The following is a 71,158-nucleotide window of genomic DNA, read 5'->3' on the forward strand; positions in this document are numbered from 1 at the left end:
TGTTATAGACAACATATTTCTCGCTGATACAATTATTAATTCTTGGGTATTTGATACCGGATCGGTTGCTCATATTTGCAATTTGATGCAGGAATGATAAGAAGTAGAAGCGTTGAAAAGGGAGAAGTTGATTTCCGTGTCGGTAATAATGCAAGAGTTGCTGCGTTGACCGTCGGGACGATGCAACTCCACCTCCCGTCAGGATTTATTATGGAGTTAAATAATTGTTATTTTGTTCCTAGTTTAAGTCGAAACATTATGTCTCCTTCATGTTTGATGAAGGATGGTTATTCATTTGTGAGTGAAAACAATGGTTGTGTGATCTCTAAAAATGATATGTTTATGGTTTTTGCACCCATTGTGAATGGATTGTTTGTGTTAAATCTTGATGGTTCACCTCTCTGTAACATAAATGCTAAAAGGCCTCGGCCTAATGATTTGAGTACTACCTACATGTGGCATATTGTCGTTTGGGTCATATAAGTGAGAAATGCATGAAGAAGCTCCATATTGATGAACTTTTAACTTCGTTTGATTTTGAATCATACGAGACATGTGAGGCTTGCTTAATAGGCAAGATGACCAAGGCACCTTTCACAGGTTTTCCTGAGTGAGCATTAGACTTGTTAGAACTTGTACATAACGATGTATGCGGACCAATGAGCACGACAGCCAGAGGAGGCTACCAATACTTCATAACTTTTACTGATGATTTTAGTAGATATGGATATGTCTACTTAATGAGGCACAAGTCTGAAACCTTTGAAAAGTTCAAGGAATTTCAGAATGAAGTTGAAAATTAGCGTGGCAAGAAAATTAAGGTCTTCTGATCTGATCGTGGACGCGAGTATTTGAGCCACGAATTTAGCAATCATCTAAAGAGTTGCAGAATTGTTCCACAACTTACGCCGCCTAGAACACCTCAGAGAAACGGTGTATCCGAGCGATGTAATCAAACTTTGTTAGACATGGTTTGATCAATGATGAGCCAGTCGGACCTACCATTATTATTTTGGGGATACGCTCTAGAAACAGCAGCTTTCACACTAAATAGGGTACCGTCTAAATCCGTAGTTAAGACATCATATGAGATGTGGACTGGAAAGACTCCTAGTTTGTCTTTTCTAAAGATTTGGGGATGTGAAATGTTTGTCAAGCGACTTTAGTCGGACAAGATCACACCCAAGTCGGATAAGTGCATTTTCGTGGGATATCCAAAGGAAACTTTAGGATATTATTTCTACAATTGGTCAGACAGCAAAAGTGTTTGTTGCTCGGAACGGGATTTTCCTAGAGAAAGAGTTTCTCAAAGGAGAAAAGAGTGGAAAGTTAGTGCATCTTGAAGAAGTTCGAGATGAGCCGATCGGGCAAGAATCAACGAGTGATGCTAACGTAGAAGAACAAGTTGAGACACCTATGGCAAGAGAAGCACCGCCACAACCACGAAGGTCGGCAAGGCTCCGTGAAATGCGGGAAATATTATTGTTGGACAATGATGAGCCTGCGACATATGCAGAAGCAATGATGGACCCGGACTCCGAAAAATGGCAGAGTGCCATTTGCAATCCGAAATAGAGTCCATGGGAGACAATCAAGTTTGGAACTTGGTTGACCCGCCTGATGGTGTTAAAGCCATAGAGTGCAAGTGGATCTATAAGAATAAAAAGGACATGGATGGAAATGTTCACATCTATAAAGCACGACTTGTCGCAAAAGGTTTTCGATAAGTTCAAAGAGTTGACTACAACGAGACCTTCTCGCCCGTAGTGATGCTTAAGTCCATTCGGATGATTCTAGCTATAGCTGCATATGTCGATTTTGAGATATGGCAGATGGATGTCAAGATAGCTTTCCTAAATGGAAACCTAACTGAGGACGTGTATATGATACAGCCCGAGGGTTTTGTCGATCCGAAAAATGCTGGAAAAGTATGCAAGCTTCAGAGATCCATTTATGGATTGAAGCAAGCATCTAGGAGTTGGAACATTCCTTTTGATGAAGTGGTCAAAGGGTTTGGCTTCACCAAGAATGAAGAAGAGTCTTGTGTTTACAAGAAGGTTAGTGGGAGCTCTGTAGTATTTCTAATCTTATATGTGGATGACATACTGCTGATTGGAAATAATATTCCTATGCTTGAGCCCGTAAATACTTCACTGAAAAATAGTTTTTCGATGAAGGACTTAGGGGAAGCGGCATATAGAGATAGATCGAGAAGGCTTATAGGATTAAGCCAAGATACTTACATTGACAAAGTGTTGAAGCGGTTTAGCATGGAAGAGGTGAAGAAAGGGTTCTTGCCTATGTCACATGGCATACATCTCAACAAGGCTTAGTGTCCTTCGACTGCTGATGAGTGGGATCGCATGAGTAGAGTACCATATGCCTCGGCTATTGGATCTATCATGTATGCAATGATAAGTACTCGCCTAGATGTTTCATATGCACTAAGTATGACAAGCAGACACCAGTCTGATCCGGGTGAGAGTCACTGGACAGCGGTGAAAAATATTCTTAAGTACTTAACAAGGACTAAAGATATGTTCCTCGTCTATGGAGGTGAGGAGGAGCTCGTTGTAACAGGTTACACCGATGCTAGTTTCCAAACCGACAGAGATGATTCAAAGTCACAATCAGGATTTGTGTTCACGCTAAATGGTGGTGCTGTTAGTTGGAAGAGTTCCAAGCAGGAGACGGTGGCCGATTCTACGACAGAAGCCGAGGACATCGCGGCTTCGGAAGCCGTGAAGGAGGGTGTTTGGATAAGGAATTTCCTTATTGAGCTTGGTGTGTTTCCAAATGCATCCAGCCCATTGAATCTCTACTATACTAACAATGGGGCAATTGCGCAAGCAAAGGAGCCAATGAATCACGAGAAGAACAAACACGTAATGCGGCGATTTTATCTCATTCGAGACTTCGCTAATTGGGGTGAGATCAAGATATGCAAAATACACACGGATCTGAATATTTTCGATCCTTTGACAAAGCCTCTCCCGCAAGCTAAGCATGATGCACACATAACAGCTATAGGTATTAGATATCTTCTAGATTGACTCTAGTGCAAGTGGGAGACTGTTGGAGTTATGCCCTAGAGGCAATCATAGAGATGATGATATTCCATTTGTATCCATGATTTATATTGTGTTCATTGAATATCCATTAAAGACTACTTGAATTGATCTGCAATTATGTGAATTGTATGTGAACTCTTTACTTGTATGGTTATTCTAAAAGTTATCCCAAATCGGAGTTCATGTGCGGACACACATGAATATTAGACTAGTACATATATTAGTTGATGACTATGTTTCACAAGTCATGGATATGGAGATGTCAAACTAATAATGTAGGCACATGTAGAGACATGTGCTAGGACTGACCCAACATGAGAAGTAGTTCTCTCTTTACACAATATGTATGCTTTGTCCTTAGACCTGAGATTGTCTCATGTACTCAAGATGTGGATCGACTTACTTAGGGGCTATCAAATGCTACACCGTGACAGGGTAGTTAAAAAGGTAGCTTTTGGGTTTGTCAAGAAGCTTGCTGTGAGACATGGTCAATCAAGATGGGATTTGCCCCTCTATGATTGAGAGTGATATCTCTGAACCCCTCGAGTGATCGAATCCAAAAATGCATGACCATGCTACGTATGGTTAAGAGTTAACCTACAAAGGGATTCCAAATCACAATATCGAGAAAGAGCGGTCGGCTTGAAGCTAGACCAAATATCGTGACGCAAAGGGAATAGCATGTCCGTGATGTTGTGACAGTTCGTCTGATATGATCTTCGTGTGCGTATAGGAGTTGGCACGTCTTGCTAGAGGCCGCTACTGACTATTGGGTCGAGTAGGAGTACTCGGGCCATGTCTAGACGTATCCGAACCAATAGGCTCACACACTTTAGGGGCTGGAAGCCCAATTCGGATATGATCCGAGTTGGATCAGGTTTAGAAGTACTAATGGGCCTTGGACACGGAGGCACGTTAGGAACCTCTATAAATAGAGGGGTGGGCGCCCTAGAGTTTCATCCCCTTAGCCAAAAACACATCTGCCGCGCCTCCCACGTCCTCGCCCTATTGCAACTCGCGGACCTAGCAGTCCGGCTTGCGACGCTTCCTCGCTGCACGTGTGGATACCTTGAAGGTGTTGCACTTGCAGCACTTGGACGAGCCACGACGAGCCGCCGACGAGACGTGGCACGAGGATGACCTTGCTGCACGTGGACGAGCTGCTGAGGAGTTGCTTGACGTCGACGTGATCGACTACGATGATCAACTTCGCTGCCCCGACGCGATTCTACGTCTTCCGCACCAGTGCGTCAAGTGGTAATCCCGTGATCCATATACGGCAGTTTTCCTGATTTACGCGGTAGAAAAATTTTATTTGGCGCTAGCGTAGCCTACCTCGTATCCCAACAATAGCAACTCATCTCTATCTGAGGGACCCCAATCGCTTACAGCTATTCAGAATTGATGTCATCCGTTTGGATTTTGTCACCGACGTATTTCATTAAATCAAACTGAATATATATATATATATATATATATATATATATTCAAAAGCTCGCTCTATCTTTCTCTATCCCCCTCACTCTAGAGATTCAGAAACGAATCATGTGTATATTTGTATTGAGAAGTGTTTTTATAATCTTAAAAGTTTATTATAGTTACATTTTGTATATACTTTAATAGCACTAGAAGATTGTAAAGCATAAAAGACGTCAAGTATTTTACTACCGGGATTAGTTAGTACACTAGTGTTTTACATGAGATTAGTTGGCAACTTTGACCACTGATATGCACCAAAGATTAATATTTGTATATTAGTTGACTGGTACTTTTAAATAATTATATTTTCCATAAATTTCAACAAAATTGCTCCGAGAAAATAAAGGAAAGGAATATGAATTGGAGACCGTATGCCCAAAACATCAGTTAAAAAGCAAACAAATGTAGTATTGATTTGGCTTGCATGTAGCTGTACTACTTTTAAATTCCTTTTTGGCAAAGAAAACATTACTTTCCAAGTTCCAAACATAGGAAAATAATGTATCCCTTGATAAACAATGTGATGGGTAACCACCTAAGGGTAGAGAAATAAAGCTCTTAAAACTAGGAAATCTATTTTTAAAATTTAAAATTTATGCTAGTCTAATACTGTTGCAATGGTGAACACAGTAAGATGTAAACATACTATGCAAATCATTGAATACTTTGTGTAAGTCGATGGCCACTGGTTCATACAACATGTCTAGCCAACTTTACGTACAACTACTTGTGTGATTCGTTACAATCATATACTTACCATCATATTCATTTCTCAGTGAGATATTAAGATCAGTGTACCAGCACTTGTTCTGGGGGAGTAGTGGGTATGCTAACAAAAGAGCTCTCGAGTGCCAAATTCCTCTAAAGGTCCAAATATTCATGTAGTGGCTCGCCGTTCTAAATGCAATTCGAATAGCTTGATTAAACGTAATTGTGTGGGTAGTGACATGTGTGCTTTAATTTCAGCACGTAGAAAGATAGTCCTACACCTCTTATTTGCTGGCACTACCTCAAAATATATGTCGAGTGAGGGACCGTGACACTCTAAGAGAGGGTGAATTGGGTATCCTAAAAATTAAGGTTCCAAGCATATATAATTTTTTTTTTTCAAAATCTATCTAGATGTGCATTAAGTTTTTTCTATGTGTTGCTATCTCTACCACAAAAGAGTTTTGCACCCTAGGTTCCAATCCTATGAACTAAACATGACAATTCTAGGAAAGGTAAATACGGAAGGTAAGTGCAATAAGAAATGCAGAAGGTAAGTGAGGTAGAAAAGACAAACTCCTTTCACGGTGACATAGCGATTTTTACCGAGGTATGCCTATTGTTGGAGCCCCTCTCAAGGGAATGCTCGTGCAAGGGCATAAGCTCTCCGATCAAGTAACTCCGTAGGATAGCTGACGGGCATTCCCCACGCGCAAGTGGGTCTCTGCCTAGCCTCTCCTGGACCTTCTTGCCGCTCTTCACTTGGTAGAGTTTCGGCAAAATGCTAAGGACCTCTCTTCCCTTTCATAATCACCGACAGCCACTCCACAAACCTAATGCACATCTAGATAGATTTTGGAAAAAAATCTATCTTGGTGCCCCAATAATGCACATGTAGATAGCAACACATAGATCTTGGTAGAGTTTCTATATCTCGCAACACTTACAAGCCCCGGATTTACAACTCTTGGTGCGAGCAAGCACCAATAACAAGGAGGTATGTAAACCTTGCCTAACTCTAGGCTAAATCCTAAAGCAATATGCTAATAGGCCTAACCTAGTACTAATCAAGATCTAAACCTTATAATAATTATCTTAATCTTCTCTTGAGCACTTTGGTGGATAGAGCTCTTGTGTATATGTGGAATACAAGCCTACATGTGGCGGAACCACCTCGGATTAGCTTGATTAAAACATGGTTAAGTCGCCTAACACGCGACACTCATGTCTTAGCTAAATTAACACGAAGTGCCGTCGGATTTCATCCGATTTAACCACTTTAACAGGACCGAGTTAGCAAACTCACACAAAGGTGAGCGGTTCCAGGGAATACAACAGGTCCACTGAGTTAAACAAATTGACCATTTAGTTCAACAACAAAACGGAAAACAGAGTTTTACAAGGTTCAAAGCAGCGGAAAGATAAAACAGCGGAAGCTAGCGCCGGGGTTGGACGTCCTTGGTGAGGCCAGCCAAGACATCAGTGATCCCTTTCCTCGCCGTTCGAGGAGGGATCCCACTCGACCGTCCAACCCGGAGGGTGTTGGGGTGGCCAAGTGCCAATAGGAGAAGACTCAGGAGCTGCGGCTTCACCTGAAAAAGAAAGCCACAACAAGGCTGAGCTACTAAGCTCAACAAGACTTAACCGACCAGGAGTAAAACTACTCCACCACTTCTAGACATGCAAGGCTCTTTGGCTGAGGGGTTTGTTTGCCAAAAGCACTAAGTAGATCCTTATTTTCAAAATTTTAGCTCAGATTCTAAGTTCCTTAACCGGTCTAGGTTGGCAACTTACTCTAAGCAACATAGAACCAACCAAAAGGGTATATAAACATCATAAAGACCATGTCATCATCAGATTCCTTTATTACTCAGTGTAGCATAGCGATCAAGCAGTCTCAAACTGTGAGAGGCAGACGAATCGATTCGAGTTCTTTAACCATGCATGGTGAACCTAACCTCACGACATCCGCGCACCACTGAGGTCGCTTCCTGTGTCGGCCTTCCCCATCAATTCCCTAACCCGTGTCGTGCCCATTTCCTTTGGTGCAAGGTTCCACAGACCCGGCCTCTACCGTTCTGTGACCACACTTGCCATCACGTGCGGCCGCAGGGGAACTCCGTTCCAAGGGCAATGGGGCGACCGCTCATGTATAGGTTCAATCTGGTACTAGGCTTCCTCATCCCATACTGAGTATGAGGTTAGTACTTTCAAACACTTGATCACGAACACCACCACTGTCAGGCCTTAACAGATTCCATAGATAGACGGGGCGATCAGCCGACCAAAAGTTAACCAGAACCCTGCCCCGTCCATTGTCCTTATAGTTGTAACAGAAGGAGAAACAACCAACTCCTATAACTCGCGAGTGACAGGAAATCACTCGACTTTTACCGCTTCCTGTTTAAGCATAGCAACTACTCGGTCCAACAACTAGTGTTCAGATCAAGGAACTACGCCATGCATCTACGGTTGCAAACAACTCCTATACGTAAATGCACAAACATGAATAAGAAGACATGCGCAAGTTTGGGAGACTAGGGTTCATGCTCCGGGGCTTGCCTTCAAGCGAGAAGGAAGGGAACTGGTCTTCTGTTGGGGCGGCTTCGGCTTCTGGAAGCGGTAGCTCAGCTACAACTCCGTCTTCTGGCGCCGAGTACAGCTCGTAGACGCCGTCAGCGAGATTCAACTCTACACGAATGCAAATGCAGGAGTTAGCACTTAGACGGTTATTTCAACAGCAACACTTGCAAGTTTTAGCCCAGAAACTTGTAGCAAAGCTACGGAAAAAGTAGGGAAGTTCACTTGAGTTGGTGGAGAGCAAGGTAAAAGGGTCGGATGGGAAGAAACTTATGATCTGACCCTTAGACTAGAGGAATAGCTGTGCTGGGGGTCCTCAGACTTAACGCAGAGAAGTTCCCGATTTTTACACATATATCCTCGGGTCAAGGAAAAAGATACAGCCGAGTCCTCGGGTGAGGCGGAAAGGGGCTGGCGAAACAGACAGGGTCGGGCGAGACGGAGAAAGGGGTTGGGCAGACAGACAGGGTCGGGCGGGGCGGAAAAGGGGTCGGGCGGGCAGACAGGGTCGGGCGAGGCGGAAAAGGGGTCAGTAACCTACCTTTGGTTTAAAGGTGAAGCTCGGGGTCGGGAAGGAGCAGACTGGGGGTGGGAGGACTGAAGCACTAAGGCTTGGGCAGCGGCGATGTCCGACAGTGCTCCAGCGGCGGCGGTGCTTCTTGTGGACAACAAGCAAGCTCTAGCACAGCGCGGAGGGGCAAGCGGCTGGGTGGATAGGAAAGGCGGCGTTGAGCGGAGAGGAGAGTTCCTCAGGAACTCAGGCGGCAGCGCTTGAGCACGAAATAGAGGAATGGCGGTAAGGCAGCGATGGCGAAGGGGACTCCGGCGGGACTCTGGCATTCCCTTATATAGCTGCACGGAAGAGAGAGGGTTGGAGCAGCACGAAGATCGGGAAGAAATGAGGGAGTGCGCTGCCATGGCGGCGATTGAGCAACGATGGGCGGCGGAGCAGGACTTTGGGGGTGACACCTTCGGCCATTGGGCACTGGAGACAGGGCGGCGCAGGCGCGGTTTTGCCGGTGGTTGCGGTTTAGCGGAGGCGGGTGTCGTCGTGCGGTGGATCTGATGGGCGTGACTGGGGGAACGGTGCTAGAAGCGAGGTTGCACAGGTGAGAAGACAGGCGGGCTACGGCTGCGCGGGCGAGCGCGAAGCAGCGGTCTGTCGGGGCGCAGTTCTGGCAAGGCGGAAAAGGAGCTGTCGCGGCCGAGGTCGGGGTTGGCGAAGGAGGAATCGTCGTGTAGCGCATCTGGGGCGGCGCGACTGGGGAGAGGCGGCGGAAAAGCCGGGAGGCATCGAGCCTTGCAGCCGGGGGTCCGGCGAGGTGATGATGGGCGCGAGCTGCGAGGTGCTGCAGAAAGGGTTGCAGAGGGCTTCCGCTGCGATTGGGGAAGAGGGCGCGGGAATCCATCCGGTCGCGACCGACGACAAGCGGAGCGGCAGGGGTCAGAGGAGTTGAGCCACGCGGCGGAGAAACTCTGAAGCGGGCATACTACTCGAGTGCGTCTGCACCGGGAGATCGGGGAAAAGATTTGCGGGTCCACCGATCAGTCTCGGTTTGTCCTCTGCTCAAGATTGAGAAGGGCACTGCCTTGGGGAACTCAGAAGGGACCGACGGGGTGGGTTGGGGGTCTGCAGGGGTCGGAGCTGGGAACCGGCGGAGAGGGGTCGGGTTCTCAGGGGTCGGGACCGGAACTGGATGTTGAGTACTTAAACTCGGGGAAGCTGAGTCAGCAGGATTAGGGACTCGGATTAAGATTAACTCAAAGGATTTGGGGTCGGTCGTCACACTACAGCTTCTCCAAGCTCTAACACACATGGAATGGCTGGGTAATTGGGTATAAATAGCCTCAAGCCGAGAAACTAGCCGTTGCTCCAACAGTCCTAGAATCTATGATCACCAACTTATTCGGTGCCCTAGCTGTGCATCACCGGATGAGTTAGTGCTCTGCCTCCATGTAGCCGTTGAGCCACTGCCACCCGGGCTCATGGTCACCGATTGATTCGGTGCCTCTCCTTGACCATCACCGTATGAATTGATGAGTCCTCTGAGCCACTGCCTTCACAAGTCACCGACTCTTTCGTTGCCCTGGTTGTTGTTCCCACCATATGAGTCGGTGAGGCCACAAATTAACTTCAAAACCTCGAGAGATGATTTTGAATCGATCGCGAGCCGAGCCGATCACACCGACTGATTCGATGGTGATCCACTGTTGACACAAAATGAGTAGGTGGTCATAGTGCATGCTGTCTTGATCCTGCTACTGCCTATGGTCACCGACTGATTTGCTGACTTCACCCATCATCACCGTATGAATCGGTATTGTGTCGGTGCACAATTTCAGCCGAATTCGCTTCAAGTCTTCGCGCGTCTTTGTCCCGACTTTATTACCATCATTTTTAAGCCTTAGAATTCTTCTAAGTCTTTCTATCGGTATTTTGTGAATCAGTATTGTGTCGGTGCACAATTTCAGCCGGATTCGCTTTAAGTCTTCACATGTCTTTGTCCCGCCTTCATTACCATCATTTGTAAGCCTTAAAATTCTTCTAAGTCTTTCTGGATTTTTACTATCATTTGGATGCCATGGAATTCGTCTAAGTCTTTTCTTTTCTTCTTATTTTGATGGTTTTGTAATTTATCCTGAAGACCTATAAAACACATACAAAAGTACATCTTGCAAACACATTAGTCTCAATGACTTTGTTGTCGTTAATCACCAAATCCTCACATCAAGTCTGATAGTTAAGGTGTTCGGAGCAAATTGCCATCCATGTTCTTTCGATCAGTTCTGCGTGTGGGCTAACCATTTTATCAAGAATGGAATTTTTTTTTCATTTTGTGGAACTTTCTGCTATTGGCTGGGATCTCTGGAGAGCTAGTAACATGCTCCCTCCATCCTTGAAATATAAGACGATTCAAATTTTGTACTCAAATATGAGGCATCTAGGAATTTCGGACAACTTTGAGTATTTAATTACCGTTTCTTTCTCCCATTGACAGCCGTATCCGCTCGAGAAAAATCTCCACCTCACGAGACTTTCCTAATCCCCTCGCCAGGACGTTGTTTTCCGCCAGATCGCCGCTCTTCTCTACGCCCGGCTGTCCCCTCATCATCCCGTCGACCCGCATCAAATCGGTGGCGGCCAGCTCTCCGCCGGGATGAGCAAATCGGGCTGCTCCAAAGTGAAATTTTGGGTCAATAATGTTTTTGTATGTATAAGTGAACCTTCTGGTTGTGTAAAGGCATGGCAGGAGTACTTTTGTGGCAGGAGCCTTTTCTAGGGGGAAAAACCGGCGTGACTTAAGAGTGTGTTTAAGAGTATGTTTGATTCATGGATTAAATTTTAGTTCGGGTCACATTAGATATTTGGATGGACTAAACGTGAACTAATTATAAAACTAATTGTATAAGCCGGGACTAATTCGCGAGACGAATCTATTAAACCTAATTAATCCATAATTAGCACGTATTTAATGTAGCATCATATGATCAAATCATGGACTAATTAGACTTAATAGATTCGTCTTGCGAATTAGACTTCATTTATACAATTAGTTTTGTAATTAATCTATATTTAATACTTCTAATCAGTATCTAAACATTCAATGCGGCACAACTTGGTCCCACGAACCAAAAGACGCCCTAAGCGACGGTCATTAGACCAGTCCCAGTGCAAGGTTTCATTGCACTGTTTCCAAGGATGCCACATCATCCCATGAGGTGTATTCTCATGAATGAAACAAGGAGTCCAGTGCACAGTTTCATTTCATGATTTCATAGGATGCCCATGATATTTAATTGTGATGCATGTGATTGGATATGGTTAGATGAAATGAAACTCTGCCCCAATGCAAGTTTCAATAGGTTTCATAGTCTTGGAAACAGTATATACACAGTTTCATCCTGATGAAACTCCTTCCTTCTCTCACTTCATAACTACCATGCCATGTCATCACATATGCTGATGTATCACCGTATTTAATGTGCATGAAACATCTATGAAACTTCCATTGGGATTAGCCTTAGTTTAGCGCTGAATCTCCGCGGCTGCCAGGATACGACGCGGCGGCCCTGATTTCTTGCAACCGAACAGAGTTCCCACCTGTAAAACTGAAGGGCACATGTGTCATTTGATCTTCCCCCTTAATCTATCTGAGAATTATTAGGATGCTTATATTTCATGGGGAGCAGTTGGCTTTAAATCTCCTACCAAGATTGTTTGCTCAGCCTGTTCATTTTATCTTATTGGTCAGTACTACAAAACCCGGAGAATCGAGACCTCCTGCAAGGGAGTGCTGAAGCCCGGAAGGAAACGGCTTTGTTTTTCCACAAATAAGCCACTGATCAAGCACATGAGTTGATGATGACAGCCATAGATGGAGCCGATGCTCAGTGATGGACAACGACGACGGATAAACTCTTCTACTTCGCTTCCTGAAGTCTGTAGTTCATCGGCTCTGCGTGGCCATGAGTCTCTTTTTGCCTTTCTGTTCTGTTAGAAACCAGTAACTGCTTTGATCTTATGTAAAGTGGAGACCTTCAAGGCCAGTCTCAGTGAAGGTATTAGGTGAGTTTTATGAGCATTAAATTCTAAGTCTTTTGCTTACTTGGCAAGCTAATGAGTCCTATAAAACGTAATGAAACTTGCACCGATGATGTTTTGATTTTATCGCGTAACACATTTGATCAAAACATCGTGCAAGAATTAAATGTTGAAGATTGTCTATAAAACTGGTGCACTGAGAGTTGTAGTTTCATTTTATTGAAAAACTGACATGCTAGTTTTAGTAACAATGCGATGAAATCATGTACTAATAAGACTCGCCCGTAGTCGTAGTCTGGCACTCGATGGTAGCTTGTAGTTGGCTAGTTTCTTTAAATCGCTATATTTTTGGATGTTAAACCGTGTAATTTAGTTGCTTTATCAAGTAATGAAATTCGGGCATGATTCATATTCAATGAGAGCGAGTATTGCGGCGCTCATGAAATATCTTTTGAATTTATAAACGTGCGAACGCAAATGGTTGTCCCTTCGCACTTCTAGCATGCAACCGATAAGCCATTTTCCAGTAGCAGTTTCATAAGTACGGGTGCATCCGAGTTTATGTCTACAGTCACATAAGCTTCAGCATAATTTTAAATGAAAATGGCGTATGGTCGGACCTACCGCAGACGGCAGGCCTTCCGATGTCAGAATGAATCCATTTCTACTGCACGCCTACTGGAAAAGTTTGAATAAGGGTCTTGATAATGAATTACAAAAATCATTGGGATCGCCTCTAGCAAGTTAACTGCTCTAAAGCATGGAAAAGCTACGCCACTAGGATCTCCCCTAAACCCAGAGCCTCCTGCTCCTGGCATACTGATAGTCTAGTTTCCCTCCAAAATACTCATTCTACTCTTCCTTCCTAAAACCTAGATATTTTGCATCACAGATCTGAAAAAAAACTGCAAATGTAATTTGTTCAGGAGGGTCATCTGGATATCTGATGCTGGGATCTCTGCGAATCAAATGCATCACCCTCTTCTTGATTTTGCTCTTGTTATTATAATCTGTGAATAGCCCGGAAGGGCACATGCCAATAAAATTGTCACGTTTTTAAGAGGTTCACTTCGCTCGCTTTGCACGGCTCATCCACTTCTTGATAGGAAACACAGAGAGTTTGGGGCTTCCCTCTTTCTGTGGTGACTCTGATGATGTTTCTTTCTCCTCACCATTTTCCTTCTCCTCTGAGTATGGTAGCAATTCAAAAGCTCCACGGGAGAAACCTCTGGCGATCTGAAACGTATTTACAAATGTTAGATACCTCCAACTGTTACCACAGATAAAGAGATCTGTGATAAGAATTCATAGATGAAGAGGGACCAGCAGAAAATTTTACCTTCAATAAAATCCACACTTTGAGGGAGCTACTCAGAAGTCCTAGTTTTGTCTTCTTCCCCGATGTCAAATATGTGCACATCTCATGATCCACTCTAAGCACAAATCTTGGCCATGACTTTGGTTTCTCAGGGTCTGATTTTCGCCGAGAGGCAGCCTGGTTCATGAAAAGATTAACAGAAAAACAATGAGGTCTAGACTCAATTCATAACTAAGAATGAGCATGCGGTTATGTCGAGTATTATACTTTTTGTGAACCTTGAGTTATGTCGAGTATTATACATTTTGTGAACCTTGAGTTATCTGGACCTTTACGTAAATGGCCATGCAATAGTAATGGGAGTGTTACTAGGTAGGTCCCTCCATTTTAAATACTTGTCACCATTGACTCTACTGTTCAAACTTTGACCAGCTTATTTTAGTTCATGTATATTTAAACCTAATAAATATGCAATATTAATATAGTACTACTGTATCAAACCTACCTCATATGTTTATCTTACATGATAAATATTTTATAAGTTAGTAAATAGTCAAAAATTACTTAGTGTTGTCAAAAGTGACAGTATGTAGGTGAAAGTGACACTGTTGCTGACACAGGTAAGAAAACGAAAATTTTGATAACCCTATAGGACTTACAAGGCGTCGACATATTTCACGTTCTATCTTTGAAAAGGATGTGTCAAGAGCTTCTACACGACCAGTACCATGGCAGCATGTGCAAGGCTCACTGATCATGAATGTAACACTTGGTCGAACCTGAAAAATAACATAAATCCATCTCAATACTAAAATTAAAAAACAACTATTTTTGTGGTGAGAGTATTGAAGAAACAGAGTTATTTTAGGTGCGTGCTAAGTATTAATTGTTCCATTAACAGCTCCGGATAAATTAAATTATTCCTTTCTTAACCCTGAGCCAAGGATAAATTGCATGTATTATAGGTAGCCAAGCACACTGGCTTCTTTGTTCTTCTAGCTACTGACCCTCACTCATATACATCTAAACCTATTATCGAATTGAAGTCTTGTTATGGATGAAGAATAGAATCCATGATTGCTATAGACCTGCCCAAATGAGTTATCAAAGCAATTGACAAGAAACGGCGCGGTTTTCTTTGGAAAGGACAGGAACAAGCAAATGGGGGAAACTGCTTGGTTTCATGGGAGAAGGTGCAGCGTCCTCTTGAATATGGAGGGCTGGGCATCCACAACCTTGAGTCCTTTGGTTGGGCCTTACAGATCAGATGGCTTTGGGCACAAAAAACTGACCCTTCTCAGCCTTGGGCTGGTCTACATATCCAAGTACCACAAAAAGCTCAAGCTATGTTTAATATGGCACTAGATTCAGTGGTTGGGAATGGCAAGTCAGTTCTGTTCTGGTCAGAAGATGGATGGATGGGAAGACTATGTCTGAAGTAGCTCCCAATCTATTCCAAACAATTCCGAAGAGAGTGGTCAAAACAAGAACAGTTGCTCAAGCTCTTTTTAATAGGCGCTGGGTGTCAGATATTAGAGGAGCCCTTTCAGTTGAGGTCCTGATGGAGTACCTGCTACTTTGGGACCAGTTGGATGGGGTGGTTTTACAACATGACATCCCAGACCAATATCGATGGAAGCTGACCCCAACTGGTTCATATACCAGCAAGTCTGCATATGAAGCTTTCTTCGTTGGCTCAATCAAGTTTATCCCGTGGAGGAGGATATGGTGAAGCTGGGCTCCTTTACGCTGCAAATTTTTTGTCTAGTTAGCCATTAAGCAGAGGCTTTGGATGGCTGACCGGCTCGCAATGGGGGGCTGCACCACCCGGCTGCCTGCCCATTGTGTGACCAGGCACAAGAAACAGCCCAACACCTATTGTTATCTTGCATGTTACCCGGCAGATCTGGTCTTTGATCTTTCTGCTTCTAAATTTGGTCGTTGATGTGCCGGCTGATTCATCTAGTTTTTCAGCTTGGTGGGTTCGAGTCATCAGAGCAGCACCAAAAGCTTTGCGGAAAGGAATAAATTCCCTCATCATACTGGTGGCATGGGAAATCTGGAAGCATCATAATTCCTGCGTTTTTTAGGGCGCTCTACCTAACATTCAGTTGCTCCTTCAGGAAATAACAAATGAAAGCACCCTTTGGTGCTTGGCAGGGGCTTCTAAACTTAGGGAACTGCTGGCTAGGTCGCTTGCACCAGCCGCCTAGGCGTGGTGTTCTGGGTCTTGTTTTGCTCTGTTGTTAAACGGCGCACTTGTTCTAGCTTAATAGTGGGTTGTGTGTTTTGCGTTGTGTTGTGTGTGTTCTGGGGGTGTTCTGTGCTAAGGATAGGGGCTTTCCCTTTTCTTTGTACTTTCTTCTCTCTTAATGTCCTGCATAGTTCGAGAAAAAAAGAAGAATAGAATCCATAGCCTCTAAAACCTATAACTAGGTAAGTGTGAGCTGGCTGACACAAGTGATGCAGGTAACGTTCACTAGTTTCTCCAAGGAGGAACATGGCATTATGCAACTTATGCAGCTGATGCACATACCCTTTTTCTGGTTATCTCCATCAAACCAAGTTTTGATAATTCTGAAACACCAACTGTTGACCGATCCTTTTCCACTGCTTTCTTCATTTCTTCATAGACTAGCCTTTTGTTTGCTGGAAAATATGACATTAATGTCAGGGAGAAAAGAGAAGCAACAAAGAATCTGCATCATTATCAGGAATCTAAAAGCATAAAAACAAATGGAAGTTTGGAATCATAATCAAGAAAATATCATCAAGCATTGCAAGATCAAAGCAAAAAATAACTACATGACAAATTACTGGCTGTTAAGAACCTCTATTAGTGATGCTAATTAAACATGTTGCCTTCTGCAATTCATGGCTTTTATAAAATAAGCACCATAGTGGGAAAGAAGCCAGTGTGCACAACATTCGAGCCAAACTGTCCCTTAATTGTTGCAAAGAAAATTCGTCGAACATACCAAATATTTTCGTAGGGAAAGATATTGAACAGAATTTTAAAAATATGTCCAAACTTAGCTAAATATTACATGGCAAGTATGAAACTATATTGTATTAAAAAGAAACAGCATTTAGCTTATAGATACTAGAACAGCTCACTCGCTCCGATTCCAAATGTAGATCATATAAGCCTTCTCGACTATTCTCTAACTAATAGGCAATTTTCCATTTTTTTGTCCTTCCTTGCCCTTGCCTAATAAGTGTTTCTACCCTCACAAATATGTGTGTCATCTTTCCCAATCTAGTATAAATGAAAGGCAGTAAAAGTTCATTCAACCTAAAACAACACACATTTGGAATTGGAAGGGGTATATTTGTAAGCTACATTTAAATATTTTAAATATTAGAAGATTGGCAACAAAGGCAAGCACAGAGAAACAAATGGCTCAAAAAGTAGCTTTGATAGTTCAGTTGCAAGGCATCAGTTATCAGAGTAGTATCCGAAATCATACTCACAATCATCTGTCATGTCAATAAAATCCACAACAATAATACCACCAATATCCCTCAAGCGCAACTCACGGGCAATCTGCATTCATGATTTTTTTTTATGGTTATTCATAATTTAAAATATATTTCAAAAACTATAATATATGTCCTGCTTCAACTCTGTACAAGCATCCCAGAAGGAATTCAATATGTTCTACCAAACACAATACCTATGTTGGCTGGTAAAATCTACAAATGATACTGATCATTCTTCAACATTGTAAACAATAGGTATGAAGCATGGTTTTGTGAACTGGAGTCAGCATCAGCCCTAAAACTGGAAGCATGACAGTGTGTCCAATATGAATCTAAAATTTTAATGAATGGAAGTTAAATCATTGGGACAGCTGTCTGGTTTATGAACTGGTTGCCATGGGAGTCTGGTGTAACAATAGGATGAACTGTTCCTTCCTTTAAAAAGAATCATACTGGTCTGTTTTCACAAATTTGTGGTGTGCACTAAAGGTACATCAACGGCTCATGAGAGCAAACAAGTTTATATTCATGATAAAAACATAAGGTTCCCATAGACTAGAGAAAACAGAGGTGCATTCTTTATGTGTTATAATTGTTAGGCAAAATTGCAGGACAACAAAGAACTATGATATATTGATATGCAATTCTTAATAGATAGATAAATGTAAAAAAAAACGCAACAGAACCAAAATGCCAGATTGGTTAAGGTGAATATGACACAAGAGTCCTTGAAAAAACAAATTGGGAACAGTAAAGTAGGCTACTTCCCAAGAAAGTTCCAAGATACATCACATACTTGTTTTGCAGCTTCAAGATTGACTTCTAAAATAGCTTTTTCCTGGGATGTTCCCTGACCAAACATACTGTGACCACCATTCACATCAATTGAAACAAGAGCTTCAGTCTGTTCTATGACCAGAGAACCACCATTTTGTAGCGGTACCCTGCATCGAGAAAAGAAAATCACAACATTACAGAAACTGCTTCCTTTACAGCTTTCAATAGCGTAAAGGTCAAGACTCAAAGTCTAAAGTTAAATTAAAAGTGAATTTTGAACTGCAAGCAGCTTTGCAATATCAGTCTTCAATTTAATATTCTTTTCCTAAAGCAACAAAAACAAAACCATAGTCCCTAATGGCAAAACCTAGCTAGCATTAATTTTATGCAAGATGATGCATAGTAATTATGAAAACACAAACTTGAACTTTTGACTAAGTTTGCACCTAGCAGATAGGCAGCAGCACAAACTAATTTATCGACACTCTACTCCAACCTACTCTGCTAGTTGGAAAATGCAGTCATCGTTCAAGAAAGAAAACATAGAAAATGACTGCTGGGTTTGAAATATAATAGTCTTGTTCACTAATGTCAAATAACTCTTAAGCAGACCATATTTGCAGCAACCTCAATTGAAACTAGTTCTATAGGACCTACATGCAACTAGTGCGCACACAACTTCTGTTCTTATCCCATTAACCAAAAGTATATTCGAGATTCTGAAACACAGCCAACATTTGTAAAGCACTCGGGAACATTTGAATGGACCAGTTATTACCCACAAGCAATCAACATCCCTAAGTTTAGCGATCTGAGACTATACAACAACAACAAACCTTTTAGTCCAAAGCAAGTCGGGGAGCCTAGAGATGAAACCTAACTAGAGTCACAAATATGAGGATTAAAAAGGTATTGGTTATAGTAGTAAAAGTTCTCCACGGCCTTGGGCACGAGGGCCATGCAATCCATCGAGCTTTTATGAATCATCGGATCAGCGGGCAGAATCCACATCAGCCTTTTATCTAATAAATGCGCCCCTCCCGGTAGTCAGGTTTTTTTGCACATATTAGCTCAAGAATCAGCACTGTTATCCGAGTAGCACGTGCCATCAAACAAACTATAAATGATTTAATGATCCATTCACAGTTTCACAATTCGAAATAGTTCATACTTGCATATGCATGGCTTAATCTTGGGCTATAAGTTCAGGTTCACCTGAATGTGCATGCTTTGTTTGCAATTGCCATTGTGGTGCTGGTGGGAGATGGCACAAACACTAATAGGGTGTTTGGTTTGAGGAATGAGGTAGTCCATCATCTTCTCACTCCTCACTTTCTTGTTTGGTTTGTGGAATGGAATGAGTTGATCCATCACCACTTCATTCCTCACAGGCTAATAATTAGTACTAGTATGAGGAATGGGGTCATTCCACCAAATATGAGGAATGGACTCATGATGCACCACCTCATCTAGAATGGAGTGATTCTTCAAACCAAACACCCTCTAAATTTTGGAAAGACCGATGGCTTCATGGCCAGTCTATTAGTGACTTGGCCCCTAATTTCATCAAACCGATCTCAAGAAGAGCTATTAATCAAAGGACAGTGGGCAAGGCACTTGTTGAGGAAAGTGGGTGCTCTCCAACTCAGAGATTTACTCAAGCAAATCAGCCTACAAGGCATTCTTTCTGAGCTCAATGAAATTTGCTCCTTGGAAGAGAGTTGGAGCTCATGGGCACTTTTATGCTCAAGTTCTTTTTGTGGCTAGAACAATCGCGGTCGAACTGAACAAACCTGCCACATCCTGCAGCTTGCCCTCTTTGTGAACAAGCCAAGGAAACCATCCAGCTTATTTTGGTGCCACGTGTGGTTTCTATACAAATTTGGTTTACCATCTTGCATCAAGTTTGTTTGCAGCCTGTGCCTCCCCAGTCAGACATATCAAGTTTCTCTAGCTGATGGTACAGAGGCTCTGAAACAGGTTGGCAAGCAACTCAATAAGTGGTTTAATTCGTTGATCATATTAGTTGCCTGGGAGATTTGGAATCGCATGAACAATTGTGTCTTCAATGGAACCAATCCTAATGTAGCGGCTGTAGTATGGGCTGTGACAGATCAGGCATGTTCTGGTGCACTACTGGCGCTAAGGACCTCCAGGGTCTAGTGGCTAGATAGTATACTATGTGGTTGTTTGGATCTCAAAAAACAAAACTAGCTTTGAGAAAATGAGTTTTAAGAGGGTTTTTAGAAAAACTGGTTTTAGGTTAGTTATTCGGTTAGCGTGTTTTGACAATGCTCTGTTTGGTTCTTGAAAACTGAAAAATGAGATTGGTAACGCTGTGTGATGAGGACATCACCAGCTCGGATACAACCACATTAGCAACTTTTGATTCAAAGGTGAAATAATTTTTTGTCATGATTGTATTTGATACATTTGATGAATTGATGCTGCACCATAATGTGTGTTCATTGTCATTTTCAGAAATACATACATGGATCAAAAAGAGTGTTAAACACATATGGAAGGCATGGAGGTCCAAAGAAGTTGATTGAGGACTCAGTCCAAGAATTCCAGCGTTCCCCGCCAGGCCACCACGTCACTTTGGCCCAAGGAAACAAAGAGATCAAATCCAACACGTTTCGGAGTTGGATTCGGACTGCAGGACAGCGCCAACTTGTGACGGTCACTACGGTCGCATATTGACTCGGCTTGGGGCGTTCAAGTACTTCATGGAATCCTTATCAAGTCTACTTTCATATGGATCTGAACTCATGTCCATATCATTTCTGAGGCAGCTGCAATCGTCGATTTGTTACAGAGACGTTTTCTGCCCATGGTACTGTGTCACCCTATTTTGGCCGATGGGCCGTGTATCAAGTTGGGTCCATTAGGGACGCGTCCTAGGGTTGGAGCACGACCCCAACACCCTGGTGGTCGTCCTCCCACGTTGATATACCCCTTAGCCGCCACCAAGAACAGTTGGCTTTTGTTTAGATGAAAGTTTAGCTACTGCTACTTCCTTGTAAACGCGTGTGTCGATTAGACCACCCGATTTGCTTGATTCAGAACCCCAAAGGTCTGTACATTATTTGCTTGTCCACTTGTTCTTGCTTGTTCTTCGATTTGCTTGCAGGTTCAAGGTTGTTCTTTGCACGGCATCAATAGCAACAAATTGGAGCTGGTGTAACTGTCGCTAAGGCGCAGCACCCTGTTGGTCGTTGTAGTTGGGCAGCACAACATCGGATCCGCCCCAAATCGAGTTATCCCCCACTCACCAAAAGATTGGGAACAATAGCGGGTTCATATCACTGTCTTGATTTAGCCTGGAAGAGTGGTTGTCATTTCGCAATTTTCATCAACCCAACAACATCGAGCAAAAATGTAATACAAGCTGAGGTTCTGAGGACCTCTCCATCATACTTTCCACATTCTTGTTGTTGCTCCCCCTCCAGTTCTCTTGGCTCGTGCAACACTGTCATACGTCTGGAGCAATTATTCACCGGCAAGCACACATGCAGCACCGGCGAGCTCTACTTCGGTGATCTACAAGTGCGGCGCTCTGCACCAGTTCCTGCTTTGCCTAGCCAAGCAGCAACATATCACTATGGAACCAACGAGCAACATCGCCGCCTCGAGTGACTGGCCGAGATTACAAAGGCCATGGCTGGTGACGGAGCTGTGGGCGACGCAAGATTGTAGCAGTGCCGAGAACAACGAGGAGGCGAGGACCAATTCCAGGTTGGGTTTTTTTTTTCCATTGGTGAGACAGTATTAAAAAGATACAATGTCTAGTTTAGAACGATGATGCGGAATAGTGGTTTTGTGAAAAACGATGTATTCTTGTTTTTCGTGAAACTGGAAATCCTAGTTTTGTGGAACACTAGTTTTATCTACACGTGAGTTTGTTGGAGTTAACAAACTAGGTTTTAGCGGCTGTTAGCTTAAATCTAGTTTTACAGAAGCTGGTTCTCCTTATCCGTGAGATCCAAACAACCCCTATAGGACCTTCTTTGGTTGTTTTTCTTTTGTTTCAGTGGTGTGAATTTTATATGTTTATGTGGTTTGTACATGATTTCTCTTCTTCTTTAATGAAATGACACGAAGCTCTCATGAGTGTTCGAGAAAAAAAATAGTAATAAAAAGTAAGCTTCTGGTTGAGTATTCAAATATGTGTGTCCGCCATGATATTAATCGATTTAGAGTTTCCTGTGCAAACTAATTTTTTAACATTAATCAACGTCATATTTGTCTTTCCTGTTTAACTAAATTTGACTTTTCCTTGCACCAAGCAGATTATGCCTCAGCTGATTATACTTCAGAACTCAAATATCTTAGTGATGAAACCAACTTAATAATTCAATCGACTCATGCTTTTCCAAATTAAGAAGGTGCTTCAGGTCAGTATTTTTTAAAACCAATATAAAAAATTAAGCCCACAAAAAGCCCATTAAAAGAACCATGTGTCGCTGATTCTGGACACTGCTAACTTATTTTTCCAAGGCCATAAATATTTTTTGATGCTCGACCTACATTAGTAGATGTGCTTACTCAAGAAAAGTTGCATCAACAGAAGTTATGAAATAATATAGAAACAATGAAATAGCACCTTTTGCAAAGGATATTGTCTATCTCCTTCTCAATGTTGTATTCATCAAATATAGGCTTTCTTTTCTCATAAAGATCAACTCGACTGCAGAGCTCAGGTGCAACTTCTTGGAGATAGCTTGTAACCTATACACACACAGAAAAGTGCATGTTTCACCAGATTTAAGAAATTATTTCTGTATAAGGATGCACGGTGCACAGCAACCAACAGGTTAAATATTTAGCATAGACAAGCAAGCAAATCCCGGTATCTTGAAACATAGTGCAACTCATTGTACTTCATTATACTAACTATTTCAAATATGAAATTTTTTTTCTGAATGGCATCCCACATTACTTTCATTTTCTAACCCATACCAGAGAAATCAAGGGAATATAAAGAAGCATGACTGAGCTGAACAACACAGGCAATTGCCCAAAACATCACCTTTATACACACTTAACTAAGATGAGAAGGAAGGAAATCCACAAAACCAAAATGGAAGAAAAGAAAGATCATCAATGAAAGCAATAGAGATTGCGTGGAATAATAGATTGATTAGGTCATACAATGGGTACAACAATATATAGGCAGCCCCTGAGAGAGGTTTATATAAACAGAATCAATCCCAGGGGTATCCTTGCCTAATACTAATCAGGGGGCCACGGCAGTAGCCAGCCCTAGCCCTGGGTACACACCAAGGGCTCTACACGCACACAACACATACACATGTCTAACACGCCCTTGCAGTCTGATCGTCGGTAGCCTGAACGTTCGACTGGACTTGAACTCCATGAACACCGAAGAAGGCAGGCCTTTGGTGAAGATGTCGGCGTACTGAGAGCTCGACGGAACACGAAGGACGCGGACATCTCCGGTGGCAACTCGCTCATGAACAAAGTGTAGATCAATCTCCACATGTTTGGTGTGCTGATGCTGAACAGGGTTCCAAGACATGTAGATAGTGCTAATGTTATCACAATAAACCAAGGCGGTGCAGCGCAGAGGAACATGCAGCTCAACAAGAAGTTGACGCAACCAAGAAACCTCGGCAACAGCATTGGCAACCGCCCGATACTTAGCCTCAGCACTCGAGCGAGAGACTGCATTCTGACGCTTGGAAGGCCAGGAGATCAGATTATCACCCAAAAACACGGCATAGCCAGAAGTGGATTTGCGGGTGTCCGGGCAGCCAGCCCAAACAGCGTTGGAATAGACAAGCAGATTAGACTGAGTAGATGGTCGCAGGAGCAAGCCCAGGTTAAGAGTTCCACACATATACCGAAGAATGCGCTTCAAAGCAGCAAGATGCAGCTCTCACGGGTCATGCATATGGAGGCATACTTGCTGAACAACATAGGCAATATCTAGACGTGTGAAGGTGAGGTACTATAAAGCACCAGCAAGACTCCGAAAATTGGGGCCATTGACAAGAGGAGCACCTTCAGCAGCAGACAGCTTCGGATTAGTATCAACCGGGGTGGAACAAGGCTTGCAATCGGTCATACCAGCACAGTCCAGAATCTCCAGCATAAACTGGCGCTGGGACAACAGAAGGCCATCACCAGAGCGCTGCACATGCATACCCAAAAAGTGATGAAGCTCACCAAGATCCTTCATGGAGAATTCCTGCTGCAAAGCATCAATAGTACGGCGGGGCAAAGGTGTCGAGGACGCTGTGAGAACTGTCATCCACATAAAGGAGGAGACAGATAGTGTCGTCGCCGCGGTGATACACAACAAAGAAGTGTCAGTCTTTGCCTCCACAAAACCAAGCTGCAACAAGTGGGTGGCGAAACGGCTGTACCAAGCACGGGTGCCTGCTTAAGTCCATAAAGAGATTCATTAAGCCGACACACATGATCAGAGCGAGCAGGATCCTCAAAGCTAGCAGGCTGAGCACAATAAACTATCTCTGACAATGTCCCATGAAGAAAGGCATTCCTCACATCCAACTGATGAATCGGCCAGCTGCGAGAAAGCCAAGGAGAGCACTGTGTGGACGGTGGCGGGCTTCACAACGGGACTGAAAGTCTCAGCATAGTCAATCCCTAGGTGCTGGGTAAACCCTCGCAGCACCCAACACGCCTTGTAGCGATCCAGAGAACCATCTGCCTTGAACTTGTGCTTAAAGACCCATTTGCCGATCACAACATTGGCCCGAGCAGGACGGGGAATGAGATCCCACGAATTGTTGGCCAGGAGCGCATCAAATTCCTCCTGCATAGCCCGACGCCAATTTGGATCAGCGAGGCCGCTCCGGTAGGTGCGAGGCAACAGCGACAACGGGGTGGAGTGGAACAGCGCTAGCACACGAAATCCCAACTTCCTGCGCGTGATCATGACATGCTGATTTGTCACAGGACGCACGGGAAGAGCACCGCGAGGAAGGGGAGCCGGAGTAGGAGCCTACGGGCCTCAGGGCGACATCCGGGTCGGAGCATGGATGGGCCGGCGGGAGTAGACCTGGAGAGGCTGACTGGAGTCAACGGGGCGCCCCTGCTAGGCAGTAGTGCCGGCAGGGGCAGCGGAGCTACCAGCAGTGCCGCTGGAGGGGCCAGCCGGGGCTGAGGGCGTGTCCCGCAGCAGCAGGTGGCATGCCAGGGACCGACGAGCCAGCAGTGCTGGCTAGGCCAGGCACAGCGGGCCTAGAAGAGATGCCAGGAGGTGTGCCAGAGAGGGCACCATCAAGGCAGCCGGTGCTGACACCGGGCGGCTGCAGGGTAGCGTCCAGCGGCGGAGTGGAGGCCACCGAAGGAGCAGAAGCTGCACATGGATGTACGGGGGCACCGGGCAAAGGCACAGCCGCACGTGGCAGTGCAGGTGCGCCTAGGGGTAAACTTGCAGATGACAAAAGAGGTGCTGAACCGATAGGTGCTAGCACCACATTAGTAGGCTCCAATAAGAACTCAAACTCCTCAGTAGCAGATGGCGATGGCTGCTGGAAAAAGGGAAACGAAGTCTCGTCGAACACCACATGCTGAGAGATGATGACTCGGTTGGAGGAGAGATCAAGATAGCGGTAACCTTTATGATGAGCAGAATAGCCAAGGAAAACGCACAAGGTGGAACGAGGAGCAAGTTTGTGGGCTGCAGTAGCGGAAAGATTAGGATAGCTTGCGCAATCGAAAACACGAAGGTGATCATAGGAAGGTTGGGCGTCAAACAAAGCCATGTGTGGCGTGGAGGAGCCAAGTGTTTTGGTGGGCAAGATGTTAAGCAGATGTGTGGCAGTATGCAGCGACTCAACCCAATAAGGAGACATACTAGCCTGGAATAGGAGAGAGCGAACAACATTGTTGACGCTCCGAATCATGCGCTCGGCCCGGCCGTTTTGGGACAAGGTGTATGGGTAGGACATTAGCAGGTGGACACCGTGAGTGAGGAAGAAACTGTGGGTACTAGAGTTGTCAAACTCGCGGCTGTTGTCGCATTGAACAGCTTTCACAGTGGCGCCAAACTGAGTACGCACATAGGAGAAAAAGTTAGTCAAAGTCGCAAACGTGTCGGATTTTAGGTGTAATGGAAACGTCCACAAGTAATGAGAGCAGTCATCAAGAATGAGCAAATAGTATTTGTATCCAGAGACACTAAGAACAGGAGACGTCCACAAATCATAGTGTATGAGATCAAAATTGCAAGACGCTCGAGATGCTGATGACTGAAAGGGGAGGCTAGTGTGACGCCCTAACTGGCACACATGACAAATGGGACTTACTTCTTTATTACAAAAAGGAATTACATAAGCGACTTTGGACAAAACTTGATGACCAGGATGACCAAGACGGCGATGCCACACTGAAGAGGTGGAGATAGCAGCGAGGGCGTGGGCAGTAGGAAGGAACAAGGGGTATAGCGGCCCAGAGCTGTTGCGCCTGACGATCAGCCTCGGAGACTCCAGATCCTTCACAGAATAGCTAGCGGGATCAAATTCGACAGAACAATTGTTATCAGAGGTGAACTGGCGATAAGAAATAAGATTCTTAATAAGCTTAGGTGAAACTAGAACGTTATGAAGACATAAAGGACCCGGAAGGTGTGTTGTGCCAGTAGCCGTGACGGGAAGCAAGGAGCCGTCACCGACAACAATGGATGAAGGAAAAGGATACCGCGGGTAAGATGAATATGAAAGAGTATCAACGTCTGAAGTCATGTGGGAGGTGGCACCTGAGTCAAGATACCAATCGTGTGCCTGCAGCTGGTTGAGCGTTATGGTGCTGAACGTCGAGGCGAGGGAATGCTGATCCCAGGAAGAGGGCAGGCCCATCATGGGGTGGTAGAAACCCGGAGGAACCTGAGGTGCTGCCCCAGGTAGGGCGCATGCTGGCCCATGAGCGGCACCTGGAGGCCGTGCTGTTGCGCCTGCTGCAGGGCGTGCAGGGCCTGCTGTTGAGCGAGGAAGGCCTGCTACTACGCCAAAAGAGCCTGCTGAGGAAGCGCGGCAGGCCGGAGGGGAGCGCTGGGCTATCCACGGGTTCCAGAAGGAGGGCCAGGGACCACCGGCCTCCTATGCCGTGCCTGGAGCAGGAGCCTGGGCTTTGGAGTTGTGGCTGGCAGGGGCCTTGCCACCACCGTCCTGGTGCGGCTGGCCGCAGCGTTTGCTCCACTTCTGCTTGGAGGAGCTGCTGAGGACCCGGAGTTCCCTCCCCTGCTGCCCCCTTTGTCGCCCCCGGAGTTATTGTTGGGCCGACCAGCAGATTGGTGGGAGGAACCAGGGGCGCACGAGGAGGAGGAAAGCACGGGCTAGTGCCAGTGAAGAGTGCCGTAGACGGAGTCGAAGCAGGGTTCGCCATCGTGAGCTCCTCAAGGAGCAAGTCATCGCGAGCCTCTAGGAAGGTGCGGAGAGGGCGGATGCGCCTAATGTCGCGGAAAACGTCTCGTTGAGCCCGCGGATGATATTGAGGATGATGGTGCGGTTAGAGACCTGCTCGCCAAGATCACCAAGGGCGTCCGCCATGCCCTTGAAGCGCCTGCAGTAATCCATGATGGATGAATCGCCTTGGACGAAGTTCCAGAACTGGGCGTCGAGGTAGAGGGCCCGTATCTCCCGGTTGCCAAGAAACTGGGTCTCAATGGCAAGCCAGGTGGCAAAGGCGGTGGCGCCGCGCTCGCCGCGCTACATGACAACGTTGACGAGGTTGTTGGCGATGGTGCCGTAGAGCTAAGACCGGACGACGCAATCCATGCGCCCCCAATATGGAGAGGCTAGAGTGGGCACATCACGAAGGACATGGTCTTGCAGGGAGTACTTGCCGACGGTGAGGAGCAACTGCTCACGCCACCGTGTGTAGTTGCCGGAGGTGATGTCGAGAACGACGGGGATGACACTCCAGATATTCTGCACAGCACCAGCTTGGGCGTGCAGATTCAAGACGGCAGCAGCTTCGTGCAGCAGCATGGCCTGGTGGGCGTCATTGGGCGCCTGATCGGAGACGGCAGAGTTGTCGTCGACGGAAGCGAGCAGCAGCGGCGTCGCACTCCTGCGCAGCGGCGGTGGCCTCTTCCTCAACCTTGACGGTGCGGGCGAGTGCGGCAGCGCGCGCCTCCTTGCGAGCCACGCGCTCATCGGCGGCGCGTTTGGCGGCCTCAGCCTCCGCGGCGTCGCGCTTGGCGGTGGCGGCGGAGGGCTCGGCGGTGGCGAGCGACAGGGAGCCGACCATGTGCGCTGCGTGAAGGACGCGCGCGGGGTTAGCAGCGCCGGCGGGGGCACGCTGGTTGGGCGCGAAGAGATCGTGCAGAAAGTAGCGCCAGCAGCGGAGCGCTAGGTTTGCGTAAGCAAGAACGGGAGAAACCCGAACTCGTGATACCAGCAATAGAGATTGCGTGCAATAATAGATTGATTAGGTCATACAATGGGAACAACAATATATAGGCAGCCCCTGAGAGAGGTTTATAGAAACAAAACCAATCTCAGGGGTATCCTTGCCTAATGCTAATCAGGGGGCCACGGCAGTAGACGGCCTTAGCCCTGGCATACACGCCAAGGGCTCTACACGCACACAACACATACACATGTCTAACAATCAGAACCAATTTAAATGAATCAGTTAGTGTTATAATGATTAAGTAGCAGAACTATATTAACATCAGAAATAGACATGTTTCCAGAGTTATACTTTTTATTATAAATCATGCATGCAAGTCAAAAAAAAGAAAAGAGAAACTAAGTAAATAAATATTCCTTCATGAGTTTTAAATAAGTTGAAAAAAAATGATAAACCTAGGATGACTAGGTGGCAATGTAAATAACAAGAAATGGGCACCTAAAGTCGAGCCAAAGAGCACCAAAACCTTAGTGGTGGGGGTTTACATACACACCTCCCACCAACTAGGCTAGGCTCAGTTTCTGTTTAGATAACTTGAGTGTTTACCCATTTTCGTCATCAAGTTCCTTACCTCATGATATGTTCGAGGAGAATCCACAACCAGTCTCTTCACCTAAATGCAGAATAGAGTAAAAAAAATGATCATGGTTAGGTTGAAATATCAAACCAATTTTGAGTATATTGTATCCTGAATTAATTCACCTTCTCATTAAAATCATCTTGAACAACAGATAGAGCCTGACCCTTTGCTCTGTGCAACATTACAGGAACAGCACCATCCACTCCCTCCTCAGCAGCCAAGGCAGCAGATTGAGCATGTTCCGTTATTCCTTTCCAGGCAGATAGCAAGCCATCAAGGTCCCTCTGCAATTCCTCCCAAGAATGACCAGCAGCGACTGTACGAGCTGTCAATGTAAATCCAGGAGGTCGCAATAATTTTGTTATTCCCTTTAACCTGGTGCGCTCTATACCAGTAATCTTTTTGGATACTCCAACTTTGTTACCACGGGAAACCAATATCTGGAAAATCAAAAAGTATGTCACTGAAGTTAATCCTAAAATTTCCTGCGAGTAATGTTGCTGTTTCTTATTTCAGGAACATAATGCAATGTAAAAGGCAAATGATACTTGATCTATTGATAGTTACATCAAGAAAACAATATACTTTTTAAGACTATTTCAGCCGATCATGCATAGTGATGTATACCAGTTGATGCATAAACCATAAATCAAAGTGTCATATATCTGTTCAGTACTTATAATTTCACAAGGTTAATTCATAACGTCATTTCAAGGTCACAATCAGAAAACATTATCTACATATCCCATTTTGGAATCAACTACAATAGTCATTGTATAAATCATCTAAAAGATTATTTGTACCATGTGCAGAAATTATCAACTACATATTCTAAAAGATTGCAAAGCACAGCAAATTTATTATGGAAGAACAGGAGGCAATTATCCCCACCACCTTACCCAAAATCGGCTTCGCAGGCACGGAAATGGACTAAGTGTTGGACCTTTTGAACCTAATCCTTCCTTGACAACCTGAACCATAATTTTAGTGCCCTTGCGAACTTGAGACCACCTGCTTCCATTTGTGTCGTCATCAGATTCTCTCAAAGCATGTTGAATTGAAGATAAAGTCTTAAGATCATTGGAAATTTCTGACTGATCTGCTTGCAGTATTTCCTCACTATATTCATCTTCCATGTGATCATTTTCATCATCTTTGTCTTCATCATAACCAGAAATGCCTTCAAATTCAGTACTATCGACAATGTCTATTTTAGCATCAGCCATGCCTTCTTCATTATCTGTAATATTCTCAACTGGAAATGATGATGAGCCATCATGAGTTTCTTCATCCGCAAACTCATCATCACTCATATCATCATCTTCGTCATAAGTTGGAAGGTTATCTTCATTATAGTAAGAATCATCAACAGGATCTGCTCTACTGTTCTTTACAACTTGAGGATACACAAAAGGATCTCGGTTTTGCTTTATGCTCATAAGTGAAGGCCTTAAAATTCCAATATCTACAAATGCTCCTCCCATATGAGGAACAAGCTTTGTTACTATACCTAAGTAAATACTATCACACTGTACATTGTTCTTGATTGGTTCCAGCAGGAGTTCAACTAGCTTCCCATCTTCTAATACTGCAATTCTCTGCATAGTGCAGACAGAGGAGTTAATAAGTATAACTCTTGATGAAGGTTCACAAGTAGGGGGCTTATTCTCATCCAAAGGTGCTGGAGGCTTTTCTATTTTCCTTAGCTTTCTGATAATATCCTTGGCTTCTATTTTTCCATCAGCATGAACTATAGTTTCATTTGCTTCCACCATAGATTCAAATAACCATGGCTCTTCAACAGGCTGATCCTCTTGAGGCACGTTTTCACTAGCTTTGCTAAAATCATGCTTATTATTGGAAAACTTCTTTTTGCCTTTCTTATCTTTGACTCTTGCAACTGGTTTCTTTGAAGCCGCAATAGATTCAAGAATCCATGGCTCCTCTACAACTTGATACCTTCCATGTTGGCTTATATTATTGGCATTTGGTTTGTCGGTTATACGATTGTGCATTTTGGTAGATAGACTCTCTGACAACAGCTTTGAATGTAAAGGTGTGCCATTCCCCATTTTCAATATAATATGCTCACCTGCCAATCCACTGGAAACATTTAAGTGTTCAGCACCACTAAAGAAGCCATAATTAATTATTATTTGTGAAAAGATGTGGTAGTGCAACATTACCTACAGATAAATCTTGATCTGTTGTATCCCTAGCAGAGTGAGCTTCCACAATGCTTTGATGATTTCCACCCTCGAAAAATTCACCTTCAAGAGAACCAGCTTCCATCAGCCATGATCCCCACGAAGGAGCAGGAAGACCTGCCACACTGGTTTTCATCCATAGATCTTTCACAACAATGACCTGCTTTTTCCGGCCAACTGAAGGTATTGATAAGGAGTAATCTGGACCTGGCCTCCATATAATATCAGAACAGGAACCTTTTTCTTCTCGAACAAAATAATTATATTTGAAGTGCACCCCATATGGCACCTGAAAGAATCAAGAATGTGATGCTCCAAAAGACAATAAAAAAAGGAATAAGAGCTCCAGAAATAGTTTCTATTAGGAAGTATATATGTGAATTAGGAAGTATTTATTCTTTCCATGTATACTTGATTGTATTCCTTGTACTCCAAGCCATATTGGCTATATAATAGAGGTCACCCCCCCTGTTTTCCCATCTACTTCTCTACATGGTATCACGAGATTAGATCATGGGCCTCTCCTTTTTTTCTCGCGCCTCGTGACCCCCCCTGGCGGCGCCCCTTCTCCTGCAGCGCCGATCTGGCGTTGACAACACCGGCAGCTCCTTGCAGGCCCCGCTGGCCCAACCCACAACGCCTCCTGCCAGCGGCGCTCCCACGGCACCCGGCGCTCCTCCTGCCGGCGACGCGCCTGGCAACGGCAGCGCTTCCTCCTGTACCCGGCGCCGCCGCCTGTCATCCACCCCTACACCACCGTCTCCATCAAGTCCCACGTCCCCATGACGTTGACGATGAAGTCCTCTGCCTACTCCAAGTGGGCGTCCTTCTTCAAGTCTATGTGCGGCAAGTTCGGCCTCAAGTCACACATCAACGACACGGTGGCGCCTTATCCCCAAGACCCCGACTAGGGTCAAGCGGATTGCTACGTCCGCTCCTAGTTCTTCGGCTCCGTCGACGACTCCGTCCTAGACCTCGCCATGACCGATGACGACCAGACCGTCTAGGATCTCTGGCCCGCCATCGAGGGACTCTTCCGCGCCAACGAGCAGTCCAGGGCGATCTTCCTCAGCCAAGACTTCCATTCCATGATGTAGGGCGACTCCTCCATCGCTGAGTACTACCGGCGCATGAAGACCCGCGCCGACACCCTCCGCGACGTCGGCCATCCCGTTCAAGACTCCTAGCTTGTCCTGAATCTCCTCCGCAGCCTCAACCCACGCTACTCCAACACCGCCGACGACATCGCCAACTCCACCGCTGGCTTCCCCAGCTTCGCCCAGGCCCGCGACATGCTGGCCTTAAAGGAGCTTCGCCTCACCAACGAGAAGGTCTCCAACTCCACCGCCCTACTCGCCGCGACTGGCTCGACGTCTTCCTCCTCTACCTGTCGGGGCGGGTGCCGCTCCTCCTCTGGTTCGGTCCAGGGCAGCAGCGACGGCGCCTTCAACGAAAAGAAGGGCGGCGGCGGCGGCAAGAAGAAGTGGAACGGGAAGGGCGATGGCGGCCGGTTCCAGCAGCCTGCTTATGGTGGACAGCAAGCCAGCCAGCCACGCCCCTCCGATCCGTGGTTCTGCTTCAGTCCAGGGACTAGACCCTACGGCGCACAGCATCAGGTAGGTGGCTATGGATTTGGTGGCGAGGGCGGCTAGCGCGCCTCTGCCCCCGGACTCCTAGGCCCGCCGCCCCAGGCACACACTACGTACATTCCTCTCCAGGCGCCTGTCCAGGTGCCCCCGGCGGCTCCGATGTGGGATCAGGCCGGTCTAGTTGATGCCCTCAACCAGATGGCCCTGCAGAACGGTGGCTGGGTGGTAGACTTCGGTGCCTCTGGCCACATGGCATCGTCTGATGGTATACTCCACTCTCGCCTACCTCCCTCTCATTCTTTCATCACTGTAGGCAACGGTCAGACTCTCCCTATTACGTGCCGTGGCAACTCCACCCTATCCACCCCCACTTCACAGTTCCACCTAAATAATGTCCTCATTGCTCCTTCTTTAGTCCGTAATCTGATTTCTATTTGTCAGTTTACTAGGGACAATAACTGCACTAGAATTTGACGCTCTTGGTTTTTCTGTCAAGGACATCCAGACCAGTCACGTGATTCTTCGGTGCAATAGTGCCGGCGACCTTTACACCATCCCACCTGCCGCCAGCCAAGCAGCTCCCCACACCGGCCTCACCACCTCCTCCAGCTTGTGGCATCTTCGTCTTGGTCATCCGGGTCCCGCCACCATCGACACTTCTTAGACTTAATTCCTCCATAGCTTGTAATAAAGGGACTCATACTTTATGTCATTCGTGTTAGTTGGGCAAACATGTGCGGTTACCTTTTTCTAGTTCCTGTTCTCGCAGCACTACTCCTTTTCAGATTATTCATTGTGATGTCTAGACGTCTCCTGTTGCTAGCATTTCTGGTTACCGCTACTATCTAGTCATTTTAGATGACTACTCTCATTTTTGCCGGACCTTTCCCCTAGTCCACAAGTCTGACGTGTCCACACACATTATTAATTTATGTGTGTATACCACTACACAGTTTGGTCTGCCTGTCCGTAGTCTTCAGGCTGATAATGGCACTAATAATGGCACCGAGTTCATCATCAGGACCCTCACGTCCTTCTTGGCTTCGCGGGGCATTCACTTGCGTCTTTCGTGTCCATATACTTCTCCACAGAATGGGAAAGCCCAACGTGTCCGCACTCTTAATAATGTGACTCACACCTTGCTGATTCACTCTTCTATGGACGCCCCATACTAGGCTGAGGCACTCGCCACCGCCACCTATCTTCTAAATAGGCACCCCTGCTCCGCCGTCCAGAATGATATTTCCTACCGCCTCCTATATTCCTAGCTTTCTGAGTACTCTCACTTGCGTCTATTCGGTTGTCTTTGCTATCCTAACCTTTCTGCCACGGCACGCCACAAACTTACTCCTCGCTCCGCAGCCTATGTCTTCCTTGGTTATCCCTCCTCTCACAAGGGGTATCGCTACCTTGACTTGTCCACTCGTCGAGTCATTATTTCTCGCCATGTTGTCTTCGATGAGTCTGTTTTTCCCTTGTCCTCCCACCCCACGCCCCTGTCACAGCTCCACTTCCTCTTGTCGAGTCCCTCAGGTGCTCCTACTCCTACCTCGGTCGCTCCGTCCTCGAACGTTGAGCAGCCACAGTCCTCACTGGTTGTTTTGCAGGAAATCACTGACGACGACCCTGCCATACTGGTGCATGGCCCAGCCGTGTACCAGGCTCCTTCGGCGGGCGGGGAGGGACGCCGTCCTCCTCCTCGCCCGCCAGATCCACTAGCAGCTTCGCAGGCGCGGCCCCCTCGAGCGCCACCCCCCTCTCCCTCCCTCGGGGGCCCCCAACCGGCTCTCTCTCCTTGCACCGGCCTGGCGCCCGCCGGCCCGCTGGTGGCGCCCTTGCCCCACACTACACCCGGTGACACCCTGCGCCTCTAGCGCCCCCATAGCCCGCGGCCCCAGCGCCCCCTACGCCCCTGGCGCCCCTATCACCCGCCTTGGCGCCACCTTCTGCTCCACTGCGCCCAGTCACTCGGTCTGTGACTGGGGCCATCCAGCGGGTGCACTACAGGGGCTTGACGGCCACGACTCCTTCGCCTTTTTCACTCCCGGCGAGCTACCGCAATGCTTTGGCTGATGCCAACTAGCGCGCGACCATGGTCGATGAGTTCCAAGCCCTCCTCGACAACAACACCTAGCGCCTCGTCCTGAGGCCACTCGGCGCCAATTTCGTGTCGGGCAAGTGGATCTTCCGGCATAAGTTCCACACTAATGAGTCCCTCGCCTGGCACAAGGCACGCTGGGTGGTTCGTGGCTTCTCCTAGCGCCGTGGCATCAACTACGACGAGACCTTCAGCCCGATTGTCAAACCGGCGACCATACAGACCGTCCTCAGCATCGCCACTTCTTATGCCTGGCCGATCCATCAGCTGGACGTGAAGAACATTTTTCTTCACGGACACCTCGTGGAGACTGTCTACTGCCAGCAGCCTCCAGGCTTCGTCGACCCCGCCGCCCCAGACCACGTCTGTCTCCTGCAGAAGTCCTTATATGGCCTGAAGCAGGCCCCGAGGGCTTGGTACTAGCGGTTCGCCTCCTTCCTTCGACAACTCGGCTTCGTCGCCTCCACCTCCGACACCTCCCTCTTTGTACGTGCTGCTCTACGCAAACGACATCGTCCTCACCACCTCGTCCTTGACTCTCCTCCAGCACATCATGGGGCGTCTCCACTCCAAGTTCGCCATGACGAACCTTGGTGACCTTCACCACTTCCTCGGCATCTCCGTCACGCGCTCCTCCTAAGGCTTGTTCCTATCCCAGCAACAATACGCCCTAGACCTTCTTCAGCGTGCTGGCATGCCTGAGTGTCACTCTACAGTGACTCCTGTTGACACTCATGCCAAGCTCTCAGCACACGACGGCGCCAAGCTCAAGGATGGCTCTGAGTATAGGAGTCTTGATGGGGCTCTTCAGTACCTCACTCTGACTCGACCTAAACCTGACGTATGCGGTTCAGCAGGTGTGCCTCTTCATGCATGACCCGCGCGAGCCCCACCTTGCCGTGATCAAGCGCATCCTACGCTATGTGAAGGGCACGCTCTCCTCCGGGCTTCACATCGACACCGGCTATGTTCAGTCTCTAACTGCCTTCGACGCCGACTGGGCTGGCTGCTCGGACTCTCGACGCTCCACCTCCGGCTTCTGCGTCTACCTCGGCGACAATCTGGTGTCTTGGTCCTCCAAGCGCCAGACCACGGTGTCTCGTTCCAGTGTTGAGGCGAAGTACAGGGTTGTGGCCCATGCTGTGGCGGAGTGTTGATGGCTTCGCCAACTTCTTTAGGAGCTTCATGTCCTGCTTGCTTCGGCCACTGTTGTCTACTGTGACAACATGAGTGCTGTCTACATGACAGCCAACCCGATGCATCATCGGCGCACAAAGCACATTGAGATTGACATCCACTTCGTCCGTGAGAAGGTGGCATTGGGTGAGGTCCGGGTCCTCCATGTGCCGTCCTCTCACTAGTTCGCGGACATCATGATGAAGGGCCTACCGACTCCTTTGTTCACTGAGTTTAGATCCAGTCTTTGCGTCCGTAATCCTCCCGCTACAACTGCGGGTGGGTATTAGAAAGTATATATGTGTATTAGGAAGTATTTATTCTTTCCATGTACACTTGATTGTATTCCTTGTACTCCAAGCCATATTGGCTATATAATAGAGGTCACACCCCCCCCCCCCTCATTAGGGTGTGTGGTGTTTCCCCATCTACTTCTCTACAGTTTCATCAAAATCACCAAGCAAACCTAAATATACTTACTGGTCTACTATCTATGTCTTGAGAATCAAATGTTTCCTTATTGGATGAACTTGTTTCCGCAAGTAGCTGAGTGAATTGTTCCCATGAATAGCTAGTGAATATGTCATCAATTAAAAGGTGAAGAATATAGTAGCAGGGTTCGTCTTATGTGCTATCCAGCACCAGAAACATGGTGGCATATATAAGAAACTAAAGTACTGCTGAAATACAGTGTGTCAAAGGGCCACACTGGAATACAAAGATTTACTAAGGTCACACTAAACAGCTGGGTGCTGGCATAAAATACCAGCTATGCACCAAAAGATGGATTACTGTAGCTTCCCTTGGGAAACGAATATATGTGCTTGTCTGAGGATATTTAATCAGGATAAAAGAATACTAAGATTTCATCTAAGGCAACATGTTAATACACAGAAATGCAACACATCTACCCCCTCTGGGGTTATCAACACATCTACCCCCCTCAGGATATGCAAGAGGTATACGCAGCATACCGCTGCATCACACATATTTGTGCCAGAATGGGCAGTACAAGTTAGTCAGAATTACAAATTAGTAAGAGTTCTGTCCAGATAGTAAAGGTTTGTTTACTGGCTGAGTTTGTATCCTACCATAAGTTCAAGTTGTGTTACAGCTATTTTCTGTTATAACAGTGTTAGGTACTTCTCTACATAAATAGAGCCAACATCTATTTTGGTCATTTTCCAAGCAAGAAACAATTTAGTCACCTCTCAACACAAAATTCTCTCGTCTATCTTCCACTTCCAATACACTAATTTCCTTCAAGCCATGCCATATGAACTTCCTCCGATGGTATTTCTCCCACACTACCATTGCGACAACAGCATAAGAACAACTACGGCATGGTAACTATATCGAACTGTCTTAAAGATCGGTAGAAAAACGTGACATTAACTAAAGATGAAGACTTTGCTAAAATAATTAACTTTGGATGCTTCTTGAAATATTGACGTATGATTTGTTGTCCACACAATAGTATGCTGAATTAATGGATTTTATCCTGTTAGTTTAAGGAAGTTGGGATGCATTTCCAAAAAATGATTTTACTATTAAAAGAAGAAATACCTTTATTTCAGCTGTCCATATATTATCGTTTTCAACAGGAGCCAACTGAACAGCCATGTTGGATTCCCAACAGCCCAAGGTAACAGGGTCTCCTGTTATGAATATTAGGTAACCATCTTGTACATCAGCTTTCAGGTTCCATGCTATTGTACAGAATCCTTTACAGGTTATGGTCGAATCGTCTGTTTGAAAAATGAACACCAAACACTACAAACATCAGAAAAAAATTAAACTTACACTATTAGTGTTATTTCAGCCTTTAGGTGTAAATTCCATTGAATCTTGTAGAGTTGTAGGCATACATTTAACTTAAATAAATTAAACTGGTATGATAAACTGAATTAAATTTGTAAAAAAAATTCTTGATTTGATTTATGAGATGAACGACTTTGTACACTGAGAGCAAAAAAGTTGTCTACATTGAGAATCAAAAATATAAATCTGACTAAACTGTTTAGCAAAAATTTCTAACTTGTATAGTGAAACTAAAGCTGAAATACTAAATAAAACCTGATGTCTTCAGTTTTTCTTTTATTTTTCCAAATTCAAGTCCAACATGATTAAATAAGAATTTTATTTTGTAAACTATGTTTATTCTCCCCTCCAAAGCCAAAAGTAAGTTGCCCTATATTTACTCCTTAGATCCTTCAAAGATAGAAAGGACAGTGAACTAATGAGAAACATTATTGTTGGCCAACATGAACATTCCATCAACAAAATTTACAATTTTGCATTAAAATACGTAGAAGAAATGTATGTAGACCTGCATAACTGAGAAACTCCATTTTCTGACAAGGTGCAAAAAAATCTATCAAAAGATGTATTTTTGAAAAATGAACATATTATTTGCCTAAATATATAGGTCAAAAAAATCATAAGCACGGTTAGCTTTGTGCCTCATCGCACCATAAAATTCGCAACAAAGCTCATCAAACAACAAATCATGAAAGCTGCCTTCACTAGAATTTTACAGTTAGTTTGTAAACATAAACTTCTACTTAGTGCTTTAATATGTTTATGCAACCATTCATGATTCTTGAAAAAGAACAAAAGGAACATCTCATTTTCTGTGAGGGAAAACCAAAAGAAATATCTCCAGCATTCTAAGCCATCAATCGGTAGACAAAATCTTGATGAGTTTCTATTGTTCCTTGGCACAAACGACAAAACGGAAATTACCACTCCCATTAGACATCGAAGCCTTTGGGGAAAGAGCCAAGTTCACTTCTGCTTGAATATTGCTTCTAAGACCATCCATGAATTGCACCGAACACAAGGAGGGCCTAGGAAAAGATGATATCCCGATTGAGAGGTTGTCACCATACACAAAACAATAGGATCATTTTTCTAAGCAAACAAAATTGACATTGTTTATGCTGGTCACTTGTGGCAAAGAGCCTGTATCTACAAATTCTACCTGAATTCTTTAGAGGCAGAGATAAGTGGATATACAACTCACGAATTCCACTTTTTGATCACCGCAGCTCAAAATTAAAAACAAAGATTGCATTCTTGGTACTTGGAAAAAAGAAAGCAAATGATAGAGCACTAACAAAGCCAGAAATGCATGGTACCTTCCGCGAAGGCCGGACAGGGCCGAGCTGACCGCGGCTCCGCCGCGCGGTGCGGCATGAGCGGCCGCGGCGGAGGCCTCTATGGCGGGGGAGCCGGCGGCGGCGCGCGGGGGTCCCCACATGCTACCGAGAGGAGGCAGCGGGCCCAGCGCGCGGGCGGCCATGGAAGCGCATCAGTCGGCCTTCTCCCCTCCTCCGCGGGCTCGGGGCTCCGCCGCTTCTGCGGCTCCGCTCCCCCTTTCGGGTTGGGTGCTTGGGTGAAGGTTGGATAGGAGTTCCGGGCGAGGGAAAGGGAAGTGGTGGTGCGCTGTGAGGTTTAGGCGAGGGGATAAGAGAAGGGTGTTTCCGTAATATTTTAATGAGCTGAATGTTCCTGCAAAATCCTTCAAATCGAATCCGAATATTATAAGGCGGGGCGGGCCGTTAACAAAACCCACACAAACGCTCCACCAAATACCCACCACAATGCGTAAGGACGTAACTAATGAATCGACTAACGCCTGCTCTATTGCTTCTCGCGTTTTAGGGGACAGCCGTCACCGCTGCCGTATCCCCCCTCCAGCATGGCTCATCCTCCGTCATGGCTCAAATTACATCCTGGTGCGAAGTCACATGTTCTTCTCAAAGCTGTAGGCATCTCCATGTTTATTACAGATTATTAAAATTACGTACCATATCAAGAGGTATCTCCATTAGGCTTGGTTTAATGGCTTATCCGTCCTTTTAAGGTCCTCATAGTGGCCATCTCGTATTGGAATCCCTAGCACCGATGTACTGAACTGTCATCCACTGTGGCCAGTTCATTTGCTTGTGCATTCAGGGATTGATCGCTTCTCCGTTGCTGACCCACTAGCCATCCGACAAGGTTTTCAACTGGATAACGGTGAGCGGGTACTTGCTGCTTGGTGGGCGTAGCCACCAAATCCACAGGCCATATGCAAATAACACTTGCAGGTTAGTGGCAGCCGCATATCCCTCTAAAAATCGTTGCGGCAGTTAGTGACGGTTTGTGAGTGTCCACAACCTGCACTGCCTGCATCCCTAATTGCAAAGGATCACTCTTACACATAAAATAGAAACTAGCTTTGTACTATTCCTAGCCACTCCCACCGTTCCAAATTAATATTCATTTTGGTTTTTAATAAATTTCAATAACTTACCAATATCTTGAACCAATAGTCACAAACTTGCCACACTTTGTGCATATTTCACAAAATTCACTAGTATTTTGGGTAGTCTTTCTTGCAAAAGTATAACTTATGACTTTTTCCCCTCTCATGAACAATTGAGCCCACCCAGCTGGTCATAAACATATTGCTGACATGTGGACCTTGTTGACAATGAATGGAAATTGAACACAAAGTTGTAGTTTTGTGAGAATGTATCCCAAAATAGTTGTGGGGTTTGTGAAATGGGCACAAATATTAGAAATCTGTGACTGACAGCTCAAAATATTTGTAGGTTTGTGAAATTCACTTATACTTTTTTGACGGTCGATTATTGCATATTTGCATTTCTTTACTGCTCCTATCCATGCACAGCTAGCGTCTGCTAAGCCACTTCAGGCCCTAAATTGTTGAGCTTGGCCACTAGTTATCGTCATCATTTGCTACGTCCACTAACCTCTCATGTAGGCTTCCTAATCCATATTGCCCTCCATGTCTACGCCACAAGCAGGGGTAGTGACAAAAAATCTGATAAGAGGGGTCAGATAGTAACAAATTGTCCTTATTTCGTAGTTAGAAATCCATGTACGTATATAAGGTTCATATAGACTTTTCACCACGTCAGTTGTCCTTATTTCGCCCATGGATTTTTTTTATGGTGCTAAGACTCGGATGCAGTGGCGGATCCTTGAAGGAAGGAGGGGTTTATTTTTTTTCCCTTCTTCCTCCTTCCTTTCTCTTCGTCCTCCTCTTCGCCACCATGCTAGATCCGGATGTGACAGCTAATTCGTTTCTGTCCATTAAAATTTTAAGAACCAGACGGCGTATAACGCGCTAACCGTACCTTCTCTATTTCAATGGCAAGTGGACATTTTTCCATGGATCGCACGTAGGCTGCCAAGTGTTTCAGAGTTCATCAAAAACATCGTCAGTGTAGTCTGTATGCTTAAAGCAGCACTCTCAACTAGAGACAAATGAATCATGAACCAACTCTGCGCCTCAAATGTTAAAAACTGTTAAAAGTAATGCTTCATTAAACTTGAAACATACCAAGACCAAACTGATACAAGATTGATTGGACTGGATCAAAACCGGACCAGTTTGGAAAGAGGGATTTCAGATTCAAGAACTACTTTCAACAATTCTCCAGCATAGCGCCCCTCATCCAAACACCCATCAACATATTAGGCAACCAAGAAGAATTCCCATTTAACGCGTAACATAACTGTTATCAGCTAGCAAATGTGCATCTGGCATCAGCATGCGACAAAAGGAGCTCTCAGCAACATACTTCATTCAACAAATATAGCTTCTGCACACATTTGTCATGACAAAATATTTCTAGCTACATTCTTCCCAGACGAGCATGCATGAACTTCCAGTAATTTGGAGCTGTGCGAACTATAGAAGGGTTAGCTTATATCCTACAAAACTTCATGCTCAGTACCTAAGCAAGTCTACCCAAAAAAATTTAAAACTATCACATTGCAAATACAGTTGCACATTTCAGGAGTTTTACATAATTCAACAACCATAAGAACTTTGTGTCCTGTTTTCAATCTTGTTACAAGATCAGCAGGCATTCTTGCAAGAAAAAAACAGACTCTGACTGCAGGGGGGGAGGATTTCACATACCTGTAAAGGATAAGAACGTAGTTTAGCATGGATGTTTGGGTCGCATCAAAGTGTTAAGAAATGCCCAGGTAGAGTAACACCAAAGGAAATGGCATATACTTAAAACTAAAAAATTACTAAATTACATATTTATGTTCTTCAGAGAGCTAAATGGCCCATTGAGCATATCCATAATGTTGACTATGACTTGATATTTAAATAGAATCATGACTTCATTCATCCTCAACGGTGTCAATGCATATGTGCACCTAGGGAATCCATGCTGTTTAATAAACTGCAAATCTACTTCCAGACACATTTGTAGTTTGAAATGCTCTTCCATGCTCCCCTATAATTAATAGTTTCATCTAGATAACTAATGATATTTATATTCTATAATAACCCAAAAACACAAACAGACAATGGTTAGTTAAACTTGCCTCCACATACAGAAAAAAGGCATGCTGTCAAAGTAAATTTAATAATCACATTATGAAAACTGCTACTGTTAGCAGTGACGAAGCTTGGCAAAGATAGCAGGGGGGGCCAAGCTATGAAATCAAACCAAATACACATTCAAATTGATGCTTTGTTAGTGCACTTTCAGGCCGAATCTACTGTTTTATTAAGGGAAGTTTGGGGGGTGGGGGGGCATGGCCACCTATGGCCATATTGTGATGCTCCGCCCTTGACTGTTAGACCGCAATACTTTGATTACAATCTATATTCACTAATCAGCAACCTCTTAGTATCCAGGGCCCAGGGCATATTTGACTGTTAATCCACATGTTGTTAGATCAATGCTTCCTAGTCCACCAGTGGTGCATTCTTGATTCTTGGTTGTTCAAATGCACTTATCAAATATCCACATTCATATTAATCTCAGAATAATCCCTTAGTTCTTCAGTGAGCTGTTGTAAGGCAGAACATAGTTTTACGTTCTTATTTGTTCGATTTTACATTTGACGTCACAGGCTCACTAACAATCACTATGATAATTTCCTCCTGAACTACCTGGATAACCTGCTTCAAAATTTGGGTCCAAGCGAACTGGAAAAGCAAGATTTGATCTTATTATGTATTTTCACTACCTGGATCTGATCATAAAATAAAATTAGTCTTACATAATGAAGCAACCACATGCAGCAAGGGAATTACTTTGCACATGGACATGATACTACTTATCTACATGTTTTCTGACCACAAGCCATCACCCAAAGCAATAAAACACCATGAAATAGAAGAACCGGTTGGGTTGCAATGAAATTTGGTATCTAACTGATAGGATCAACGCAATTATGGTCTAACAATACAGAATTTTTTTCCCCTCAAAGGTTTGCAATGGAGGAGAGCTGCATGTCATATATTAAGAAGAAACAAACAACACAGAAAATGTCCAGGATGCAAACACAAATTCCCATCTTTTCATTTCCAACTTTAAATTCGTGAAAACCCAAGGAGATCAGCACAAGGGAGCGCATCAGATTTTAACAAGTAAAATATCATAAACAAGAAAAGTCTTATAACAGTGGGTTTGGTAAAAGAAACAAGGGAGGTCAAAGGTCAGCAAAGTGATTAAGAAAATAAAAAGAGAAACAAGGTTAAACTCACCATGAGCATCATCACAAGAAAGCATGTCCTAAGCTCCTAACATTAGGCAAAAGAACATACCTTGACTTGCAGCAGGATACAACCATGTAGAACTGAGCAAAATGCCCCTGACAAACAAAACAACTCCCACATGAATTTCTGAAGAATCCATTTGGTTGTATTCCTTGAAAATGCTGAATTATGAGTCACCAAACAAGTCATCACTGTCATCAGTTGAACTCATGCTCAAATTCAAGCTATGTGTCTTCTCCTCAATGGCTTTGTCTTTATCTGACTGATCATCTGATTTGTAGGCCCAAGAAGAGCCCACTTTTGCTGGAATAGAATCCCCATAAAGGTCATCGTAAATTCCACTTCTTGTTGTGCTCTTAACTTTTTTAAGCACCTCTTGTAGCTTATCTGTTACCCCACTTGGGGAGGCACTTTCTTTTGGTGAAATTTGCTCCTTTCCTTTTGGTATGACAGTAACCTGCACAAGAGATTCGTACTTCCCAACAAGGCTACCTTCCTTTACACCTATAGGGCCCGGTTCAGTTTCAACATCTGCACCATCTGAAATCCCAACCACTTGGATAAGTTCTCCTCCAACCTGATCTCTAAATGATACTCTCAACTTTTTACTTCTCTTCAAGGGTCTTTCAACTGTATGGTTATTGTCGTTTGCACCAGAGGAACCTCCTGAAGAACCTTTGGAACTGGACGATAGGTCAGACTTACTAATACCATAGCGGTTAAGTATTGTATTGTATGCCACAACAGCATCTTCATCATTGGGGTCTGGAGGAGATGGCAAACTGACATCTGATGGAAGGCTAGGAGTTGGGAATAGAGCAGCTGTGTTCTTTCGAAGTATATAGGTTCTGGTTGATGCAGCAAAGCGAAGTGACTGTCCAACTTCAAGTTCAACAGGATTGTCTTTCGTTAATCTCTCATTTGCAACAAATGTGCCATGAACTGATCCTAAGTCGATAACATAGATGCTGAAATAGAAAAGCCACATATGAGTAGTTTATAAACCTAACAGGCTAGCATAATGGTACAACAAACCAAAAAGTACTTTCCAATTTGAAGGGGTTGTTTCTCTGACAAAAAATCAGAAAGATGTTCCCTATGGGACAACAAATGCACAAAATCAAGGAAGAAGTCATTGAAATGGAGGACAGAAACTACCTATTGAGAGTTCCTTTCAAATTTCAGCCTATATGTGCATCCAAGAAAATGATTTTTACTTGATAAAAAATGGCCTTTAAACTTCATTGGATACAGAACAGCAAAGATCATGAGCATATTGAAACACCATAGCTCATTACAAATCACCAGATAAGACAAGAGTCCAGAACATCATATTCTTTTTGTTAGTTAGATTTATGGGAATGGGTATTGGTTAAAGAAAGCTGATAAAGTGATATCCAAACCAATAATAACTGGAAACAATGTTTTACAAAAATGGAAGCATAGAGTAGCTGATAATTGTACACCTAAGTAGGGATGCAAATTGGATTGGATCGACCCAGCAACCATCACAAATTACAAATTTCAGTGTAAAAACCCCATAGGGCCAACCCACTGATTGTGGTGCCATATTGGGTATGACAATATGGGTATTTGGGTTACCCACTAGGTTTTGCATCCTCCCGACAAGCACGGCGCAGACCTCTGCTTGTTGCTCTGCCGGAATCCTTATCACGCTCCATCCTTCCTGCCTCCTCATTGTCATGCCCCTAGGCCCCGCTCTTCATCGAGTCCATGCTACCCCTCCTACGCTTTGCCTACTTCATTGGTTCTGCACTTTTCCAGGCTATTCTATTTTGTGAAAATGACGCGAATGGACATTTCATTTTGCCCTCTACAGTGTACAAGCAGGCAGTAGCACTATTTTAACAAATGTAGTCAAAGGTCAATTTGATAAGATGTATTCAATTGTATCAAATTCCTATGCACTGATATCTTTATTAGTGTATCCATGGTACTTGGCTTTGTTACTGTGCCCCTCCTTGGATTTTATCCTGGGTCCGCCCCGTCCTCATCACCTGACGGCTCCACAGCTGTGATTTTGACTGCGATTCATTCATCGCTGCACACCCCTGCCGCGTACCTCACATCGGCTCTTGCCTCCTATTGTATTCAGTGTTCACGCGTTCTTGATTCCATATATGACTATAACTTTCTTCTCCAAATTAGATTTCCTTCAATTTGCATCATTCTTGTCCTTGATTGGCTGCTGCTGCCGCTTCTTGATCCCTGAGCATTGCAAATTCATCTTGGGTAGCACAGTAGTAGCTGATAGTATGCAGCTCTCGCTTATCTCTTCAATGGCATCTATTTCGCCCCAGTAGTTAAATGCTGGAGACCGGAGTTGCATCATCGTGCATGCTTCCAACTTCCAAAATATGGCTAAGTTGGAGAGGGTGGCAGCAGGATGCCCACGAGGCAATCAGTTGCTGAGAGGCTAGCAGGGAAGCAGATGGCCAACGTGACGGCAGTGACGGACAGGACAAGCAACAGCCTGTTGGTGTTTTTGTTCGACTCACTCGGTCCAACCTAAAACCCAAAGAAGGCTTAGTGGGTAGCATGGGCCATACACCCATACTTTGGGTCAACCCGTTCCTGACCCTATCCTTATACCTAATGCACAATGGTAAATTTTAAAACAATAGAAACCATCTTTCAGTATGGCATGCATTTCTTTGGCAGAAGGTTCTAAAGAAAGCATGCCTGGGTCTATGAAACAGCTGAAAGAAGAGAACATAGATACTGACTGTAAAGATGCATTTCAGCATTTTCCATATGTGCATCAGTGGTAAATGATTTTGCCTATGATAACATGGCTGACCTTCATACTTGGTAAGATGCATGAACACAAAAGGGCAAGCACATCTGTTGTCATAGCATTTCATAAAAGATGTTATAATTCATGAGATGCTGGAACATCTAGCATTCAGGGAATAAACACATTCTAAAGAAATGTGCCTCACTAACAACCAGATACATAAAAACATAAAATGAATCAGAAGTGATCAAACATGAGGATTCTAACCTTCCATTCCTGTGTGGAATGACAGCAGCATGCTGGCGTGAAACAGACTGATGGTCCAACACGAAATCACAAGCAGGCACCTGCCTCCCAAATATATGCCTCCTCTTGTCCAGATTGATCCTATCAATGACCTCCCCATCTTTCAACACATCAAGATAGTAAACCCCAGGGCGCGGCTCAATTGCCCAGTCTGGAGGCTGCCAGGTCGACTGTCCTCCACCAACGTGTGTCCCAACATGCCCGGGAGCAACACCATCTTGCCCAGCCACCCTCGAGCTACCTTGCGGACTATGGTGATTTTGACCTGCAAAGAAATTAGAATTCTGCGGCACTGTCAAAAGAGCCGGAGGCGCTTTTGCTGTTCTTGCAGCTGCAGGCGTGCTCTTGGCACCCAACCCAGACTGTACTGAGAAGGGCTCCAAGGTCTGCGCCTTCTTGAAGCGGTCAAGACCACCTCGATACATCTCCGCTCACTTCACAGCTACCACTTCTTCCTGTTCCAGTCTCTACCACTTCAAATCAAGCGGCAGATGCACTTGTCAACAAATCTCCTACAATTGGTCAAATTAATTTAATCAGAAATAGCAATGATGATGAAAATAATTTGCAACCAAACTGGATGGTGAATATAAGTGATGGACTGGCGAGGGCCATGGAGTTTCAGTTGGGCTTGACGAGGGCCATGGACTTTACTAACGCCTGCACATGCAATATTTGGGGCGATGGCATGCACAGTCCAGATTCAATGAACCCGGACTGCCCCTGCGTCCTCCACCGCCGCCATTCGCTAACTGAGGAAGCCGATCGCCCCCGCCGTCGGTCCTTCCCGCTGGCTGTCGTCCACCGCCTCGCCTCGCCTCGCCACCCTCGATCCGCCACCGCAGCCTCCAGACGCTCCTCTAGGCCCGCTGGCCATGGAGCCCTCCCCCGACACCACCGAACCCGAAACCCTAACCCTAACCAGCCACTACCATGCCTCAATTCGAGAGAGGGAGGAGCACGAGAAGGAGGACGAAGACCTACCTCGTCGCCGGCCGTCTACTACTGCCCACCAAAGCTGGACGAGCACGAATCGGAGGAGAAGCTCGGACGGAGAGAAGGCGCGGTTGTGGCTGGACGGAAAGAGTACGGATGAACGGCTCATTGCGTCATGCGTATCGGACGAAAATTGACATCCAATTTCGTGAGCAGTTCAATTTAGGAGAATCGCGTATTCGATGCTAATTACAAAGATTAAATATGAGCCAATTACAAAACTAATTGCACAGATGGAGTCTAATTCGCGAGACGAATTTATTAAGGCTAATTAATCTATCATTAGCAAATGGTTACTGTAGCACCACATTGTCAAATCATGGACTTAGACTAGATTCGTCTCGCGAATTAGACTCCATCTGTGCAGTTAGTTTTGTAATTAGACTATGTTTAATACTCCTAATTAGTATCCAAATATCTGATGTGATAGGTGCTAAAGTTTAGCACGGTGTTCCCAAACAACCCCTAAGATTTGACCCATCCATCCTAACAATAATTTCCCGGACCAGTTTCACTGCTACAGTATAACATTACTGCTCATATGTTTACTGTTCGTTTGATCACTCCACCTACCATCGCTTCATACGTGACAGCAGGTGACTGCTGCAGGTGGTGGTGGCGGCGGCTACACCCTAACAAGGGCGAGCACCGCAAGCGACATAAACGGAGAATGACGGGTTAGCAAGAGTGACATGGTGTTGGATGAAGTCATAAAGATATAGTACGCACCCAGATAAGAAGATGGGTAGTAGTTTTCTACCCAATCTTGTTGATGCTCCGGTGTAGAGATGGTAACGGGTGCACACCCGCTAGGTATTGCCCCACCACACCCTCACTCGCTAAATAAAATTCCACCCGCTACATCACCCGTACCCACTCGTGGGTACAGAAACTTAACCACACCCGCACCCGCACGGGTATTTGTAAATATGCATCCACAAGTACAATTTACACCAATAAATATAGTCTAATAGATCAGTAGATCATATTACTTCCGTACTAATACTAAGTCACCAACAACAAAGTACCGAGTTCTCACATATTACATGTTTGACTCACATAACAGATGCACAAACCGAGTACACATATTAGTCTCACCAGGACCACCAGTCCTGACTTTTTTTGTTTTTTTGGCCCTTTTTGCAAAAAAATTTCACAAATAGACCCCTAGCGAAACCAATTCCGAAAATGGACCCTTGGCTTGGCGCCAGCCAGCCTGGCGCCAAGGTATAACGTCTTGGCGCCAGCCCTCCTGGCGCCAAGACCCCTCCGCCGTGACTCCGACGTGGCGCCGTGCCCGCTGACGTGTCCCAAGGCTTGGCGCCAAGATCCGTGGCGCCAAGCCTCGGCGCCAAGATCTGTGGCGCCAAGCCCCCTACCATAACGGTAACCTTCCTTCTGGCAGTTTGTTTTTGCATCTCGAAACCATCCTATCCTATCTCCAGTCCAGTCCGCCGCCGCCGTACGCGCCGTCGCCGCCCGCCCCCGGCCCCGCCCGGCTCGCCCGGCCGCCGCCCCGCCGCCGCCCGGCCGGCGACCCGCCCCCACGCGCCTCCCCGCCGCCGCCCGGCCGGCCGGAAGGCCCGCCCCCACGTGCCGCCCCGCCGCCGCCCGGCCGGCGGCCCGCCCCCACGCGCCTCCCCGCCGCCCCCGGCCGGCTTCCCGGCGGGCCCCCGCGCGGCGCCCCGGCCCGGCCAGCGCCCGGCGCCAGGAGGCTCGCCGCGGGCCGCCCCGGCCGGCCCGCCCGGAGGGCCACCGCGCGCCGTCCCGGGCCGCCCCGGCACGCGCCGCCCGGAGGCGCCCGGCCCGAGCCGCGCCTCCCCGCTCGCCGGTGCCTTCCGGCCGGGCTCCGCCCGCCGTGGCCTGAGGCCGGCCGCTTCCCGTCCTGTGCCCGCTCCCGACCGATCGAAGGTAACTGTTGTAATGTAATGTAGATGGATAGGTTTAGATAAAATTGTAATATTGATAAATTAGAATAGTTAGGTTAAATTTAGATAGATTGGTAGAATTTTTAGATAAAATAGGTAGATATTACTAGTTATTACTAATTATTACGATATTTTTAGATAGATATTACTAGTTATTACTAATTATTACGATAAAATAGGTAGAATTTTTAGGTTAAGTTAGAATTGTTAGATATGATAACTAATAGCATAGTAAACTAGTTATTACGATATTTAGTTAAGTAGTTGTATAGGTAAGTATGTAGGTACATATTAGGTATATTAGGTGACATAGTTAGTTAGTATATGTGACATATTTAGTTAGTTGTATTTAGTAGACTTAGAATGTTTAATTTATTATGGACTAAATGAATTGTGCGTCGTTATATTGATATACTAGATGGAGAACGTAGTGAGCATATATTACGGAGGCACTGTGGAAAGGGATGAATATGGATGTGTTAAGTTTGTTGGCATGCAGTGCGAGGTTGTCATATTCGATGAGAAACCATCGTTTGGTGAGTTGGTTGCAAGGGCTCGAGAGGAGTTACATTGTCATGAAAATGATGAAATCACAGTCGAGGGCATACTTCACCTAGGTTCCCCTCTCAACATTCAAAGGAAGATAGTCCCAATTCGGTGTGCAGGTCAGTGGGAGAAATATGTGAGGACGGTTATGAATGGTCATTCCCCAAGTGTTGAAGTGGTTGTTCGTCCGGTGGGAGTTGATCGAAATCTTCGTCGGTTTTCCCGACCAATGGGTCAACGGGCACATTTCGATCCTCCCGTCCCAGAACCTGTTATGAACGTGGATGTTGCACCTACTATTCCCGATGCTGAATCTGCCCCTAATGAAGTAGTTGGACATGGTTGTCGGATTGATGATGATGTGACGGACTCTCCTAATGAGTTCCTTTTCACTCAGAATGATCCGAGTAAGTGTCTCACCGGTTTCTATTGATACGAGATAATCCATTCGTTCCATCCACTTATTCTTTACTCATATTTGTACTTGATGGCGCAGGAGATATTCCAGAAAATGTGGATGTGCCTCTAGTTGATGCGCAAGTGCAATGTGGAGATGGATTGCGTGGCTCTAATAGTGTTGAAGTTTTGAATGATGAAGATGCATACGAGATGGGAGTGGATCTTGATTCTGATGATGATCGTCCTGTTGGAGAGATGACAGAGAGTGATATTGAGATGTTCAGGCGTATATTCCCCGGACGTCGTGATCCGATAGTTCACGAGTTTAGCGACCTGACTCTTTCCGATCAGGCGTTTGCAGAAGGATGTGATGATGACCTCCTAGAAGCTCCTGAAGCTGGTCCTAGTATGGTTATTGAGGAGGGTAGGGTATTTAAGTACCTTCCCGCATTGAAGAGATGGTTGCAAGCCTTTGCGGTGATACGGAAGAGACCGTATAAAGTGTTGCATTCATATGCGGAGCGCTGTTACACAGTTGTGTGTGACAAGGAACGGTGTCCATGGAGGGTTTGTGCAAGAAAGCAAAATATCACCGGGAAGTGGAAGATCACAAAAGTTGTCGGTCCACACAATTGTGCTGACCATGAGCTTACAGTGAGACATCCGCAACTAACATCTACCCTCATTGCGAAGCGATTGATGGGAATATTGAAGGAACAACCCAACATGAAAGTGAGAAGAATTATAAGAACTGTTGAGGAGATTTATGGAGGATATGTGATAACTTATGGTAAAGCTTGGAGGGCTAAGCAGCGAGCGTGGAGGATGATTTATGGGGATTGGGAGTCTGGGTACGAGCAGCTGCCAGTTCTTTTTAATGCAATTAAAGCGGTGAATCCAGGCATGCATTATGAGTACATCCCAAAGCCAAATGCTTGGAAGGAGGACGGGAGGCAGATATTCGGGCGTGCGTTCTGGTGCTTCCCTCAGTCTGTGGAAGCTTTTAGGCACTGTCGTCCTGTTTTCTCTATTGATGGTACGTTTTTGATTGGCAAATATAGAGGCACACTTCTTATAGCCATATCTTGTGACGCGAACAATATGTTGGTTCCTTTGGCATTTGCATTGGTTGAGAGGGAGAACAATGACAGTTGGGGGTGGTTCTTAAGACTAGTCCGGATACATGTGGTTGGTCCTGGTAGGGAGGTTGGCGTCATATCCGATAGGCATCAGGGCATACTTCATGCTGTGCAAGAACAGATAGAGGGTTATGCACCTTTGCATCATCGTTGGTGCACTCGGCACCTTGCGGAGAACCTTCTTCGGAAGGATGGTGTGAAGGATAATTTTGATCTGTTTCAAGTTGCAGCACGGCAGCTTGAGGACTATTACTTTCAGCGCAAATTGGAGCAGGTAAGGACCGCAACAAATGCAGAAGGTCGACATTGGCTTGCTGGTTTGATGAGAGATGTAGATAAGTGGACTAGAGCTCACGACGCCGGTGGTTGGAGGTACGAGTTTCAGTGCAGTAACATGGCCGAGTCATTCAATAAGTTGTTATTGGGGATACGTGGTATGCCTGTGAACGCAATCGTTGAATTCACCTTCTACAGGCTTGTTGCGTGGTTCAATGAAAGATACGCAAAAGCAGAAGCGTTGCAGGTTGCTGGGGAGAGATGGGCTGAAAAACCAAAGAGACATCTCATCATTGCAAATGAAAGGGCTTCCACACATGAGGTGCAATGTTTTGATCTCGGCTCAGGGACTTATCAGGTGGAGCATAGGGGCGGTACAACGTCCGACGGTGAGATCCGAGAGTCGAGGATACATGTGGTAGTTCTCCGAGATTTCAAGTGCACTTGTGGTAGGCCAAGGCAGTACCACTTCGTATGTTCTCATTTGGTGGCAGCAGCTAGGCATCGCAATTTTGATATCGAGAGCATGATACCACATGAGTTCAGCGTAGACACCCTTGTGCGGACATGGAGCCCCCGCTTCGTGCCTTTCCGGGATCCTAGAGAGTGGCCTCCGTATGATGGGCCAAAATATGTTGCGGATCCTGCATACCGTTGGAACAAACGTGGAACAAGGAAGCGGACGAGGCATAACATGACTATGGATCAGGTATCCGGAAGAACGAGGCGTGGTAGAGCAACACCATTTCTTGCTGATCCAGAACAGAACGAGTGCGGCAAGTGCGGCAGATTGGGTCATAATTGACGCACTTGCCGTTGGCAAATTAGTGAGGTGCGACTAGTAGCTCTTTTCGTTACTTGATATGTGTTTTATTCATACAGGTTGTGTTTCTACATCTCTAACTTCATGATTTATTGTTTACTAATCTTATTTCTTTTTGCTTTTTTGTAGGATGGCGCACTTCCACCTTCTAGACCAGGCGTACGACCAGACCCACCAAGGTCGTCTCATAGCGGGAGGGCAGGTAATAATTTACAATTCATGATTAAAGGTTTGCGAGCGTCCACGTATTGTGTCCTATTTAATCTCTGACTTGGTTTATTTGCATGCAGGTCCTTCCGCTCCTTCGTTCTAGAGCCCATGATGGGTTTTTGGCGCTGCAGTACGACGACCGCTACACTCCTTTGCTACAGATGGCTGGCCTAGATGTCATCTCGTATCAGGTTCGTCGTGGGATGCCCAAGTTCAATTCAGCGGCTATAACTGCGTTGGTTGACAGGTACTGTTACCACTAGTCATATTCATTTTGTTATGTCTTTACATGTTATCAAATAATAATCCGGCGAAATGTAGGTGGCGACCCGAGACTCACAGCTTTCACCTCCCGTTCGGAGAGATGACAGTGACCCTACAGGACTGTCAGAAGATGTTGGGTCTGTCGATTCGGGGCCAGCCAGTCACTGGGCCGTGCGTCTCAGATGGTTGGAGAGCACGAGTCGCAGCCTTCCTGGGGCGAGAGGTTGAGGAGCAGGGGACTCGCACATCTGGAGTGCTAATCTCATGGCTGCGGGAACACTTCGGCCACTGCCCCCAGGACGCGGATGCTGAGACAGTTGGGCACTACTGCAGGGCGTGGATACTACACCTCTTTGCCTGCGTTCTTTTCCCAGACGCTACAGGTGACACAGCGTCTTGGATGTGGATGCACTGCCTCACTGACTGGCACCAGGCTGGTTTTTACAGCTGGGGATCAGCTGTGTTGTGCTTTCTATACCGGCAGCTGTGCGAGGCGTGCCGTCGGACTTCGGGCTCTCCGTTAGTTGGTGGGTGTGTCTACCTGTTGCAATTATGGATGTGGTCCCGTATTCCTGTTGGTCGGCCCGAGATTATGCCGCGTCGACCGTGGTTCCCAGGTGAGCCGCCGAGACGACAGCCGACATGGGCATATATTTGGGATCAGGTTAAGGTTAGCCATACGAGGTTGGACCGCGCGTACCTTGATTACATCAACGAGATAGACGCGCTCACTGCTCACAGTGTAAGTGATTTTTTTTAGACATGCTTTGTAATCTTTTAGTATAACAACTAACGTTTTTTATTCAAATTTTGCAGGTAAATTGGCAGCCTTACGACGGAGACGATCCACTTCCTTTTCCCCTTAGCTTCATGTGTGCGACGGACGATGATATTTATAGGATGGTGTGCCCTCTTATTTGCTTCTATGCTGTCGAGTACCACCTGCCACATCGAGTCGCACGTCAATTTGGGATGAGGCAGATTTGGCCACCACAGGCGACCTCGACTAGTATAGAGTTACACAAGTAAGTCTTTTCCTATTTCATATATTTCAATACTATTAACTAAATTTTGGCTAACACTAACGTGTAACGTGACATGCAGCGTGGATCGAAAGAAGAAAAGAAAGGTCTCCGAGTGGGCCTCGTTCCACCACGCATACATTCAGGAATGGGAGCTGTTCGAGGAGAACGTGGACGAGAACAACGAGCCGCACACAAACAGTGCGTACAGACAATACCAGAGCTGGTACCAAGGTGCGACGCGGCACAGGCTGAGGGAAGCGTGGACGCAAGATGACTACGCCGAAATCCAGTCATCCGACGATGAAGACACGGTGTACGATCAGAGTACTCGTGCTGGAAGGCAGGTGGAGGCAGGACCAATCCTGGATAGGATGGTAAGACAATTGCTTCACTTTTCTATGTTCTATGTTACGTTACGTAGAGATTTAGATAGTTAGAGAAGGACTTAGTGATCATCTGACTTAATCATTTAGTCATTTAGTGACTTAGACATTTGTTGCTTCAGTGACTTAGTCATTTGTTGCATTAGTGACTTAGTCATTTGTTGCAGGGCCGTACCCTACAAACCTCGGTTAGAGATATAGAGCATATCCGTCCACGAGTTAGGGACCCCGAGGTACGGAGCGTCCTAGAGGTAAGTCTCAAATTATTCTTTCTAATCCTTTATTAATACGTTACATTCTTCATTTGTGTAACTTGATTTTACTACTGCAGCGATTGTCAAATCGGCTTCGTCGTGCCGCTGCTCGTTGTGGTTGCAGGACTGCCACGACGCGAGACGTCCACGTTCCAGCCCTTCGCGTGCCAGGCGTCGGTACGTCCAGCCAAGGCCCCTCAGGTTCGAAATCAATTGCATCCGAGGAAGTCGACGACGACGACGATGATGACGACGATGAGCAGAGGGCCGAGGAGATTGGCCCGTCTCAGCTCCAGGAGGCTCCCTTGACTCAGCCTACACAGGTTGTAGGGGGTACTAGACTACGTCGTCCACGTTCTCCTTACACTCCAGGCACCGACGCCCTTGGTCACAAGGGTAAGGGTAAGACTAGGAGGCAGTGACGACTCTGATTGCGAACTTTGTATCATATGGACTATTGTGTCATTCTGAACTATTTGTGGATTCTATTGTGTCATTCTGAACTTTGTATAAGGACTTTCTCCCTTAACTATTGTGGATTCTATTCTGAATGTGTCATATGCTTGTGTCATATGCTTCTACGTTTCTATGCTTGTATTTATATTCACTATTCATCTCGTAATTTTGTATGGATTGCATCAACAAGTAGGGGAAATTCTGCCGAAATTTCGCTAACAATTACCATTTTTATTTTCTATGGATATTTCAGTAGACTACGACTTCGAAATGCATTACATCGCAAAATGAACATATGTCGTCTACAAATTGCGTGTCCTTACTTAAAGTGCATTATTACATGACAACATAATAAAAGTCTCACAGTAGAAAATATTGTTTATAAATAAACCATAGAACTAGAACCTAAATATGGCTACTGAGTGCAACGAGGCCACTTTCCCTTCCTTAAGGCATCGGGATTCTCCTCAACCGCTGCTTTCGCTCGGCGTGCCCGCTCAAGCTTCTTCTCTCTCTCCTCCCTGTTTGCAGCAACCCGCCTCCTTTCCTCCTCTTCCTTGTGCTCCTTTTCCGCAGCCTCCTCTACGAGCCTCTTCTCGTACACCTCCTTCCTCTCTGCATCCCAGCGCATCATATACTCCAAATACTCCTTGTCTTCAGGATCGATCTCAGTGTCGATCCACTGCTCAAAATCACATAGCGGTGGAGGGGTCTACAACAAATGCAATTGTTATAAAACAAAAAAATTATGGACAATAATTATAAGACAACAACATTTCCTTACCAACATGTTAATGCGGCGCTGACGAAGTGTAGGTTCAAACGCAAAGTTGGAACACATCCAATACCTCTGCCTATACGTGGCATGTTCTTCGGACTTGGCTACCTTGCAAGGATCGCCGCAAAAGCACATCGGCACTGGAACACCACTAGGCAGAGGCAATGGATTGAACGCATTTCCAGTCTTCTTTGCGCCATAACTACAATTTTGTTTATTTGGTTCTATGAATCAAACGCACTTAAGAATAAACCTACAATTAAGGTTTTTTCATTTGATCCACAACAATGAGTATATAACATAACTACGGGCGTTGAGATTACCTTAGTTTCTTAGCTTTTCCACGCCTCGGCATCCTACATTTGCATGAAAACCCTAAGTTCAAAAATGCAAGAAATATATAACGAATCGATGTGAACAAAAGGTACGACGGAGAGAGGATACCTTGCTCTTCAGGATCCACGGATGAAATGAAACTTTCCTAAGCTACAATGTCGATTCGTAGTCTAGGGCGAAGTAGGGAGAGTTTTTACCCGAGAGAGTGGAGAATAATGAGGATGAACTCTCGGGCAGGAGGAAGGGGCGGTATATATGGTAGGGGGCTTGGCGCCACGGATCTTGGCGCCGAGGCTTGGCGCCACGGATCTTGGCGCCGAGGCTTGGCGCCATGGATGTTGGCGCCAAGCCTCCGCGCCACGTCAGCGGGCGCCCGCCATGTCGGAGGCAGGGCGTGGGACCTTGGCGCCAGGATGGCTGGCGCCAAGACGTTATACCTTGGCGCCAGCCAGCCTGGCGCCAAGCCGAGGGTCCATTTCCGGAATTGGTTTCGCCAGGGGCCTATTTGTGAAATTTTTTCGCAAAAAGGGCCAAAATACAAAAAAGTCGGCCACCAGTCCACCAGAAATCAGCTGACTACATCTACAGCTGACCAATACCACATCACAGTAGACAGTACCAAGTTCTTGAGTTCAACACATATTACATGTTCTTGACTCAACCAAAAGATAGTTCATTCTTCATTGCATTTGTACTCGGAGTAGGTGCACTGCTGCATGCTGATGAAGCTTAGACTTGGACTTTGGAAGGCAGATTGAATCAAAGGGCAAGCTCCTACATGAACAGTAGTATGCGTCCATGAGAATTAGTGTAGATTTAATAAGACATGAACAAGTCAAAGAATAACCTGCAGCCCCTCTTGTATTTCCTGGAGGTAGGAGGTAGGACCAGAAGGTAGCAACTTTCTTGTTCTTCTCATCAACTACAACACAGAAGTAAAGGAGTTAGTTTTCAGAAAAAAAGGAACTGCGACTTAAACAAGTCAACAATATATACCTTTGTATTTGTTTTGAAGCCAATCTTGAGAGCAGTTAGAGCCTCCAACATTTTTGAAGTAAGCCTGCTGCGATGCTCACTAAGAACCCTTCCACTAGTGTTGAAAGCAGATTCTGAAGCAACAGTTGTAACAGGGATGGCAAAGATGTCCCTTGCAATCAAGTTCCAGCCACTTTCCACTAATCTAAAACTTCAAAGTTGGGTGTATGCATGTCCAAAGGCTCTTCATCCAAGTAGCGGTGAAGCTCAGATTTGAAACCCATGCTTGCTGGCTTTCGACCTGCCACACCTGCACTCAAGGAAGACAAGAAGTCCTGACAATTGCCAATCGAAGGTGCTGCTAATTCATTTTTCCCCACATTCTCTTCCTCATGTACTCATGCATCAAGTCAGCCAACAAGTTTTTGACATCAAGAACCCTATCCTCACATTCTTAGCCTATGGTCCCAAGTAAATCCTCAAAGCAAACCAGCAACACTACTATTTTGAATCGAGAATCAAGAAGTGTTGCAATACCCATAAGCCCTTGAATATCAGTCCAATATTTATCAAATTTGGCTACCATATTAGCTAACATTGCTTCCACTAACGGATCGCCACAAGTTGACCACTACCTAATTTTCTTTCTAACCTTAGCAATTTGAGTAAAGTAAATGTTGGTTGTCACATAATCTTTTCCAAAAAATAACACGGTGATATCATTGAACAACCTAAGCCTCTCCACAATATCCTCAGCAAATTTCCACTCCTCTTCAGTAGGTAGAAAAGTATATCGTCTATCTACACGACTTGCTCTTATGTAAGCAGACTTGTAGGTCAATGCAATGTTAAGCATGTTGAAAGTTGAATTCCACCTGATCCTACAGTCAAGTCCTATCTTTCTCTTGGTAGCTTCCTTATCAATTTTAACAAACCTAGCTATCTCCTCAAACTTTTCAATCCTTTTTGGTGTGGCTATCCAATAAGCTTCACTATCGCGAATGTTCTCTATTGCATCATTCAACTCATCCAAACCATCCTTCACTATCATATTAAGGATATGTGCAGAACAACACATGTCCATCAATTTCCCATCATTCAGCAGCTTATGCCTTCCAATATTCCTAAGAAGATAAGGGATTACCGCATCATTTGTAGTACAGTTGTCAAGAGTAATTGCAGATAACTTCTCATCAAGATTCCACTCAACGAAGGGCTTATATAAGTGATCACCAATGACATTAGCCGTGTGAGGAGTAGAAACATAAATGAACCTACATTATTAGAATAGGTATAAATCACACAAGTGAACTGATAATAGCAATAATCAGATCTGAAATAAATTAAACTATGCAATTAGATCAGAAGTAAATTGAAGTATACAATCACATCTTAAAAACCTCATGATGATATTTCTAAGAGCCCAAGATTCATCAATAAAATGGGCTGTGATGGCCATATAACCCTTCTTTTGGTTGTCAGATGTCCACAAGTCGGTGGTGATTGCCACCCTTCATTGAATTGCAGCCATGTATTCAATAGCTTTCTTCTTCTGCAACTCATATTGTGCCATAATATCAGATTTGAAACAAAAGGAAAAGGTTAGGAAATTCATTTATTATTAGGAGATGAACAAAAAATAATATTACAAGTCATAGCTTTTATACCTTATTGTGTTCCTTGTCCCAATCTTGAATAGTGGCTCAAGTGCACCAACAAATCTACGAAAGCTAACATGATCAACCATGCTCCTGCACAGCGAGCTTCTTCGAGGCTATCCAAGTCTAGGCACCTTGTTTCTTCAATCGCACCTTCCTCATACTGCTCGACTACTAGAGATTTCCATATGACATCGACGGGGAGGACGGCTTTTGATCTGTAGACTAGAAAGTAGAGTGAGTACCCTGTAGGCTTGCACGGCTGTGTGCGAAGCCCCCAAAGGGCATTGGGTAGCTCCTTGAGCCACTTGCCTCATTTAGTGTTTCCAATGTCGTGTAGTCTTTTCTTCAACGCTTCCAGTAACATCCCATTATCGCGCTCAACCTAGTCGTTGGCTCGCGGATGAGCAATTGAGACGTATCGGGCGTCGATCCTGCTATTCTCACAATACTCCCAGGACTCGTGATTGTTGAAATTCGAGCCCAGGTCAGTGATGATGCGATTGGGGAAACCGTAGCGATGGACAACCTCGTTAAGGAAGTCGAGTACTCTGTCTGCCTTGGGGCAGGTCACTAGCTTCACCTGGATCCATTTTGTGAACTTGTCGATCATCACGAGTACTCGGTTGAAGCCCCCGGGCGCAGTAGGCAGAGGGCCAATCATGTCTAGCCCCCAGTATGCGGAGGGCCAGGAGGGTGGTATGGTGATTAATTTGTAGGTAGGGACGTGCTGTTGCTTGGAAAAGAATTGACAACCTTGGCACCGGTGGACTAATTCTTTGACGTCAACGAGAGCTGTAGGCCAATAGAACCCCACTCTGAAAGCTTTGCCCACGATCGTTCTTGATGATGCGTGGTTACCACAGATGCCCTTGTGGATCTCCTCCAGTATGTCCTTGCCGTCTTGTCGTGAGACGCACTTCATGAGTACTCTTGAAGTTGTGCCTTGTCTGTAGAGCTTATCCCCTACTGGAACATAGTTCTTGCTGTACCGTGAGACTTGCTCAGCTTTTGTCTTGTTCGGTGGGAACTTATGCTCCTTGACGTAGTCGATGAAGGGGGTTCTCCAATCTACATCATCATCATAACCTCCCGATCTGGCGCATCGTTGCCTTGATTGGTGGTTTTTGATGGTGCTGGCTCCACTATGGATGGCTTGTGTAGCTCATGGACGAAGACCCCAGCTGGATCTTGGGCACGAGGAGATCCGAGCTTGGACAAGATGTCTGCAGCTATGTTGTTATCACGAGCCACGTGATGAAACTCCAAACCAGAGAACTTGTCCTCTAGCTTGCGTACTTCAAGGCAGTATGCATCCATGTTGTCTTTGTGATGATCCCACTCGTCATTGACTTGGTTGATGACTACTATAGAGTCGCCGTCTTGAGCAGCGACGATGGCGAGTAGTTCCCTCTCTGGAGAAAAACTACCCGAGCTTGACGTGATGATCTCTATGTGGCGGAATCACCTAGATTAACCTGGCTAAAGTGTACTCAACCTCACATCAAATGCGAATGGTCACTTTAATCAAATTAAAATGGCAGTCCGTCGGGTTTCACCCGATAAAACCACTTATCTTGGATCTAGGCAAAGCATAATCACACGAAAACGAGTCTAGAGATTACAACAATCTAGATAAATTATTACAGGTCCCAATTTCAGTTGTTACAACTCAGGAGTTTAAAATCATGAAACTAACGTCGATACAAATACCATGGTGAAGCCTGCCATGACATCAACCACCATGATCCTCGCTGACCGAGGACAGGTCCCACTCGATAGTCAGATCCAGAGTGAGTTGGGACAGCCGAGTCACACTAGAAACCAAGTCAAAGCAACACCTGAAAAAGATAGCCACAAGTAAGGCTGAGTACACTAATACTCAACAAGGCTTACCCGTTAGGTAGTAACTACTCCACCGACTCCTAGACATGTAAGGCTTTTTGGCTGAGGGGTTTGTTTTGCCAAAAATAGCTAAAGTAGGTCCTTACTTTCAAGATTTAGCATCAGGTTCTAGTTGATTATCAAGTCTAGGTAAGCACCTATTCTAAGCAAGCGTGTTGAACAAACAATTTAATTCAAGCATCAGTATTAATCATCATCCTTTGTTCCACTTATTACTCAGTGCAGCATAGTGATCAAGCAGTCTCAAACGTGAGAGGCAGATGATTCGAATCGAGTTTTTAAACCTTGCAAGGTGAACCTAACCCTATGACATCCACGTACCATGACGGGTTCGCTTCACTTGTCAGTTGTCCCCATCAATCCCCAAGCACGTCTCAGGTCCACTTCCCTTGGCGTACAATGCCCCACGGTCCCGGACGCCGCCGTACCGTGATTGCACTTGTACCCACATGCTGCAGCAGGGGAAACTCCGTTCCAGAGACAGTGGGGCGATCTACTCACGCCCTGGTTCAATCAGGTACTAGGCTTCCCTATACCATACTAGGTATGAGATTAGTACTTTCAAACACTTGACCGCGAACGCCAACACCTACTCAGAGTTACCGCTTGCTCGTGACGATCAGCCTGAGACACTGACAAAGGCTAGGAAGACGTTTTAACTACACGATCGTGACCGCACTGAGCACAGAGGACAAAAATGAACAGTTTACCCGTGCATCCCCCCAAGTACAAGGCAATAGAAGTAATGGTGCCCTAAACAACAACTCCAATAATTGAAGAGTATACCGGATACAACGACTACTCGATCACTCGGATTTGTTTTCTTGACTACAAAGTCAATCAAACGAAGATCATCGATCACAATCAGAACTCAGACTTCTCAATAAAACAAGATTTACAAGGAAAATTGTTTGAGTACACCAATGAGTACTCGACAATAAATACCTATCGAGTTCAAAAGATCAGGGTTCCTCCAAAGATACAAACTCAGACATCTTTGATGCAATCGGCTCAGCCTCCTAAAGATACTGCACATAGGCATCTTCTATGCAGTTCCGGGCAACTCCATCACCAGTCCCCGACAAGTCTACCCTCATGTAATACGACTTGACCACTGCAAGGACTTGCTTGCAGACAGTCTTACACAGCCCAGCAACTCTACCCGGGGCAGCTCTTAGTCTCTCAACTAGCGAGCGAGGCTCAGCATCATCTTCGAGTGGAGCAACAACGTTGACTACATCCTGAGCAGCAGTACTCAATTCCTAAAGATCACCTTCCAGCCGCTCAATAGTTCTATCATGGCTTCTGCAGGACACCATAGCTAACGCCAGCATCACTCCATTCTGATTCCTCCTATCTTTCTCATGCTCATAGGCCACTTGAGTTTCAGCCAATGCTGTCCTAAGATATGCAGCCTCGTCAGCTACCCAGTCATGAGCATTTCTCCAATCAAGCAATTGACTACTTACAGCGTTCTCTTTGCTTTTAAGCTCTGCACCGAAAACACCAGAGATCAGAATTTACGACTACAATCAAACATACTCAAAAACTATGAATACTCACCCTGATATCTCTGGTTCAAATATTTATAGTGACTTTCCAATTGCTCCTAGAGGACTTCATGATCATTCCTTTCAATTGCAAAATACTTGGCAGCCTCCTCATGAACTCTCAGGGAATCTACAAGGTGACGACACTCTTTCTCTAGTTGCGCTACCCGCTGTGCGGCTTCGCTGCGCTCTTGAAGAGCCCGAGTGTTTCTCTGAGCTTTGTCATACAGATCCTTCAACGACACAAAACAAGTGATCAAGACTTGTCTAAACACAATAAGATAGAAAATGAGTTATGATGCACCTGAAAGCTTTGGATAGCTCTCCTAATCTCTGACTCTGGTGGCAATTCAAGTACCGGACCACCAGTACTCTTGGCAACTTTAGGCTCCGGCTCTCTACCCACAATAGACCCTGAAGAAAAACCATGATCAGCTAGTAGATACAAGAGAGTACCTGTGGTGGAACCGCTCGGATTAACTTAACTAAAGCACAAATAAGTCGCCTAACACGCGATCATATGCTTTAATCAAGTTAACTCGGCAATCCGTCGGATTTCATCCGATAAACCACAATATAGGACCGAGTTAGCATAACTCACACGAAGGTGAGTAGTTCCAGAGAATACAACAGATCATCCACTTAAACAAGTACAATAAGTTCTTTCAACACTGGTTCGGAATCAAAGTTGTACAGAGTTCACAAGTAGCGGAAAGATAAAACAGAACAGCGGAAGCTAGCGCCGGGTTGGATGTCCCTGATGAGGCCGATCAGGACATCAATGATCCCTCTCCTCACCGTCCGAGGAGGGATCCCACTCGACCGTCCACCTAGGAGGAAGTTGGGGAGGCCAAGTGCCAACAGCAGCAAACTCAGGAGCTTCAACTTTACCTGAAAGATGTGCCACAAGCAAGGCTGAGCTGCTAAGCTCAACAAGACTTAACCGACCCGTGGGAAAACTACTCCACAAACTTCTAGACATGCAAGGCTCTTTGGCTGAGGGGTTTGTTTTGCCAAAAGCGACTATAGTAGGTCCTTACTTTCAATGTTTTAGCTCCAATTCTAAGTTCATTAAACAGTCTACATTGGCAACTTATGCTAAACAAACACAGTTTCCAAGCAATGTATAGGACAATCATCAAGGTTCCTATCATCATCATGTTCTATCTTTACTCAGTGTAGCATAGCAATCAAGCAGTCTCAAACTGTGAGAGGCAGACGAATCGATTTGAGTTTCTTAACCATGCATGGCGAACCTAATCTCACGACATCCGCGCATCACAGAGGGTCACTTCCAGTGTCGGTCGTCCCCATCAATTCCCAGGCACGTGTTAGGTCCAAACTTCCCTTGGCATGCAATGCTCCACAGTCCCGACCTCTTGTCGTACTGTGACCGCACTTGCACCCACATGATGCACCATGGGAACCTCGTTCCAAGGACAGCAGGGGTATAAGCCACGCCCTAGTTCAATCAGGTACTAGGCTTCCCCATCCCTTACTAGGTATGAGATTAGTACTTTCAAACACTTGATCACGAACACCAACACTTTTCGACCTTAAATAGATTCATGTAGACAGACGGGGCGATCCACCGACCACCAAAATGAGTTCACAAGGCCCTGCCCCGTCCACCGTCCTTATAGTTGTAACCAGAAGGAAAACAAGCAACTCCTATAACTCACGAGTGACAGGGAATCACTCGACTTTTATCGAGTCCTGTTAAGCACTGCAACTACTCGAACTTATCATGCTAGTGTTCAGATCAAGGGAACTGAGTCATGCATCTAAGGTTTCAAACAACTGCTATACGTAAGTGCACATACATACAAAAGAAGGCATGCGCAAGTTTAGAAGATTGGGTTATGCTCCGGGGCTTGCCTTTGAGTGGGGCGAAGGCAAACTGATCTTTAGCGCACTCAGCTTCAGCTCCTACAGTCGGCAGCTCAGCTACCGCTCCGTCTTCTGACACCGGATGCAGCTCGTAGGTGCCGTTGGCAAGGTTTATCTCTACATGGAATGCAATGCAAGGGTTAAGACACTTAGACGGTTATTTCAACAACACTTGCAAGAGGTAGCCCCAAAAACTGTAGCAAAACTACAGGAAAGGTGTGGAATCCCGAGCTTCTGTTGATAGAGAACAAGATAGAGGAGTCGGATCGGGAAAAACTTATGATCTGACCCTCAGACCTAAGGAATAACTATATCGGGGTCCTCAGACTTAACACAGAGAAGTCCCCAAAATTTTACACAGATACCCTTGGTCAAAAGAAAAGGATACAGCTGAGCCCTTAGGCGAGGCGGACAAGGGTCGGGCGAAACAGACAGGGTCGGGCGAGACGAAAAAGGGTCGGGCGAACCCGAAAGGGGTCGGGTGAGACGAAAGGGGTCGGGCGAAATGGGCAGGGGTCGGCAGCTTACCTTTGGGCCTACTGACGAAGTCTTAGGGTTGGAAGGAAGCTAGCTCAGGCGGAAAGACTAAGGCACTAAGGCTTAGGCAGCGGTGAGGTCCGTTGGTGCTCCGGCGGCGGCGACGCTTCTTGTTGAAAACAAGTAAGCTCTAGCACCGTGCGGAGGAAGCAAGCGGCTGGTGGGTTGGGAAGGGCGGGTGTTGAGCGGAGAGGGGGAGTTCCTCAAGGAGCTTATGCGGCAACGCTTGAGTACGAACAGAGGAAGGTGCGGCAAGGCAACGATGGCGAAGGGAACTTCGGTAGAGGCTCTGGTACTCCCTTTTATCGCTACGCGGAAGAGAAGGAGTTCAGGCAGCGCGAGGATAAGGTCGAAGAGGATGGAGTGCTCTGCCGTGGCGGCGATTGGTTGATGCCTCCATTGGCCGACGAAGCGGAGCTTCGGGGACAGGATTCTTCGGTCATTGGGCACTGAAGACAGAGCTTATGCAGGCGCGGTTTTGCCGGAGGGAAGGATTGGCGAGGGCGACTGCGTGTCTGGTCGCATCAAGCGTCGGATTGGGTGTGGCGGCTCGGCTAGCGTGTGGCAGGCAGGAAGGAAGGGCACGATAGGCGAGGGCGCTGCAGGTGAGGTGACAGGGTGAGCAACGACGCTAGCGAGCGCAGAACCAGCGGCTTTGCCGTGGCACGCTACTGGCGAGGCGGGGAAAGGAGTTGTCACTGCCGGCGCAGTGGTTGGCAGAGGCGGTATCGTCGCGGGGCGTGCGCATGGGCAGTGCGACTGAGGAGCGACGGGAAAGCCGGAAGGCGTTGGGGCGCGTGGCTGGGGATCCTGGTGAGGAGATATGCGCGGGAGGCGAGGCGGACTGGCGCGAAAGCGGCGAATCCTTGGTAGCAGTGGCGATAGGGCGCCTGGCACGGCCGGCGAGGTTGCGGGCGAGATGAGACGAGACGGAAAAGGGCTGCAGGGCGCTTCTACGCGCGATTGGGAGGGAGGCGCGCTGATCCATCTTGTCGCAGCCGGCGATTGGGCGAGGCGGGGCTCGTCAGTGAGGTCCTGCCACGCGGCGGCGGGGCTCTGAGACACGGCGCACGCGCTCTCTGGTGCGCTTGGCTCGATAGATCCGTGGGATCTGTTTCTGGGTCCACTTCCAGTCTCTAGCTCTCTCAAACTCCAAACTGCACCACTTCTGCTGCCTTAACAAAAGTTGTAGAACTCAAGCCAAGGTCCAACTCTTGTAATTGGATCGAGTCCAAAAATGCAGTGGATTTGGGGATCCAAAGCTCCAAAGTTTGGAGGAACACTGGTTTCGGGACTTAGAGAAAAACAGCGGGTTGTTGGGTTTCAGGGGTCGGGGCTGATTGGAACTGCAGATTTGGGAACTTATCTTAGGATTAAGCTCGGCTGATTAAACCTAAGTCGTTACAGTACCGTTCCTAAAAAACATCTACACTCAAAGTAACACACTTGCTGCGCCGACTTCACCCTTTCCAGTTGCAACAACCAGTGCCAAGGCACCAGCACCAGTCGTACTCACAGTTGACACAACTCCAGCCATTGAGGGTGGCACACCCGAAGAACTCTTGGGGACTGATGGGCCCTCTACCGAATGGATGACATCCTGAAGCATGGATATAGTTGCACCTAGACGACTCGCGTCGTCAATCTCAGATGCATCATCCATAGTCAAGTCGACTATGGGCCCAGAGAGTATAGTCGACAGATCAGCCTCCGCCCCCGCCTCCACGGGAATAATGTCTTCAACATCCCTGGATCAACCAAGTCACAAGATCATGATCTGACTACAGAGTACAAAATCATCAAAAGGAAATATTACACAAACCCTTACCGGGATGATCGCGGCGGCAAACGAACACACTTCTTCTCGGCTACCACCGGCTGGATACTCAGCACCACAGGGGCCACTGGAGGAAGGTCCTCCACTCCTTCACCAAGTCCTGACAGAACCAAGGTTGAGACTACGAACGCATGACTACCAGAATAGATCACATACTCACCATCGGCAATATCCTCAGACAACAAGGTGTCAGCAGCCACCCCCGGTGTCTTCACAGCATCTGCCAGCTCAAAAGCTGTGGCCTCACCAAATGATTCAGTAGCCCGCTCGGGGGCTACCAACTCAAGGGCTTCCGGTGCAGAAGCTACCTGCAAAGCGGTTGTTGATCTCGAGTTCAAAGGCGGCACCTCCATAGGCGACTCTTCAACAGCCGCGACTCTAGCAGCTGCGTCTCTAGCAATCATGACTACTTCATTAGAAGTAGCCTCATCATCGCCAAAGGTCAAGTCGGCAGCCTTTTCAACACATAGACTAATATCGTTAGTATTCTGCCAATAATATGATTAAGTCAACAAGAAACTCAAAAAAGTGCTCAAAGGCAACGCGCAACTACGCACCTTGGAACCCTGCGATCCCTCGGGGGTCAAACTCGAAGAAGTCATAGCATGCTGAGTAGCGGCTTTCTTCCGCACTACTCAGCATTTCTTGGCGGGAGGAGAAGGAGCATCTTTAGTATCAACCACAGCTATCTCCTTACCCTCAGACGACGTGGGCAAGAAACCAAAAAGCACTCGGGAGTACAAACCACAAGACAACAATTGTTACTCGGAAAGTACTACTACACTACCCAAAGTAAGCAAAGGAAAGAAGAAAATACCTTTGTTGGTCCATACCTACCATCAAACTAACGAAGGACTCTCGAGAGTATTGGCACACCTTGATAGTTCCTGAATAACTTACCCAACAACGCCTCCACATCGACATCGGATATGTCTTCAGGGGACATACGTGATAGGTCATCAAAAACCGAATACTCGAAGCCCGAATGAGCACGTTGCTGCAAGGGCTGAACTCTCCGCTTGAGGAAATTGGCGACCACATTGATCCCAGTTAAACCCAAAGATCTTAACTCATCAATCTGCGTCAACAAGTTAGTGATCTCAGGGGTATCCTTGGGTTTAGTCACCTAGTTATCTGCATGCTTTGGAGCATGGCTGGTGACTACCGGCAAGACAGGATCATGATTGCCAATATAAAACCACCTTTTCTTCCAATTGCCATGGGAATCGGGTAGAGATCATACTCAAGATAAACACTCGAGTTCCTCAGCTGAAACCTGGCCCCTCCAAAAACTTCCGTCCTAGTCGTGCTGGGTTGCGTCTTACAACAAATGGCTTGCCTTGACACGTTGACAGGTGTCACACTCCGAGACATAGCGTGCAATTTCTGGTTTCATTCCACTCCACCAAAAAGTTTGACGGAGATCATGATACATCTTATTGCTGCCAGGATGGATTGAGAATTTGGAGAGATGGGCCTCATCTAGGATTTGCTTCTTGAGATTTGGGTCAGATGGAACAACAAGTCGACTCTCATAGTACACTCTCCCATTTTCATCCTGTCGAAAATGCTTGTACCCTTCATCCTTCTATGCAATCTTTCTCTTAATTAGCCTCAATTCCTCATCTTCTAACTGTGCCGACCCAATTTGGTCTTCCAAAGCAGATTCAAGAGAAACATGACCGAGGGTTCCATGGGGAATGATTTCCAAACTAAGTTTTCCCATCTCATGACACAGAGTTTCTGTGAAGTTGGTTGCCGACAAGCAATTGCAATGGGTCTTGCGGCTAAGAGCATCTGCTACAAGGTTGGCTTTGCCGGGGTGATAATGCACTTCCAAATCATAATCCTTGATCAACCCCAACCATCTTCTTTAGCGCATGTTGAGGTCGGCTTGAGTGAAGATGTACTTGAGGCTCTTGTGGTCAGTGTAGATGTTGCAGTGAGTGCCCATTAGATAGTATCTCCACATCTTCAAGGCATGAATCACTGCTGCCAACTCAAGGTCATGGTTTGGGTAGTTCGGCTCATGAGGTCGTAACGCCCTTGAGGCATAGGCAATGACTCAGTTGTCTTGCATAAGAACACACCCAAGTTCAGTGCCAGGGCGTCACAGTATATGTCAAACGGCCTAGAAGAGTCGGGTTGAGCTAAGATTGGGGCAGAAGTCAGCAATTGTTTCAAGGTTGTAATGCCCGTAAAAATTACCAATTTAAATCACTCGTTAAAAATGCATTCCAAAATTGTTCCGACCGTTGAGCTCCCGACAAATCTTTTCCTTCCCGTCGGACTCGCTGTTCTGGCCCCGACATCATCAACCCTCTTTTTTCGTTCCCCATATTTTTCACGGTGTGCCCGTCAAATCCATCACGCGTGCCGTCAAATCCCGCAACTTTTGCCGAACTGCCCCTCCCTTTTCCTCCTCCTTTTTCCTTTTCGTTTTCCCTTTTCTTTTTCCTCTTTTCCCTTCTTCTTCCTCCTTCTTCCTCCTTCCTCCTTTCTCTCTCTCCTTCCTTTTTCCCCTGCCGCCCTTTCTTTTCCCTGGCGCCCGACCCCTAGCCGCGCCGGCCGTCCCTGGCCCCACCGGTGCGCGAGCCGCGCTGACCAGCGCCGCGCCCAGCTGCCTGCACGAGCCCGCGTGAGCGCGGTGACCCGCGCCAGGCCGCCGCTCGCCGCACGCGCACCGCGCCCGGCTGCCCGCACGCGCCCGCCCGAGCCCGGCCACCCGCGCCTGGCCGCCGCTCGCCGCACGCGCGCTTGTGCCCGCGCGGCTTCGTCACCTGGCCGCGCACCCTGCGTCGCGTCCGCTTGTCCCCGCGTCGCGTCCGCTTGTCCCCGCGTCGCGCCCGCCCGTGCACGCCCAGGCCGCGCGTGTCGCGCTGGCGCCGCTGACCGCGCCGGACCACCCGTCGTCTGGTCTCCGCCCGTCCCCTCCCGGCGTGCCTCCCCACGAGGTCGTCGCCCCCTGTGCCTCCTCGTCGACCGAGCCACCACACCTTTCACGAGCAACGCTACTCCGGCACGCCACCGGCCGGAGGTCCGGCCACCATCATTACTTCTGGCCTCCGCCCGCCCTTGCGCCGCCTATAAAAGGGGGCCGAGCCCCTGCCGCCTTCCCACACCCTCGGCACCACCTCCCTGGTCGCTCCCTCTTCCCCACCGCCCGCACGCCGCCGCCGGTAACCCGCCGCCGCCATCTCCTGGTCCAACGCCGGTGCCCCCTTCCCCACCATCAGCCGACCAAGGTGAGGGCCAAAATGGGCCCCTCACACTCTCTTCTCCCTCCCCCACCACTCGGCCTCGCCGCCGGCGAGCTAGGCCGGCCGGCCCGCCGCCAGCCATCCCCCTCCCCATTTCCTATTGTGACCCAAGGAAGAAGAAAGGGATAAAATCCCTCCCCTCTCGATCTAACCCTCTAGTTTCCCTTATTCGCAAACAAGCCCTTCCACCATTTCAGAAATAATTACAAATAGGTCCCTGGTTCTCGCGGTTTAGTCCTAAACCTTGTTTTAAGCCCCTAACACCCCTTTAACCCGTCATTTCATGCGCCAAACTTCCTCCAATTGACCCCAAATTCGACCACGGCCTCCTCTCATATAAGTCCGCCGGGGCATATCCAAATTTCATGAAAATAACCCTCCTACCTATTTTCCGTTCTTATTTCCTGTTCAGAGCTCAACGGGTAAAATCCTATTTTCCATTTTAGTTATTGTGTGCTCGTTTGTGTGTGCCGTAGATCGCGGAGTACCCGAGGAGAAGCATGAGGAGGAGTTCGACCGTGAGCCCGAGCCCGAGGACCAGTACCGCGAGCAGGAGCTCCCGGAGGGCTTTGAGAACGGCAAGTCCAACCTTATCCTTTGATGCATATTCACTACCTAGTTTTTCAAATACAACCTATGGCCTATTCTATAAAATGAATATGGATTTATCGCAAGACATGGTTGGATAGCCACCCCTTGATTATTGTGATTATTCCTTGTTATCCTATATTTGTCTCTAAATATGAGTTGCTCTGTTTAGATGATAAATACTTCTAGAATGCTTAGGAACTCATTATTCATATTCAATCATGACTACATTTGTTTATTCAGAAAATAAATGTGTGAGTGTGTTCAACTAAGGGGATGGGTTTTCGGGTGTAAAGAGAAATGGTGCATGGATGAGATGGATGGGCATTTCTTGTGTGAAATGCTGGATTGTTGAGCTCGTACCTTAGTGGTTGAGTAAGGTTGGGAGATATCCATCTTGTCATGGTTAAGGACCGAGTTGATGTGTCATCTTGCCTAATTCAACCATTGTGCAACCACTCGACCGTTGTCTGGGCAACGGCTTAGCATAAACCCCACTAGCTAAGCTGCTAGGCTTCA

General features: G+C 46.2%; 4 protein-coding genes across 8 annotated transcripts; 2 read left to right on the forward strand and 2 right to left on the reverse strand.

The window, feature by feature from the left end:
• Positions 1–12,957: 12,957 nt before the first annotated feature.
• LOC117862156 (ribonuclease E/G-like protein, chloroplastic) lies at positions 12,958–39,462 on the reverse strand. Of its 4 annotated transcripts, XM_034745677.2 has the most exons (14): positions 39,160–39,462; positions 38,765–38,868; positions 37,586–37,767; positions 31,136–31,445; positions 29,849–31,041; positions 29,072–29,389; positions 28,941–28,982; positions 22,566–22,690; positions 17,979–18,126; positions 17,174–17,246; positions 16,236–16,348; positions 14,359–14,478; positions 13,721–13,876; positions 12,958–13,617 (listed from the first exon to the last, which is right to left on the reverse strand). In XM_034745677.2, the coding sequence occupies exons 1-14, from the start codon at positions 39,321–39,323 to the stop codon at positions 13,447–13,449; spliced, it is 3,219 nt and encodes a 1,072-aa protein (XP_034601568.1). In that variant the 5' UTR covers positions 39,324–39,462; the 3' UTR covers positions 12,958–13,446. The 4 variants fall into 4 exon arrangements, with proteins under 4 accessions (XP_034601568.1, XP_034601569.1, XP_072150504.1 ...); XM_034745678.2 differs by lacking the exon at positions 38,765–38,868 and having other exon boundaries at positions 39,160–39,354; XM_072294403.1 differs by lacking the exon at positions 39,160–39,462 and having other exon boundaries at positions 37,586–37,792; positions 38,765–38,788.
• Positions 39,463–41,602: 2,140 nt separating this feature from the next.
• On the reverse strand, positions 41,603–47,770 carry LOC117860767 (protein phosphatase 1 regulatory inhibitor subunit PPP1R8 homolog). Of its 2 annotated transcripts, XR_004641552.2 has the most exons (4): positions 47,611–47,770; positions 46,588–47,138; positions 43,611–44,530; positions 41,603–41,960 (listed from the first exon to the last, which is right to left on the reverse strand). XR_004641552.2 is itself a non-coding variant. In XM_034744142.2 (3 exons), the coding sequence occupies exons 2-3, from the start codon at positions 47,049–47,051 to the stop codon at positions 43,729–43,731; spliced, it is 1,266 nt and encodes a 421-aa protein (XP_034600033.1). In that variant the 5' UTR covers positions 47,052–47,138; positions 47,611–47,770; the 3' UTR covers positions 41,603–43,728. The 2 variants fall into 2 exon arrangements, 1 of the variants encoding a protein (XP_034600033.1); XM_034744142.2 differs by having other exon boundaries at positions 41,603–44,530.
• Positions 47,771–48,292: 522 nt separating this feature from the next.
• LOC140223196 (uncharacterized) lies at positions 48,293–52,937 on the forward strand. Its single transcript, XM_072294741.1, has 3 exons — positions 48,293–48,299; positions 50,509–52,742; positions 52,863–52,937. Exons 1-2 carry the CDS (start codon positions 48,293–48,295, stop codon positions 52,713–52,715), a joined length of 2,214 nt encoding a protein of 737 aa, XP_072150842.1. The 3' UTR covers positions 52,716–52,742; positions 52,863–52,937.
• On the forward strand, positions 52,874–54,837 carry LOC117861785 (protein MAIN-LIKE 1-like). Its single transcript, XM_072294666.1, has 2 exons — positions 52,874–53,190; positions 53,265–54,837. Exons 1-2 carry the CDS (start codon positions 53,018–53,020, stop codon positions 53,965–53,967), a joined length of 876 nt encoding a protein of 291 aa, XP_072150767.1. The 5' UTR covers positions 52,874–53,017; the 3' UTR covers positions 53,968–54,837.
• Positions 54,838–71,158: the final 16,321 nt, after the last annotated feature.

This window comes from Setaria viridis, chromosome 6, assembly GCF_005286985.2.
Source record: "Setaria viridis chromosome 6, Setaria_viridis_v4.0, whole genome shotgun sequence".
Lineage (NCBI taxonomy): Eukaryota > Viridiplantae > Streptophyta > Magnoliopsida > Poales > Poaceae > Setaria > Setaria viridis.

What these genes read in the sequence shown, in the direction of transcription:
- LOC117862156 (XM_034745677.2), bottom strand. Translation starts at nt 39,323, where the DNA reads ATGGCCGCCCGCGCGCTGGGCCCGCTGCCTCCTCTCGGTAGCATGTGG. An exon ending in GCCTGCGAAGCCGATTTTGG is followed by an intron (nt 29,390 to 29,848) that starts GTAAGGTGGTGG and finishes TTGATTTTCCAG; the next exon opens with ATATTGGTTTCCCGTGGTAA. An exon ending in GACAATATCCTTTGCAAAAG is followed by an intron (nt 18,127 to 22,565) that starts GTGCTATTTCAT and finishes TTCTCGATGCAG; the next exon opens with GGTACCGCTACAAAATGGTG.
- LOC117860767 (XM_034744142.2), bottom strand. Translation starts at nt 47,051, where the DNA reads ATGTATCGAGGTGGTCTTGACCGCTTCAAGAAGGCGCAGACCTTGGAG. An exon ending in ATTCCACACAGGAATGGAAG is followed by an intron (nt 44,531 to 46,587) that starts GTTAGAATCCTC and finishes TTTCTATTTCAG; the next exon opens with CATCTATGTTATCGACTTAG.
- LOC117861785 (XM_072294666.1), top strand. Translation starts at nt 53,018, where the DNA reads ATGCAGGTCCTTCCGCTCCTTCGTTCTAGAGCCCATGATGGGTTTTTG. An exon ending in ATAACTGCGTTGGTTGACAG is followed by an intron (nt 53,191 to 53,264) that starts GTACTGTTACCA and finishes GGCGAAATGTAG; the next exon opens with GTGGCGACCCGAGACTCACA.